Source organism: Streptopelia decaocto (assembly GCF_964273445.1).
Source record: "Streptopelia decaocto genome assembly, chromosome: 1".
NCBI lineage: Eukaryota > Metazoa > Chordata > Aves > Columbiformes > Columbidae > Streptopelia > Streptopelia decaocto.
The window spans coordinates 106,840,271-106,898,985 of NC_138663.1; the positions used below are offsets into that span (position 1 = coordinate 106,840,271).

General features: G+C 38.6%; 1 protein-coding gene across 1 annotated transcript; it reads left to right on the top strand.

Moving 5' to 3' along the window:
• Nucleotides 1-2,482: 2,482 nt before the first annotated feature.
• MBTPS2 (membrane bound transcription factor peptidase, site 2) lies at nucleotides 2,483-39,476 on the top strand (the record flags this gene model as incomplete). The annotated part of the gene is given in 12 exon segments (XM_082075974.1): nucleotides 2,483-2,494; nucleotides 2,496-2,594; nucleotides 8,064-8,212; nucleotides 9,924-10,062; nucleotides 15,025-15,128; nucleotides 17,582-17,709; nucleotides 20,840-20,958; nucleotides 21,897-22,077; nucleotides 24,562-24,656; nucleotides 26,607-26,802; nucleotides 32,231-32,306; nucleotides 33,615-39,476. Coding segments are annotated over 12 exon segments (1,521 nt in total). The 3' UTR covers nucleotides 33,838-39,476.
• Nucleotides 39,477-58,715: the final 19,239 nt, after the last annotated feature.

Genomic DNA, 58,715 nt, shown 5'->3' on the forward strand with positions numbered 1-58,715 from the left:
GGACTGGCAATTCACTCAAAATATCTATCTGCATTCTAAAAGATTCTCATTTGGGTTTGTTTTCGTGTGATAAACTTTCTGGCACTAAGATACAGACTGTGTAGTTTAGCTGCATTCCTTTTTACTTGCACTGCCAATTTCTACGCCAAGTCAATAAAATCCAGGTCTATATTTTATACAGTATCCTAAGTGAAGATAGAAGAAAAATACAATAATGTTACAAAAGCTATTTCTTGATTGGATCATTTAAACATGCCCATTTTACTATGTTTGATTTCAGTAAGACTGTGCCGCTGGTAAGATTAATCATGTTCTCAACTGTTTCAATATTCTCAACCGTTTCCATTGCTTCTAAAGACCCCCACTAGAATCAATTTTGTGTATTTATATTAAACACATGTTGGTCTACGGAATAACTTGAGTTTTCAACCAATAAGGTGTAGACTTAACCCTATTTGCATAATTCCTCAATGATTTGCAATTGAACTTGATAGATTAGGAACCACTGAAGAAAAGCCATAAACAAATCTGATTAGTCCAGGACACTGTTTATTATATTTTTACATCTTGGGGACAACTCAAAGTTGTCTATGTCAGTGCACAACTCAAACTTGTTTGCATGGAGGGCTGGATAAGTTTCCTCTAATTATTCAGCTTTTATGTTGGAATGACATCCTTTCCAAAGTTCTCATAAGGCTTCGGTTACCATAAACAGCTCCCACCAAAGGGTAGAGCTTTAAGAATGATGGAAAATCTAAATTTCAGAGAAAGCCACCCCTGATCTGAGATGAAAGACAAAGAAATTCACCAGAGAACAAGTGAAAGCAAGCATGCATCACTTCCCCCTCTGCTCCCACAGGAGCCAATGACCAGAGATTGGCCAGGCCTGTCTCGCCCTGCCTGCTGATCTAACCAGCTCCTGAGGTACAGCCCCTTGTTCCTGCTTCCTCAGCAATGACATGTTATCAGTGACAAGAAAGGGAGCCAAAAAGAACCAAGGAGTTCAGATCTGAGATGTTCTTTCTGGTGGTAGCATAAGGAAAGCTCACAGCATCTATTTTGGGACAGACAGGACGAAGCAGTGTATATGCAACAACGAGTGAGCTGCAAAATCTGAAAATGTAACTGAAAAGCAGCATTAAAAACACTTGAATTCTAGCAAAGGGAGGGTTTGATGCATTTTTCGATTTAAAGGACAGACACTGGCATATCTCTTTAAAAACACAACTTCTACAAAACTTTCTGTGTGGACAAGACAGCGTGTGGCTGGGTTTCTGAATTCTCCTGACACCAGTCCCAGCTGTTCGCAGAATGGTCCATGAACCCACAGATGAATGCATCAGAGCTGAGGGACAGAAGGAATAAGCATTTGCAAGAGTGAGATGTCCTTCTGTGTAACTTCTCACAGACCAAGGCCAAGGAAAGTTGGCCTGGAGCGGGAAGAAAAAGGTGGACTGGAAGCCACAAACTACAGAAGGTTCTCACACTGCTGTTGTCTTGATTCCTGAAAAATCTTTGGAAATGAGAAAACTGAGGGCATGATAGTGCACCTTTTTCACAGGGTAAAGGGGAGGGGCAGTCCAATTTACATAATTTGCATAGGCAAAGAAACACTTTTCCTTAACCTTTGCCAAGTCTTGTTTGGTTGCCGCGTTCGAGCTCTGAATGGAAGTCTTTACAGTAGGAAAGGCCCTGATATTAGTGACCTCATGGCACACGCCGCTTCCAGCAACAGCGAAAGACACACCCAAGAGGAGCAGGAGGGATCAAGCCAGGCATAGAATTAATGTGATAGCGGATCGCGAATGAAACACAGCTGCCTGGAAAGCACGTGGCCGAGAGTCACACCATGGCCATCAGTATATGACTTTGTTGTGTCATGAAGTCAGTGTTAAATTTCTGTAAGAATGTGAATGCTCAAAGCGAATCATGTCACTCTGTCGCCACTGAAGGGCTTCCAGCAATTCGCCTTTATCCCACCACCGCAAACAAGTTTTATTCTCCCCCGTGTTTCCTGGCCGTTTCCCCCGCAGCCGCTCCCGAGGGCCCGGGCCCCAGCCCCCGCAGCCCCGGGGGCACCGCCGGGCAGTTCCTCTGAGGGGACTTCGCCTGCCGCTGCCTCCGCCACTCAACGCGTAACATAAAAACACCACGCACACCCTTAACCCCGCACGGACGCACAAATAGCTAAAATAAATTTAGCAAAAGGCGGAGGCGGCACCGGCTCCGCCCCCCCCCACCCCCCTTTCCCGCCAACCGCGCAGGCGCAGTCCGCCCCCCGGGCGCGCGGAGACGGGAATGGCGGCCGCCCCACCGCGCACGCGCACCGCCTGGCGACGCACTCCGTTCCCCTTGCGCGCTCGGATCTGACGTCACCTCGGCGCCTGCCCGCGCTCGACGCGGTTCCCGGAAGCGTCCGACCGGGCAGCGTAACTGATGGAGAAAGGTTCCGGGGCAGGTTTGGTTCCGGGGGCTCCTCCGCATGAACCGAGGCCGCCGCCACCGCCACGGCTGCAGCAATGATCCCGATCCCGGTGGTGGTGTGCGTGCTGGGGGGCTGGTGCGCCATCTACCTGGTGGATACGCTGCTCAAGGTGAGGGCTGTGGGCGCGGAGCCGAACGGGGAGCACTCGGCCCCGCGCACGCCGGGGCAAGAGCCCCGCTTCACCCCTCACACCCTGCCGGGGCCGGGAGGAGGGCGGCGGCAGCCTCATCCTCGCCCGGCCGGGGCCCGGAGTCGCCACCGGAGAGAAGCCGCCGCCCCTCGCCCACCCTCCGACACAGCAGGGCTGGCCACGACCCTCCCCCCTCACAGGCAGAGGGAGGTGCCTCTCCCCTGCCCGAGCCGGCGCTGCGCGGCCTCGCCGCAGTTCAAACTTAACGGCCGGCGCGAAGCTCGGGCCAGTGAGGCTGCCCGAGGGTGCGGCGGTTTGTGTCCGTCCCCCTCCCCGAACCGGGTCGGCAGGTGCCCGGGTCGGCCGGGGCCGGTAGGGCTCGGAGTGGGGGCGCGGGGGCCTCCCCGCCCCGCCCAGCTCGGGGCGGGCGCCGCGCTGTTTCCAGCTCCGCGGCTCCGGGTTCGGTGCGGCCGGCAGGCGCTGTGTCTGCCCCGCGGGCCCCGCTAGCCTCCCTCGGGCTGCCGGGGCCGGCCTCCCACCGAGGGCGAGCCACCCCGCCCTGAGAACGTGGCCCTGCAGCCCTGCGGGAAGGCCTAGCGGCGGCGCCTGGCGGGGGTGGTTTGCTCCCGCCCGTCGCTACGTTCGAAAACACCTCCCAGCCGGCTCCAGATTTCGGGCCTACATTGAAGGAACAAAGCTGTGAAACGTTAGGGAAGTGAGCTTTTAGTCTGCTGTTCAAGTAGCTTTAATGTGCTTCTGGAGTTTAAAGTGTTATCATCTTTTTATATTTAAAAAAAAATCATGTTTGCTGTGTAAAATATGAGTTTTAGAATGATTTTGCAAATCATGTCCAAGCATAATTAATGCACTTTTCAAAAATTAATGTCCTTAGTTCTACTGAAAGAATTTGAGACAGAGCTCTGTACAACTGCTTTTTCAATAAATAAATTCTAATCTTCAGAGAGTATTATAGGACTAATCTCTCTTTTCCTGATAGAGAAGAAGGCTTGAAAGGAAAATAGACCAGCAAGATATCATTCATTAAGTTTAATTGTTTGTTTTGTTTGTTTGTTTGTTTGTTTTAAAGCTCGAGAAGTAAGATTTCTGAGAGATGATTGCAATTGCGAAGAATATATGCAAAACAGGACATTAGATAGTTAAATATGAGGAAAAATGAAATTAAAGGTTTGATCTGTAATTCTTTTGCTTTTTGACACTAAGGTTATAGTCCAGGAGCTGCACCTGTTTCTGCCGAGTGCACATAGGGCCTAGTGGTTTCAAAGTAAAAAAATGCTCATTTTGTCCCTCCTGTAAAATAAAGCAAGAAATATGCTAAATTTTAAGTGATGAGAAAAACTTGGAAAAAAAGTGGCTCCCCCTGCTGCTGATCGTTGGAGAGCAAATGTAACTCAGTGAATGATGAGAGCTGTTGATTGCCAAATGTTAGTCTGTACATAATGACAATAAAAAATAATTTATCTGAAGATTTTTCTAATTTCATTACATCAAATCTGTATTAGGTATTTGGAAACAAACGTGGCATTGTTTTGAAACAAATTAGAAGATTGGCCAAATACCAGAGAAATGTGCTCCTGTCTGTAGTGAGACACACCAGCCACCACCAGAAAGGTCAGCCAACAGGCTTGTTTTGTTTTGACAGTAACTTTGTGTCTGATGAAGAATCTTAGAGTGTGAAGCAAGAGCTGAATTTAGGTATCGGACCTGTTGTGCTACAATGCTGAGACTCATTTGTATTTCAGAGATTCTGAAGGTCTCTTGCAGCATTAGATCTTAAAATCATTCGGTTTTGTAAGTAAGGGCAGCCGCTCCTTGTTACACCCACTGGTAGAACTTAGCAGCAGCAAAGGATAAAAAAAAGGAAACTCCACAGTGTTTAGAGCCAACTTAATGCCTGATTTATGTTGAAATAGAAAGGGGAATGCATGGAATGCTATAGCAAGCAAGAGAGCCCAAGAGCTATATTTGAACTTCGATCTTTTAACTAAAAGTTGACAAGGGTTATTAATAGTCAAGAAATATGTAGGAGCTGCTGGGTTTTACTGAACTTATTGGTAGATCTTTTATGTACATCTCAATGGCAAGTTTCACTGTAAGCACTGCAGCCAAAATAGAATTTGAATTAAATAAACAGATTTATATAATTAGGAAACTCAGTTTTGTTTGTTTTATTGATGGTACTGACCTGGGACTGCTAGCAACCATAGCAAAAGGCAGTCCCCGCTTAGACCTCAAATCACTTACAATTTGATTACACCAAAAGGACATACAGTGCCTGAATGTAAAACAATACAGGAGTACTTTTCCATGCGTGATCTTGTTGATATTTTTGGCGAGTGAAGGATGTGTGCTGTAACTAGCAGTTGATGTTTATTCTGTAACCTTGTCCAATGTGCAGTGTCTCTTGCTCAGTTTGTTCCCTTACGGGCTTTGTTCAGATTTCAAACATTTTGTTAGGCTGACTCTTAGAAAATCTGCAATATAGAAAGCACAACTGTGTGTATAAATGCATTTTTGCACAGATAAATTCACACATTATAATATTGCTAGACTTACCTTACAAGATGCATTTGTGTCAGCAAACTAAAAATATGCAGAATCAAGCTGGGACTTGGAATTTTAAGTACCTCTTGTTGCTCTTCATTGAACCACTGGCACGAAAGTTTCCAGTGAAGCTTGGATCCTACAAAAGGGAATCACTCAGGCAGACCCCTAAATTTCTGCTCCCCGGCATCCTAAATCATCCCATTTCATTCTGCCTGAAGGATCAGGAATGAGCAAAGGGTAGAAGGTTGTCCCTCCTTCTGCTACGAGAAATAAAGGATGCATTAGACGCATTCAGTCAAGGTTAGCCTTCAGCTTTTAAGGTCAGGAAGCTGAAATGGTTCAGGGCTCTTGAACAGATTTTGTCAGCACAGAAGAATGTTAAGGAGTCCTGTTCACTGGCAGATATTTAGGGAGTTCCTGGAGTATTTAACAGACGTTCATTATTTTGAAGGCTTGCATAAACAAAAATGGTATTGCTTTTATAGTAAAATTAATAAAGATCACTTAGAACTCAAGCAGAGCCAAGGCCTGTGTGAAGGAAGTGAAATGAAACATAGGATACCAACATACCCCTTACCATGGCGTGAGGTTGCACATGGTAATGTGGTGATCATACTGAGCTCAGGAGACAAGGAGCAAAAGTTTGCATAGAGCTTTTAAATATATTTTGCAAAGGGATTCAGTCACTTTGTGACCATTAATACAATTTACACAACTTGGGAGGAAAAGGCAAAAGTAAAATGATTTTTTTTTTTTTTTTGTTCCGATTTGGCAAATGTATGGACAGCAATTCTGTATTTTGTATGGAAACCTATATATTTATGCCTTGCTAGTACAGTGGGGCTGTGATGTGGTTGGCATTAATTTGAAGGGATAAATCTGTGGTATTTCTAGGGGAAAAGTTCATATATGATAGAAGGAATACCTGTTTAAAGTACCAACTCAGTATATCCAGGCAGCATTATTAAAGTAATACGTGGTTGGGTTGTTTTCTTTTTTTTTTTTTGACTCTGAATGAATAGGATGTGTTTAATTCCCAAAAGACAGTTTCTCATGTCAGAGAGTACTTATGTCATATGTATTTTTGTTCTTAGTTATCTGATAGATTATATGAGGTCTTTTCCATTGTTTCTTTGCCTTATGTGTTATTACTTGTACAAGTGTAATCATCTTTGTGATCTGTTGAAGTTAGCAAATGCTGGGTTAGCAATTGCTGATCTGGTTGTGGACACTAAGTGGTGTCATAGGAAATGACTAGTGTTTATTAGGGAATACATTACGAAGAAAATTTCCATTGGTGCCCTCAGCTGGTTGAGCAAAAACATGACTCAAATCAGTAGGGTGAAGAAGAAGGAATTGGCACAGGAATATGTAGTCAGTAAGGATAAATGATGTAATGGGTGATAAATGAACAGTGACCTGAGTAAATGGGTCTTGTGTCCTAGGAAAATTGCTATTTGAAATAAAATTTTAGTGTTCAAATTTTAATTAATTCAGGAAAATAAGAAAAGCTATGAATATTGTTGTGCAAGATGACATCCTTACTCCCCACCACCACTGTGGCAAGACAGGAGGAATGCAAGGAACTTGGCAAATTCTTAATTTGTTTGAAGAACCAGAGACAACAGCCAGAAACTTGTGAATTTCCTCTTGCTGAGGGAGAGGGGAGCCTGTTGTGAATGACACATTCCCGATGTCTTCAGTAGGTGCTGCTGCTCATAGGGAAACTTGGGAACAGTGCTCCAGATCAGATGGCTCCAAAGACTTGTCTGGATTATGTCGGAGACACTCCTGCCATGGGAACTGCCCAAGGTCATCTTCAACTAGATCAGGTTGCTCAGAGCCCCATCCAGCCCGGCCTTGAATGTTTCCAGGGACTGAGGCATCTACCACCTCTCTGGGCAACCTGGGCCAGTGTTTTGCCACCCTCACTATACAAAATTTCTTCCTCATGTCTAGCCTGAATCTCTTCTCTTTTGGTTTAAAATCACTAGCCCTCATTCCTCTTTCACTTCCACGGAAAGCTTTCCTTCAGTTGGGTTTCTGATACTGGCTTCCATGAAGCAGGCCAAGTAAAGTCTATTGAGAAGACAAGCGCCCTATAATATGAAGTGGCAACTGCAAAACTATGTCTATTGGTCTATAATATCAGATAATACTGCAGATAAGTGTTAATCATATAGTTTATAGGTCACATTTCTCATAAAGATCTTTGGAACTACTAGGAAGGTAATGTAGCAGTATTTTGAAATGCTGGGAAGTTATACTGAAATTGCTGTTGCAGTACAGGTTGATAATTTTAAATTTCTTCTGACTTTTTGTTAGTATGATGAAATATTTCAGAGTTTCTTTAGGTATAGTCTTTGTGTTTAAAAAGTAGACCACATTTTTTACCCTTACAAAAGGGTATCCAGGTACTGATCCATATCTCACCAATATTAGAAGTATTTTTTTCAGCTGAAGCAAAAAAAATGCATTTTTCTTTATTGTAATTTAAAAAAATGTTTACTGGAATATAATTGCACATTGAAAAAAATACCATAAACAGTTTACTCTTTAATCTTCTAACCAGACAGTTAAAAACTACTGAAAGTGATTTAACAATATGGAAGGTGATATAAGATCTTGTTTGTCAGGTAACACTGGACACCTGATTGCTCTCGCAATCCTAGAACTGTTGCAATTTACATCAAAACAGTGGCATAATGTTTTCATATTACGTGTCACACCTACCTATATGTCAAAATGTAAATAATGTGCAGGACATTTCCTCAAAAATATATATCTGTTTTTATATAAACAGATCACATTTACTGCTTGGTCACATAATGCAAAAATCTCCCAAGAAGATTTTGATTAACTGATTTTCCATTGTTTTTGCAGTCATCCAACTCTCTGAAGGCATCTTATGAAGACTGGCTGCTGACGTATGGCTTGAGTGTCTCTCCTTTTCACATGCGATGGCAAACAGCTCTCTTCAACCGCCAGTTCTACAACTGGGGGAGATGGAAGCCCAGATTTCTGTATTTATGGTATAATTCAGGATTTTTTTTTCTTCTGTCAAATACAGGTCAACAACTTAACCACATCTGTGCCTTTCAGCCTTAAAATTGCAATGGATAGACATGGTTATTTTACTGGGCTAACAGTAAAACCAAACTAGTCTGGTTGCCATAATTGTACTGTGCCAGTATAAGAATTTCTCCTCTGCTAAAAAATACATAGCTGTAATATGCGTGGCATATCGACATGCTATAAAACTAGAAATCTGTAAACTATTTTTACCTATAGTTTGAACTATACATAGTTCTTCAGGGTATAGCTATTACATGTAATACTGCATACAGAAGTAGGTCTGAAAGCAGATTCTCATATCCTAGATCTGCCCATCACTGTATACTGAGCTTTCCCACTAGAGTTTACGAAGTATTCAAAGACAGTTGTGTCCCTGTTGTCAGTCATTGCCAAGACATTTAGCAACGATACCTGCTCAGAAGCACATTGCTCACCTTCTTTATCTGCCTGCATGTTTCCCTGCTAAGATTGCACGGCATGCTGGGAATGGCTAAATAAATACGGTGGTTAGTGTGGATGCTCCTGGACTGCTTTAGAAAATTATGGCTCAGTTGCCTTCCTAGCATTACTTCGTATCTGCTCTGAAAATGTAAAATGAGGAAGGTTTGAATTTCTTTTCATTTCCTGTATTGCTACTCCCAGTCAGACTGTAATAAAAGAGAGGTCTGCTTCATATTGCTTTCTCTCATATGTAATGATTTTTCTATTTCAGTTTGAAATAGCTCAATATCAATCACAATTTTTAATGTGTTTAATGTATTACAATATAATGTTTCTACCAGTCTCTTTAATTAACATTACAAGTACATGTTGCTTAAAATAAATTACTAATTCCCAGGGAGCTTCATTAAGTATGGTAAGAGAACAATCATGCTATTCGGAGAGGAAAAAGAGGTAGTGAATTGAAGTGTTTTAGCTAGAAACTAAACTTCATCACATCTTTCAACTATTGGATAGTGTAAAATAATAATTCTGAATACAAAATTATCCCTAGGTGGGTTGACATAAATTGAAGTTATTTTCAACACTGATTTTCATGAAAAATAAATTGGTGAGAAGAACAATGTTTTAAGTATTTTATTTTAATCTGGTCTTGCAGTTGTACCTTTTAGTTTTTGTTCTTTAAAAAAGGTTGAGTCTCATTTATTGTTCTTTAGCACTTTTTGTTGTTTGTGAGGAAGATGCAATTTTTTAAAAAAGTGCTTATATAGATAAATATGTATGCTACCCAGTAGTTTGCTTCAGGTCTTTAAATATGTGATGGTGTGGTGCAGCATGGTAAATTATACACTGTGAGTTATGTTTTTATATTCCTAGCTAATGGCAAGTTACATATATTGGGTAACTAAATAAAATTTAGAATGTGTAAGAATAACATAAAATATTTGAAAATTAATCAGGATGTAGTTTAGAAGTAAAATATTTACTAAGCAAGGAAAATATTATATGTCATTAGTCAATGTTATTAATATATGTTGTTATTGTTATTAGTTTTCTTTAGCTAATATTTTTATACTGGATTGTTGATACAGGAGTGGTAATAGCATCAGATAAGTTTTGCCCTATGAGTTTGGTGTGCTAAGTTGCGCTGAAGCTGTTACATATAGAGAGTATATACCCTATCTTCTTGTAACTATGCATTGCTAAACTATGTGCTTCTCTGTGTAGGTTCAGCATAGGAATGGTGTTTGGTATAGTTGCCATGTTTGGCTCTGTTATTCTTCTCGGAAAGACACTGATACAAACACTGACACAGATGCTCACTGAGGCACCAAAAGCCCAGAATGATCGTATGCTGCAAGTTGTGGTAAGTGTTCTCCCTTCAGGCCCTGATTTGAGAGTTTTGAACTGATCTTAACAGTTTCTAAAAAGGGTATGTGGTGCTTAAATCCTCCCATGCAAGAATAACCCAACTCCTGATATTAATCTACATTAAAATTTTCTGGTTTGTTATCAGCCTTAAAAATGGGGAGTAGAAGCAGTAAAAGAGGGGAAGAGAAATGAAAGCAAATGTGTAAAAGTTTACATGAAAAGTTCTCAGGAGTGAGAATTTGCTAGTAATTTTGAAAAGCCCTCAATTGTCATAGTACTAAGAATACAAAACAGAGCTAAGAATTTGCCTCCTCTGAGTTTTGCAATGTAGTGGCACTGGTGACCTTAAGCTTTGCAGAGCAAATCCATAGTCCACAAGAAGAGAGGACTTCTACTTCATTTATTACAGTACAAAACATCAGTGGGAAAGGAAAGAAATGTAAAGAGCTTTGTGTGATAGGGGAAACAAAGATTCATTAGTGAGGAGATGGCATATATTTTGATTGTTCAAGGACTTATGCCCTAATTTGTGAAACTGAAAGTTCTGTTTCTGGTAGTATCAAATTAAAAGCCTAATGGAGTTCTGATGCTGGATGATATATTGTATGATTTTAGAAAAGAGTGTATTTCACAGAATGGGAGAGATTACAAATACTGTATTTTTTATCTCCATGCCAGGCAGTAATTGAAGAACTGACTTTGCCATTACAATAATTTTAACCTGGAAGGATTCCTAACTACTCTTATTTCCCCAAGAGTGCTATCTGGCCAGAACATACAGTCATTTTCTAGAAATGTAGAAAGTCTTGCGAGGTTGCTCTGCCTTCTGCTGCATGGCTTAAAGCAGGTGTGCCCAACCATTTTACTCTATTCAAGCACTCAGCTGGTTTAGTGAACAGGAGTTGGGAATTGTGCTCTGCCATGATAGGTCTTCCCCTAAGTGCTAGACTGACTGTGTGCAGCTAGACATAAAAAATTGCATGAGTGCAGGAAGCCTGATCATTAACACGTGACATAAATGCAGTGCCTTTGGGATGGTTCGGGTCTGTTTCATGCATGCAGGGTGAATAAAGCAACTGCAGAATGTGTTGGCAAAAGCAGGCAATGAGACCTGGGAGAGAACTGGTACTGCCACTGCTATCACCCCATCCACAGCCTGTTCCTGAATTATCTTCAGAAGCAGACAGGAGGGGGCAGTTTTGGCATCCAGTAGAGCACAAGTTAAACAAGAGACAGAAAATTTTTAAGTTACATGCCAGCAGGGTCTATCCTAAGCATGCATGTCTGTTACATTCTGGAGTAAGAAAAGCCTCCCTTACATCTTCAATTTCGGAGGCCATTATATGGATTTATCCATTTTTGTGACACTAGAGTAAACTTGTCATTTGCAATACATTGCTCTTTTGAGAAAATAATACAGATGCAGCCAAAGTAAAGATGAGCCTTTGGAAATAACCTGGTATGAATCTGAACTATAAAAGCAGAAATCTGGGATAATGTTCACAATTTCAATGTGGAATTGATTCCTCAGTGGCTGCCTACTGGCAATATCACTGCTTTCACACCAAGGACAGACTAACATTGAAAAAGATGGAATGTGTAGGGATAATGTAATGTCATGTGTGGGGATAAGGTTACTTCTTCTAAGTTGACTTGTGGTTCTCTTTCTTTCCTACCTCGTTCTTTCATTTCTGAATGATCACAGTTGTATAATTCTGCCTTAAAAGAGTTTCAGTATTCTTTTTGAGGGGAATGTGCTAGCATAAGTTGACACAAGACAGTGACCCACGTATGGTTTCAGAGAGGTGAAGAACAAGTCTGGGAGACCTCTCCTCATTTAAATCAGTAATTGCTGAGCCTGGAGAAGAGAAGGCTCTGAGGAGACCTTATTGCAGCCTTTCAGTACTTAAAAAGGGCCTGTAAGAAAGATGAGGACAAACTTTTTAGCAGGCCCATTGTGAAAGAACAAGAGGTAATGGCTTTAAACTGCAAGAGGGGAGATTTAGACTAGATATAAAGCAGAATTTTTTTTACAATGAGAATGGTGAAACACTGGTCCAGGTTGCCCAGAGAGGTGGTAGATGTCTCATCCCTGGAGACATTCCAGGCCAGGCTGGACGGGGCTTTCAGCAACCTGATCTAGTTGAAGATGTTCCTGTTCATTGCAGGGCATTGGACTAGATGATCTGTAAGATCCCTTCCAACTCAAACTATTCTATGATTTGTATTTTACTGCCTGAAGGAAATTGAGTTAGTTTTTTTTAAAAAAAAACAAAAGCTTTTTTAAAATTCAATTTTAGCCTGTGGCATAAATCTGTTTGGCCTTTAGCCTTTGGCTGTGGAGAGAGGAAGATAGAGTTCTGCTTATGTTTTATTTATTAAGATTTTTATACCCTTCTGTGCTGGTTTGACTGAAAGCAAGTTAATTTTCTTCATGCAGTTAGAAACTTTTCTTTTTCCTGGTTAGCACAGTTGTTGTTTGGATTTAGTTTGAGAACAAGAAGACACCCTGGGACAGAATTAATGTTTTTCTTCGAGTAACTTTCCAGTGTCTTCGAGGTGGAACAAAGAGGATGTAAGAGCTCACTGTTATATTTGTTGTTGTCTGGGAGCCATGGTCTTTCTGAGCTCTCTGCCCATACTGGGAAGGGAGCATAGATAGGATTGACCTTGACCGACATCCAGACTGATAAATTAGAATATTCCATGCCATTAGTGTTCTGCTTCATATTTAAGGAGAGTCGGGTTTTCTAGCTAGATGGACTGAGACAGAAACCTGTTATGGTTCTGCTCTGTTTTGGGGAGTTCTGTTTGGTACTTTCCTTAGTTTAGCCTTTTGCCGTCCTGCCATTTTGCGGTGGCCTCTGTGCCTTTCTGCCTTTTCTCCTCTTCCCCTGGGATCAGCTGTTGGGACCAGGGCAATCTCTCTTTTCCTGGGTCTGGTGGCTCAGCACAGAGAGAGTTTGTGAGGAATTGCATTGAGTATCTTTTATTTTAGAATCTATTTTCCATTTTATATATATTAGTAGTAGTAGTATATTTGTATTATTTTGTATTCTGTATTCTGTATTTATCTCAGTCCACGAGTTTCTCCCATCCCTTTTGATTAGGTCTCCCATATGGGCGTGCAGGAGGTGTTAGCAAGCAGCTATCGTGGTTTAGATTGCTAGCTTAGGTTAAACTGTGACACCTTTCTCTTTTGTTCAGTTGCGTACTTTATTTAAATCACCTATCTGTAGGTAACTGGGCTGTTTTCCTTTAATTGCCGCCTCTTGACAATTGACAAAAGTGGGAAAGAGGCAGAGCAGTTACTAGCAAAGGATCTTATTTTACTAAAGGATTTCCAGAAGATCATAAAATATGACAACACTTACTCACAAAATACTGCTATTGATTTCAGAACCCTTTGTGAGATTTAGCTTCTATTTTAGGTGAATCCTAAATTAGCTTCTTTGACGTGAGGTCTGAAAGCATCCCGTGCTGTGTTCTAACAGGCTATAGTCATGGTGGTATAAAGATGGGAACTCTTGCTATTGCTGTCTGTCCTTCTGTGTGCCCAGAGCAGAGGGCCACTGGCAATGCCAGTTAACTGGTGCATTAGTGCCACCAGCTGATGCTGTAAAACAAGCAATGGATGCTGAACGAATGAAGAGCAGCTGTCCCCATACAGTGAGGTACAATAGTCGTGTCGTGATCACACTCTGGACAGAATTGGTGAAATTATTCAGCTTAACATTAATGAAAACATTCTTTTGAATAATTTCTTTTAGCTATTAGATTGTATCACCCACCTAATGTAGAATTCTGCTGCATGGGTAGGTGAATGCAAATAATTGCGGAATGTGGACTGAATGAAGGTAGGATCAAATGGATTCTATTCAGTCGGATCTGCAGCCTTTTGTGTCCCACAAGGGTAGTTTTAAGAGAGTCCTATAGACAGGCCAGGAATTTTTGCCCATAGCATCGCTTTTCTGCCACTGGATTGCAATTCAAGTTGTGACATCAGCTGTTCATGACTGTACTGGAGTGTTCCCTGCCTCAAGTGGGGAGGTGTGTGGAGCAGACCGGAGAACTGTCCCAAAGCAAGCAGCAGAAGTGGCCTTATCATCCCGCCACAGCGCGGCCGCTGAGCGGTGAGGGGAACCGAGTAGGAGGAAAGTCCATTGGCGGGAAAGATGGGATGGTTCTTTGTTCTCTGACTCATGACTGCTTTGAAGCCCATCTGGAAGGGCCTGGTGTCTCATGACTAGTGTGATGAAGGACCTGGGAAGTGGTGGGAAACCATAGCAACAGAAGGAATGTGAGAGGCCTGCATAAATTTGCCTTTTTTTTTTTAAAGGTTATATTGCCATATGTTGATTGCCAAAACTTGAACAATAGCCAAAAGCTACCCTTGTAAATTAGGGATAGTCTTGTTGTTTGGATAGGCAGAGAGAAGGGAAACTGACAGTTCTAGTTGTAGGTTCATTTTTTCAGCTTCTTGGGCTCATAGTGTTTTAAGTGCCATACTTTTTTTTTTTTTTCATTTCTCCTTAAGGGTAGATATTCTTTATAGCTACATGCCTGGCTGCAGGAAATTGTAAACTAAGGCTCACAGTTGCCAAGCCTGTCTCATTTGAGTGGAAGTCTGTGTACATTTTTGTAAACTTCTTGAGCTTAATACAGAGTAGGACACGTTTGCTCAGGGTTGTGGGGAATAAGGGCAGGGAGAAGGCTTTTGCATCTGGAGAGCTTTTCAGCTTTCAACAAAATAATATATATTTACTATATTTAAAAATACAATGACTAAAGTGGGAGAAGAGGTACAAGCTGATAGTGCTGTGTGAGAACGCGCCCTGTTCTGTTGGGGGTCTGAAGAAGTTGAGTGAGAGCAGCAGCTTTAGGGGCAGAATGATTTGTCTTTGTACCTCTTGGTTTTCTAGTGTGTTTTGTTTTGTTGTCATGCCCACATCAACAGGTGCCTGGTGTAAATTTGCCTGTCAGCCAGCTGACCTATTTCTTCTCTGCAATCCTCATCAGTGGTGTGATACATGAAGTCGGCCATGGGGTGGCAGCTATTAGGTAATACAAATTACTTTTCTCTTACTATGTGCCAACAAAGCCTAATAATCCAGAGCATTTACTTACAGGTGAATGTTGTTAGCACCTCTTCAGTTTATCTAGGGAGTCTGTTTATTCTTTATTTCATAGCTTCCTTATATTTTAAGTTTGGAAGGGTGTGCAATTAGGGATAGAGTTTTAATACAGTGTCTATTCTACAGATCATGAGATAGGAGTTCTGCTTTGCAAATATACCGCACTGCATCAGGTTTAAGAGAATACTTCTTTTAGTGCTCCTGTTTTTCACACAGCAATTGCATTTCTGTGGCTGTGGCACCTGAAGAGGACCCGTGTGCTATTGCACAATGGTACATTAAAATAGATTATAAATTGGTTTGTTTAAACATAGCTTGTGAAGTAGCATATGATCATGCTGAAGCAGTAACTCAGTCAAGTGTGATTTGCCCCTATGAATCTCAGTGATGTGTTAATTTGGTCAAAGATTATCCTTTTAATGTCACTTAACTATAATGACTACTTCACAATTAGGTGACATGATTAATCATTACTGTTAAATGACACTGTAGCATAAGAGGGTTAAGTGGTGGTTACTGGGGCTGGTATTCAGGTGTCCTCTGCATTTCTCCTGGACACCATCATAACCTGTTCCATGAGCATGAAGCCTTACATTGTTTCTCTGATTTTCTTGAGTGTAGGGAGTCATGACTGCATCTTAACCCATTACTACCTTTTTCTTATAACCCTAAAAGTTCTGAATTAAAGGGATGGTTTGGGACCCTCTGTGTTTCATATGCTCTGTTTGTCTTGCAGCTTTTTTCCCTGTGGATTTTTCTATGGAGGTTGAAGCTCTTGCTCATCCCACCACAGGAAGAACCAACAAAATTTTCTTTCTCTTACAGTGCCTTCACATGCTACTGGTTAACTGCAGAGCAGTCAGGAGTAACTATAGAGCTCTTTTTAACCAGAATGGATAATTCTTATGCCTTAGTGGTGTGATAACTCCATTGAAGCAAAGGCTCTGAATATTCAAGTTTGGGTTATGTTTTTGGCAAAAAATTGATTCCAAGCTATTTTCAAGGGGAAAATTAGGTTGTCCAATGTACGTTGCTGTTGCTGTTTTCTCTTTGACCATTTTCTTTTTTTTTTTTTTTTTTTTTCCCAGCACTGGCTAGGTCTGTAATGCTGTTAGGGTCAGTTCTCAGGGTTTAAGCTTTACTAAATAGCTGTGCTGTGGGCAAATTTTATTCTTCTGGGAAATCACTGTGACTTCCTTAAATCTAATACACTTTGTCCAACTTTAGTTCAAGATTGTATTGGCTGTGATCTACAAGTGCTTAAAATATTTGAGCCTTAGCTTAGTCAGGGCTCGTGCCAGAAAAACCTTTGTCTTCTTCCCTCTGTACTTGCCTACCCAAGTCATGAAATCGTGTATAGGCATTAAACTATTACTAATTGGTAGTATGGGTAGGTCTGAGAGTTAACCGCAGGGAATTAATGTATTACTTCATTCTGATTAATTTTGTATAATTTAATGTCTTATTGTATATGTACAATAAAGAAATAAATGTGAGTAAATAAAATGCTATGCCCAGCGTACTGTTTCAGTAAACATATGCGATTAGTTGATACATGCCTGATTTGTCTTGGAACATGATTGTCTTGCCATAATAATTGGAACGTTATTGTCTTGATACAGGATTGTCATGCCTCTATAAGTCCCTTATGAAATGTGTTGCTTCATAAAATCTTTATGTACTTATTCAAAAATGTGCCATTTAAAAGCAGTTGTAAAGCCTCTCCTCTGAAAATTTTATATATATTTATTTCCTGTATGACAGTGTCAGCTACTAATGTATTTAAATAGCATTTGTCCTTTTAACCTCTTGACTTATTTTCCTTTTTTCAAGTTTACAAAAAAGTTCCTTTTTTAAGTTTACAATTTACTCTAAATTCCATTTAGGAGAAAGAGAGAAATTATGAATTTCAGAACTCTATAAGTGTTTCTTTAAAAGGAAAGCGATTGCTTCTTCCAGATAATTTTTCACAGATTAGTTTGAATCTATACCCTACAGGCTGCCATTTTTTTACTTAAAATAAAAAATCCCCCAAATATTAAAATATATGTTAACTTGAAAGTAGTTTTTTTTTAAAAAAAAAGTATTTTATGTGTTATTGTTACCAATAGACAGAAAAGAAATTGAACTTATACTTTTTACCCTTTATTTTTTACCAGGCCCACAAATGTGTGCTGCTTAAAAGTGGCAACTATTGCAGAAAACATCCTTTAGTTTAATTATTTTTAATTATTCATATTATGAAAAATAAGTTAATTTTAGAATTATAATTTTAGTTATTCTCTTAGTCAAAAATAGGTGTGCTATGTAGAATCTGTTTTTCTTTTGTTTCTTTGCAGTAACACTCCTTAATTTTTTTTTCTTTTCTTCTTTTTTAAGAGAACAAGTTCGATTTAATGGATTCGGGATTTTTATCTTCATTGTCTATCCTGGAGCGTTTGTTGACCTCTTCACAACACACTTGCAACTGATATCTCCAGTACAGCAATTAAGGATATTTTGCGCAGGTTCGTGCTTTTTTATTAAATCTTTGCTTAGCACAGTTATTTATTCTATGGGCAGCACTTGTGAATCCTTGGTGGAGGATTAAAGGTTTAAAATGAAGACGTACAAAAGCTTCTCTTTACCTGAAGATGATCCTTCTGTTCTGCACCTAAACTGTGATTTCAGAAAATCATTTGATCATTACTGCCAATATTGTGCTGTTTTCTGGAGGAAAGACATCGGTTTCTAGGAGCTTAAATAAGTACCAATTTCCTGTAATGAAAATGTTATTACACCTAGATCTGATTCAGAATAGTTGTGCATAAGAAAATCCAGTTGTGTGGTTAGGGAAAAAATGTGGTTTCTGACCTTCCTGTCTCATTAGAAAAAGGTCCTACACCAGCTCAGGTGCAGAAGTTCCTTTGTCTTTTTTTTTTTCCTTCATATTGTATAGACTAAGTAGCAAAATTTTGGAGCACACAAGCTGGAAAATACTCAGCCACAAGACTGGTGGCATAAGAACATGACTTGCTGTCACAGGTGAACACTCTTGAGCAATACACTACCATTTTCTGCAATAGGAACAATCTATTAAATGATTTTTTGGTAGTATTGCAATTGATTTTCAGTGATGCGTGAGTTATGTTATTATATAGATCACTGTGTTTTGATATTGCCATCAGGAGGAAATAAAGGCTAAAACACAAACATCCAAAAAGAATCACAGTTTATGGCTCCAAATAACCTCCAGATGTTTTTTTTGATTTGATGTTTTTTTGAAGCCTCTAGCTACTGGGAACTAGAGCCCTGTTACTGTGCAAAGTTAGACTGAGACTGTGTGTTATGCTATCTGAACTGTTTATATGATTGATTTCTAGAGACAAAGGTGGTTCTCAAACTATTGAAATAAAGGTAGAAAAGTTAGCATCTTAGTTTAGTTCTTGATACTGATGACTTTCTATTGCAGGGGACAATAGGACACCAGCCAGCCTGTTGTACTGTTTAGGTACCAATATGGTTTCTTGAATATTGTAACTAAAATGTTATAAAAAGGGTTTTAGGCTGGGCATACAGAAGCCATTAGCCAAGCTTTTTTTCAAACTTTCCTGAATCAGGTAAATGATGATAAATGTTAGGTAGGTAACTATATCTCTATTCCAAATACCCTAATGAAACAAAATCATTCAGCGCAATAGGCTAACTTTTATGAAGCTCTGTTTCTCAAATTAATCAATTTCCATTTCCAGCTACTGTGAACAGAAGTGAAAGACATACCAATTTTCAAAATGTGTTGCTTACATACATTCCTGAGAAGTCATCTAGAAAAATAAGATCGTAGGCTATAACAGAAAATAATCGCTTGCTTGTTTTTGATAGCAAGCAAACATCTATAATAATTTTTCCGGTTTCTTGGGAAACTTGAAATAGGGGAATGCAAGGTAGGAACAAGCATGTTACGAAGCTGGTTAGCATCAATGACTTGTTATCTGTTAGGTATAACAAATAGATGCTTTTTTTTACCACTAATAACAGATATATTTCAGAACTAGGATGTTTGTTAATGATAAAATGTGATATTCAGTTTTTCTCACTCAGTTTTTCTTAATTGTCAGAGCAGTTGAGTGAACCTATGCTCAGTGATCTGAAGATCTGAGTTTACAGAGGCATCTTTTCAGATTTTTTTATGGCAGCTAAGTAAAAGAGCTAGAGTAAAGAATGCCACCAAATATTATTCATTTTGTAGTCCACCTATACTCTGGAGATTAGAGAGTATATTTGTTGTACAGCAGATGGCATCATGAGTTCAAGAACAGTGAATAAGCGTTTTTTTAAGACTTGGGATATTTTTAGCATTACTTCCATGCCTGGTAGATGAAAAGTGCTTCTATGCAGCACTTTCTTATAATATCTTTCAGTGAGATATGATTAAAAACTATAGAAAGAGAAATCACCTTAAGAAGCATCTATTAGTGGAAATGGCAACAAACCCTTAGTTAAAGCACTCCAAAAATGTGCTTCATTTCTGCAGCATTAGAAACATAAAAGACCGTGTGACATGTAGAGTTAGCCAGAGTCTGCCGTATGTTATGATTCCTGTGTTGTATACAGTGCAAGAAAGACAGGTTTAGTTCTCTTTTAAATGTATTTACCTCCATTCCTGTCCTGTGACTGCCCCGTAAATATAGAATTGAATCAAAGCCCTCTTAGCAAGATGAAACACTGTAAAGAAGAAATAAGGAGCCTCCAACATTGACAAGTTTTTCTGCATTGGTTGTTTGTCCAAGAACACGAATTAAATGAGAAAATATGTATAGTACTGGATGTTGAAAGAAGCCAAGTATATCTTATGATAGTGGTTAATTTCTTCCTGTGGAGAACAGCATACCATAAGGATTGCAGTTGCAAATATATTGCTCAAAATAATGTGTCAGGAAATGCTGATTGTCCAGCTTAGTTTCTTGATGTGGTTTTAGGTCCAGATTTTCTCATAAAAGAAGCCTTTTTTCAAATTTGTTTGGCACATATACATGTAATTATTTATAGAGTGGACATAACCATGAAAAATACTGAATTGCAGCTAAATTTCAGACATCTTGCTGGATAGGACAAATAATATTTATATACATATAAGCCCATTTATTAATATTCTTAAAGTCAATCAACAGTTTATTCTGGTATGAGGTGACAAGTAATACATTTAATTTCACTTGTTTTTTAATATTTATTATTGATGACAACTTTGTAGATAGAAACTGTAGTTTAATAATTGATTCAGAAGCCCAGTTTTTCTTCTGGATAGTCTGCCCACTATATACTATAAAAGTGGTGTTATGTGATGAAATATCACTACAGCAGAATGACACCTTAAAAATGAACTTACAGCTTCCCTGTTTTTTTTCTGAGAGTACAATACTCAGGGGCTCAGATGCCTCTCTAAAGCTCCCCTACAAAGTGACATCATAGAAACTTAAGTTTCTAAATCAATGTAGCTTTTCTTTCATGCCTGTGTTCACAAATTAACTTTTCACCCATTCTTACAGTAATTATTTCAGGAAAGTTAATTGGAAGCTAACTTGTAGGATCTTCCATTTCAAAACCACCTTTTTGGTATTAGTGTTTATTTAGAAACATGATATTTTTCCTTCTTTTTAGGAGTATGGCATAATTTTGTTCTTGGTGTTGCAAGTTTCATAGTTTTGTTTCTGCTGCCAGCCATCCTTTTCCCTTTCTACTACACGGGTGTTGGGGCACTTGTCACTGAAGTTGCAGAGGTAAGAAAATATCTTTAATGTTTTCATATTATACACTTTGTGACCTGAAATGTACCTTTGTGTCTTATTACCACCATCAAATTTGATAGTGCAGCACTGTGCAGAGTCTGATACATTGCACTTCTTGTCTGCTTAAAGTTTCCTTCTTGGTCATATGTTTATTAGTATTAGTAAATGAAGGAACAGGGCATAAAAAATTAAAGACTATTCAGCATACTATAAAACTGTTTAGACATTTGAGATGAGTTTGCAGGCTCATTTCTGTGGTGTTTTGGTTTGTTTTTTAACTTCTTTTCATTATTGGCTCCAAGTAAAGCTACTGGAAACTGCATTATCACTCTAGTTATTGCTATCTGGTTTTAATGTTAAAGAATATTTCGAGCTGATTTCCTTGTTTGGTCAGCTGGAAGCAAGTAGAGATAGACTGCTGAGTTGCTGGAAAGGGCTGATTTTTTTCTGACTTAATAAAATACAGCACAGTTGTAGAGCTGAAAGGAGCTGAAAGGATTCAGTCTTTCTTAGATCTAAACATGAACTGATATAACTCAGGACGAGAGTGACATTTATTATGCTTTATACCTTTGAAGGTATAGGTGCACCCTGATTTATTGAAAGATTCAGGGTATTAATTTAGGCTTCTTGAACTTAAAATTGTAGGAAAACCACAACATATTAACTGGTATGAAGAGTTTCCCCTGAACACTTGGAGACTTGCTCTTTTCTTTTCCTTTGCACTAAATAAATGATTATTTGTGAAGGATGTTGTTTTTGTAATGCTCTATCGCAAGCTGAAATATCAGTTCTAGTGGAGCCTGAGATTTTCTGTTTCTCTGGAAATAGTGCCTTAACCCAAAGATTTCATGGTTATTCAGCAGAACTGTAAACAAATCCTTGTAGTTTTAACTACAGTAACATGACTGACTTCACTTTTTTCTCAGGATTCTCCTGCCAATGGACCAAGAGGTCTTTTTGTGGGAGACCTTGTCACTAACCTACAAGACTGCCCAGTTCATAGTGTTGAAGACTGGAATTCCTGTCTGGGAGACATTTCAGAAAAGTCACAGGTTGGCTACTGTGTAAGTGCAGCCACCCTACAGCAGTTAAGCTTTCCAGCTAGAGGTATGAGTTTAGGTGATCTCTTCATTATTTTATGTTGTAATTTTATCATGTCTTAAAGAATCTTTTGGATTTAGGCTTTGTGGGTGGGGACAGATTTCTTGTTAAGTCATGTCTGCCATCCTTTCTTAAGCAGTGACCAATATGCCATTAATTTTTATGAAATCTGAAAGTGATTAAAGAGGTGGATAGAAGGGTTTCTCTGGTCTTCCAGTCATCCTGCACAAATATCCTGTATGAACCGAAAAATGAAACTTGCCTCTTCAGGATATTGCATTACTTGGTTATTAGCAGTAATACAATTATCTCCTCTATTTTTAGTTTAGTTATATGGATCAACTCAGTGATCTTTTGCAGATGTAAATTCCACATTTTACCTTACAGCTTTGATCAGCATTATGTTACAAATTGTATGGCTTAACCCAATGATGTGCTTTATTATCGCCACTTCTGATGTGTCTCACTATATTGGTTTTATGTTTCATTTGCTTCTTCAACCTCACAATCTCATTGCTATAAACTTAGTTTTGTCTGGATTGCACATATTGCTTCTAAATGTCCATCTATTTCCTTCTTTTTTCATTTATATATTAGAGTGGTTGCTGCCGTAAGGGCTTACCACTGAGAAACAACAAAAAAAAGTGAACTGAACTAAACTAGAACAATAAACAAAAATTAAATAGAACAAAAAAGAACAGTGAAGTTAAATTGGCTGAATGTCTTGTGACATGCCCTAAAGTTCCCTAGGTTTTTTTCATGCAAGCATCCACGGAGACTGAATTCCAAAGGTAAGGGGATGCTGCTGAGCAAAGCCTATACGATGGATTCAGAGCTTTAAGATTGTCGCTGTACTTTTTGCATTATACTGGAAGTAAAGACGAGGTCAGACAGCTCAACTAGGCAAGTTTTTTGATGCATTATAGTTCTCTTGCGAGATTGAAAAGGTAATAATTTTTTTCTAGTATGTAAGGAAAGTAATCTTACAGCTGGAAATAAGATAAATATTTAAACTGGAAATTAGTGGAGTATGGATAAGATCCTGCTTTTAGAGACCTAATAGTTTGGATTATCCCTCTGAAGAGGAGAGCAACTTTGGCATATGCTTTCAGCTGGGCTGGGATGGCAAGTAAGAACCGATTCTTAGATGCTGTAGGTATATATCCTCAGATTCTACTGCAATTTCAGAGTCATGGATAATAAAACTGCATATTCTGCAGCTGAACCAGTCTTATTTATATTGAAATACTAGAGACTTAATACTAGAGAGACAATATTGCTTCCAAGCTTGGTTGCTGTATTGTGTTAGCAGCCCGTTGTCCCACTGCTGCATTCTAATCAGACCAGTCTGTCTGCATTTTCAGAGCCATAAGCCTCCAGCAGTGAGAAATATTCCTCTGAAATGAAATGAACTCCGTTTGCTCTCTAGCAGCTGCCATTTGTCAAAATCTTGACAGTTCACAACTTGACATAAATATAGAATATCAATAAAAATGTATCTAGCAAATGGACCCTATCTACTTGACCGTAAAACAAATGGAGAGTAAACTATTTGAGTATGAAGCTAGACAGAAAACAATACCCCAAGAACCTTAATGAAATTTAAAAAAAAAAAAAAAGTGTTTTCAATGTAGTTTATAAGGAAACTAATTTCATGGTCATTCACTATTCAAAAACATATGTGGTTACTTAGCCTCAGGGTACTTGAAAAAAGGATTGTACAGTTCAGTGCTTGCACGTGTCAGCCCCAGGCATAAAGCTCCATGTTAGTGGACTGCAGGTTATGCAGTGAAAAATCAGCAACAAGTTTCACAGGCTTAATTTACCTAAGGAGGGTACTGCAGTGATGCTGTGACACAGATTGTCACAGTGACCATTCTTTTGTGGGTTTTTTGGTTTGTTTGTTCTTTAAAGCTTAAGTTTTAGAGTAAGTTAGATTTGATTTAATTTATTTAACGAACATCCATACCAAGATTATGTACCAGACTAGTTAAATCGTGGTTTAAAGCATCATTTATTCACTGCTTCAGCCTTCAAGGCTTGGAAAGATTTCAAAACCTGAATCTTGTAAAGGCTTTCCTTTTTTTTTTTTAGGATATTTTGAGTCTTGGTCATTTCTATGTGATCTTGGTCATTTCACCAGCCAATGAAATCAGTACAGCAGCAAGTAACAGATTTGTATGCCAAATATTAATGCAAACTAGGGGCAAGGGATGAAAGTATTTTGTAACTCATAATGCTCAGAAAATTGCAGTGGTAGATCCCCAGTATCTCTAGGATGTTTATTAAGATGAAAAATCAGTTAGTGACATGACTGAAATCAGGTGACATTCCTAAAGTGAAGCTTATTTTTAATTTTGTCTGAACCACATCTAGGCTGTGTGAATTATTGTAGTTCTTGAAGGCTACAGAATGATTTTGTCAGAGACTGATTTCTTTTCAGGAATTTACTATAATATTGATCATTTGCTCTATGCCTATGTTCTTTAGTCTATAGAAGACTTGACGGCACAGTTGAATGTTGTAGTAACAACAGCCTCACAGACATTTGCTTTTCATATAGCAATAAGTTGGACAGCCACCTGGTAAGTTACTTAACCTGCTCATTCTGTTTGGTAAATCTGAAATTATTTAAACTAAATCAGTACTGTTTAACAACATTTATTCAGTATACTCAAATGCTTAATAATACCTACAGCTTGTAATAAAGGTCTATGTGTGTTTTTCTCCCCATTTACAGCTGAAAAAAACCAAAATATTAGTTATGATTTTTCCCATGATCAATCAGAGAGTCTCAGGAAGAACCAGAAAAGATCTTATACCCCTCATTCCTTCAGGCTGAAAGACACCTCCCCATTTTCAGCACTGGATGAGAATATTGGTGAGAAAAATACCCAACTTTTGAAAAGAAGGTGAAATTTCTTATTCTGGTGCTTCAGTCTTTAAAGGTACTGAGCACTACAGGCAAAGCAAAGTGCTGGACTGTCTGTTCAGTTATTTTGTTTGAAGCCAGCAGTGCTGCTTGCCAATTTAAACTAAAAACATGCAAGAGAAGGTCCTAGAGATTGCCCAATTTCTCAAAATCAGGGCCTTTATTTGATTCCTTTTTTACCATGTTGATTTTCTTGTAATACATGGAAACATATAAAGTTTCTTAGTAGGATTTTGCCATGCTCTCTTCAAAATACAGAAAAGTTTGTTAAAATATGTGATCCATATTGGCAGTGATGAAATATTTCTAACAGTTCGCTTGACAAGAAAAAGCACACATACTAACTGTGTAAACTTCTACACATGCCAGTTGATTATTGTTCTGACTTTTAGTGATAAATACCTAAAGAAATGGAAATAAATCTGTTCCTACATCTGCTATATTTACAGTTTCTAAGATAGTGAACTTCACACTCCAGGATTTTCTTGTGGTATTTAGCCACTAAGAATTGAGCACAGACCAGTAGTTCATTTGAAATATGACAGTGGCTGGTAACATCCTGGAGTTCAGCGAGATTCAATAAATCACTACCTCACTGAGCTTTGACATTCTTAAGCTCATAGCTGCTATTTAGGAACAGAGATGAAATAAAAGCATCCAGAAGCCTGTGACCTTCAAGTGTCCTTAGATGGGCTGTAAGTTTTTGAACATATATTTAAAATAGTCTTTGCAGGGCTGTGCAGCATTATTTGCAAATGTGTCCTCTCCCCGCCACTAGAATGGAAAGCGCTTTTATTGAGGTAATGGAGAGTGTCTGACACTCACGCATCTATGGGGAGTGTAACTATCAAGCTAAGAAGCCAGAAAATCCCACTTCCCCCCCGCCCCCATTTTTTTTCCTAAGGCAAACAGTAGATGAAGAACTTTTGTTGCTTGCATTTAAGAACAAAAGGAAAATTATGACTGAGCCGTTACAAGAGACATGAGGGGGAAAACCAATTTCCTGTTCCTTTCCACTGTGCTTTCTTTGGCTTATGAAGAGCAAGAAGGATCTGGTCTTTCAGACTGCTGAGTGAAAGAATGAAGAGATGCAGCACTGCACTAAGTCCTATGTTCATCTTACTTGAGAATGGGTTTTTAGCTGCCACACAGCCAGTAGGTTTTTGGTTGGTTTGTTCAACATAAGGTTTTGTTCGGTCAAATGAGGTTTTAGATCAATGAGGACTAACACTTCTTAAACAGGTAAGTCACTAGTATATTGATGCAGGCTGTTTTCATTAGAAATCACTGACTTAAGTTTAGGTGCCTCGCTTTTTGTTGTGCATGTGTGTACCTTTTTAAAAAGAGTTAACTTTTATTTTGGTACATGTGTACACCTTGTCTTCCACATTCCACCAAAAATGGAATGAGAAGTTTAATATATATCAGGTAGAGGTTCTGCAGGATTTGAAAAAAAAAAACCCCGAAGATGCAGATTTCAGCTCTGCATAGGCTGGTAGTATATCAATGAGGCAGTTCCTTTGCTTTAAAAAGGAATGTAGAATATTCTGATCTGTTGGAAAATAACTTTACATTTTAAAATAATTTTAACTGCCATTTGCAGTATGCCTGTCTGCCAGCACGAAAAGTTATTGAGGCCAGCAAAGTTTGTCGAGCCAACATGGACTGCCAGAAGGACTTTGTTCCAAGCTTTTGTGTGACTCCTTCTTTAGAGAACCAAACAAGGCTTATCAGGGTAAAACATCCACCCCGTATTGACATGCTGTATGTAGGACACCCCATGCATCTTCAGTACACAGGTTGGTATTACTTTTTAAAACAGTTTAACAAAAAAAAAATTCTAATATGGTTTACTTTGCCTGGCTGCTTGAACAAGGTCTCAGAGTGCTTGTCAGTTAACTTGTTTAATGCAGAATCCATTTCTTGTTACAGCCAGAGGAGAGACATGGACTACTCAGGCCTAAAATGAAATGTGCACAGTGCAATGAGTTACAAAGGTAATAGAAACCGTATGTGATATGAGAGAGTTGTTTTTTTCAGAAAAGTATGAAAGGGCTTTTTCTATAACAGATCTCACTCAGGTTAGTCATGGGAACCAGGCACCTGCATTCTCCTAACACGTAAACTTCTCAAAATGCTATTATAAAATCTCTAGGGCATCTTCCTGTAACACTTTTCCTGGCATATTAGCATCACTGCTTAAATCACACCTAATAGTCAAGTACCTGTGGCAGATTCCCATGACTAATGAGCCACAAGTACAATCACAACATAGTTATTACCTAATTATTTTTTCATCTGAGTGCCCTAAATTAAATAACATATAACAATTTAGTTCCTTACTTGGAAATGGACTGTGGCTCTCCTTTAGGCCAGCTTGTACCCTTGAGCCAGGTATACAAGTAAAAACTAATTCTGCTCTTGGAGCAAGTATGGAAAGAATGAACAAACGCATCTACATCCCTATTTAGCAGCTTGGGCTTAGCTTTAGATGGGCTTAAAAAGTATGAAGTGTTGAACTACTGTCGCTTCCCGTGAGGAACCTGTCTGTTCCTCACAGACAGCTGTACCTCTCAGGGGGAGATTTTACTTTAGACATCTTGAAGTACCTCCTTAGCAAGGCATTGTATTTTTCTGAGTAAGCACTGGAATTACGTACAAAAGAGCTTTAGAAACAGTGATGAAATCTGGTAGTGTAAATCCATTAGCACATAATTTTAGTTAATCTGTCAGTCTTTATCTTTCTGTGCTGGTCATATTTTGACACTCTGTGGCAAATTATTTATTTCTACTTGTTTACACTATACTCTTATTTAAGCCCAAAATATGATCTCTTCACTTGTTATTTCTGGCTGCTTACCATTTAGGAGGAAAAACATTGTTCACCTGTGTGATACCAATACACAGTTCTGTATTTGTTGACATCTATTCCAAATGCAGCAACATATCTTAAGAATAGAGTTTGGTAATTATTTTAAGCTCCCTTTCTTGATCTCTAACAATACAATCTGTAGGTAGTCTAGAACAATTGTTATTGTTCTTTTTCCCAGTGTGTTGGAGCAATAGAGTTTTAGGCAGTGTTTCCTGCTGAACGGTGATTCTGCAAAACAATCAAACCTGTCAGTCTTTCAGATGTCAGAAAACAATGTTATTGCATCTAAAGAGGTAGTTCTACTTTAAGAAGTTACTGTGTGAAAATACAATTTACAGGAATATATTCTAAAGTTATTCACTATACTCTGGGAATTGCACATTGAATGTGCTAATTTGAGTGCTAAAAGCTTGACTTTGTTACAAAACTTTGCTGCAAATGCAACCTATGCTCCCCTTGGAAAAACACCAGCGTTAAAATGACAGGATCCTGGCTTGGGCAGCAGATAGTCTACTGTACCATCATAGAGTTCCATGTTCCAGTGAAACAACTTCTAAATATTTCAGACTGAACTTTGCACTGTACAGTACTGGCTTGGGCCCAAATGTGACTGACCAGAATGTGGTAACCATTTTTTTACAGTTAAAAAAGGAAAATAATTTCTTCCTCTACTGTGTGACTTTTGAAATAGGAATGTGTTTTAGGCAAATGCTTTATTCTTTACGGTGACCATTTTGCCTGCAGGAAACATTACTTTTTAGAGTAGTGACACATTTAACACACAACCTGATAAGTGTGTCCTATGACTTTGTTTTCTCTAGTACTGTCACTACAGTAATGTTTGAAAAACATTTTAAGATTATGCATGTATTATTTTCTACTTAGTCTTGTATTGTCATCATGATATTCCTGATATATGGAGAAGTAGTAATTATTTCGTATTTTCATTTGAAGCTAGCTTCCAGATGCAATATTTTTATATCCATATTAGCTATTTACAAAAAAATAGGCTATACACCTTACTTCTATAAAATGTTTCTGTTTCCTCAAAGTAAAATATACTGGCAAAAATATTTTTTGTTGATACAAATGCTATGTATAGCTCTTGTTTCCAGTATAAAAAAAAAATTAAAGAATCATAAATGAACTTATAGTGCTGGAATTTTGGCCAAAACTAAACCAGCAGGAATGATCAGGAATGTGTGTCATTTGGGTTGGACTCATTGATCCATCTTTTTAATTAGCATTCTCTCTATAGAGAGTATCTAATGTAATTTATTTTGTATGGGCTTTTTATTCCTCCATGTCATTTTTGGTATTGCAAAATGTTGGCCTCCTTCTCTGGCCCTTGTCAGTTGGGAATAATCTGGTGATTAACATTCACATTTGGAATTCACACTGCTTGAGGCAAGATCATATCCCTGAATGTTACTGTATCTGCATCACCCATCAAGGATAAAAAACTGCAAGATTTCCTTCATGAAAATAAAATGGAACTTACCTAGAAGATTATTTTCCCAAACTGGACAAGTCTCCTGCATCTGTCTTAACCAAGTCTTCTTAAAAAAACCCTCCTACTTCCTAGCTTTGGGGAGTTTTTTGGAGAACAACAGCCATAATCCTTGATGAAGGTCTATCTGTTAGGATCTGGTTTCTCAGTATTTCCATGCTTGTTTCCCATTATTGCTGACGATGATCATTCTTTGCTTTCAACCTGTATTTAAGGGGTTACATGTATAGTTCTTCTAGAGAGCACACAGAAATATCTTATGCCATACTCTTTCCCCCATAGTATGCATGCACTTTGCCCCATGAAGAGGTTACAAAAACCTCTTTGGTCAACCTAGTCTCCAAATATTTTTAATTAAAATTGTGTCTCTTGTGCATTCTTCTCAATATTTGCCAACACCATCTAGAATTAGCCAACAAAAGAAATGTTAATTCCAGGTCAAAGAATTGTTTAATTAGAGTGGAAAAACAATGAGTGTTTTGTCCTGCCCTGCCTCATTGCTGTTCACCTCTTCCCAGCAGTATCTTTTGAAGACAAGCCTGGACAACATAATTTTTGTAATTCTTTTCTTGTTCCTCAAAGGACAGATTTGCTTGCTCTCATGAGGTTTGATCCATTACAGCCACTAAATTCATTGCCTATACAGTGTCTAGAGCTCAGTCCAGCAACAGCCTGAGGAGTTTCTTTGTGTTTTGGAGATTGCTTCAGCAGCAAGGTTTGGAATTTAGATCCATGTCTGGCGGCTGTCAGGAACAGCAGGAAGTTTGTTGTAGCAAAGAGGGAGAGAGATTAGTGATCCTTTCTGAATGTAGACACAACTTCAGGTTCAGGATGGTGACTTGTTAGTGGCCATTAGGTGTTTGTCAAGAGGCAGTCACGCTTTGAAATTACACTATATTGAATAGTGTGTCTTTTGAAACCTTTGAATACAGTAGCTGCCTCAGCCATTTTGCTATTTTGACTCATGGACAAGAGGTCTGATCAGATGTTCTGATATTAGCCTTCAGCTGGATGAGTTGTTTGCTTTGGATATCATTTGACTTGGATGCCTCTGACTTTGAGTTGTGTGGTGTCCAGGATTTCTGTCTTTTATGTTCTTCACTCAGTAGTCCAACAGATTTAGTTTTTTTCTCTCAGTTCCCCTGAATCAAAGGTCTTTCTTAAGCTAAGGTAAGAGAGTACATGATTTTGAAGCCATCTTGGCACAGCTGCGGCAGTTTTGGTATTGGAAAGTTCTCTGCTTCTTGCCACACCAAACCCATTCTTTCTTTGGGAGTCCTTGCTATCCAAATCTCTCCATCCCATGGTAAGCTTGCCGGTTGTACTAATTATCCCTTCTGACTCATCAGGAGGGCCTCAATTAACAGAAGAAAGTGTGTTTATGTGACTTGAGTGGACCAGTTCTCTGTCTCATGTGCCTTTGCAACTACTTTCTGCTTGTCGTTGTTTGATGTCCTTGAATTGTTTATTGAACCTAAAGAAATCCAATCTGCCCTTAACTAAGATATACTTAGCAGCACTTTTGGTTTCCAGTGTGTCTTAGTTTCTGATTTTGAAATTTCTCAAAGGGTGAGTTAAATTTTTCCCTTCCCAAGGGATGTTTGTATTGAGTAGGAGTTGAACTCGTGCTTTCACATATCTCTCTGGAGACAGTATTTCTTAGGGCTATAACTTTTTCCCAGGTTGGTAGGGAAAATTGAGGCCATTGTGGCTGGCCTCAACTTGCGTCAGAGTTGTTCTTTGGGGACAGAGTGACTGTTGTTGATACTATGCAAGCGTGTTTTTAAGGTGATTTTCCAGTTCTGCCTTAATTTACCTAAACTTCTTCCTTCTGGTGATAAGATGCTGGTTTTCTAGGAGTGAAACCTTCTAGTAGGAAAGGCGTCTCTCTTCCAGTTGTCACAGAACTAAGGCTTTCAAACAGTCCCTGGGGCTGGCAGTCTGAGACTGCAGTTTAATTTGAAGGACTGCATTAAGACTTAGGAGACCACCCAGATGGAGCATCCCTATACTAACAGTGCACTCTCAAGCTACCTCAATGTTCTTTGAGGTGTCTCTCCTACACATTTGACATGCAGTCAGCTGAAGCTTCAGGTACAACTTCAAAGAAGTTACAAAGTGTTTCAAGGTCATGTGGTGCTTGGCCACTGCAATTTTCCAGTCACCAGGTTTTTAAGCTGCACTAAGTTACATCTTGGAGTCACTTAAGGTATCATCTGAAGACAGAAGAAGCTACTTCTGTACTGGCTAGTGCGTGTTAAGATGTGGAACGCACATCTCAGCCTTTGCTTTCTCAGAGTGACGCTAGAATTCTGCTCTCTATCCACACCACTCGTATACACCATGAGCTCAGCTTCAGGACAGGAGGATCTTCTGCAGTTACTGCAGGAGAAGAATTTTCTGGCCTTCAGAGAAAGTGCACATGTGCACCCACAGTATGAATGTATACATGTGGACTGCATATGTTGAAACAGTCTGGTAACTATAATCTCTTTTTATATGTTTTTCTTTGAAAAGGACTTAAGTTACACAGTGTGGTCTTTATGACTACAGATGTTCAGTTGCCTCTGAAAATATGTATCTTAGATCTACTCTTACTGAAATCATGCTAATTGTATTTTGTGGAGTGACTTTACTATGATAGCGACCATGTTTAAGAAAGATTTAATGGCTGTACTCTTTTGAAAACAAAGACCCAACAAAACCATGTTTAGATTGGTTATTCATGCTTGAAGAGCTATCATTTCAGATCTGATTTTTCTGCAAGAATATAACCTAAAATTCGTAATGTTACAATCCTGGAATGACTGTCCATGTTTTGTGTATCTTTGTATTTTCATTTCAGTAAGTCTCAGCAGTTTTGTACCACGACAAAACTTTCTAAGCATCGATCTGCCTGTGGTGATAGAGACATTTTGCAAGTATCCTTTGAAGTGTGTTTGTTCTTTCAAGACAAGGAGGGAACTGTTTAGAATTTGGTGACCCAGCAAAATTTCAGTTGGATATCATTGTACACAGGCTGCTCTAAAACATTTCTGTAGTGTTTTGACATCTTTATCCCATCTCTGCATTGATTATTGTCCTTGTGCCAAGCTTGAAATGAAATCTCTCACTTTCTTGTGCTTAGCAGGATATTTTTGGTCAGTGCTTTTTTTAACTCTTTCTTGATAGTGAATCTTAACAGCTCTGATGAGGAAGTCCAAGTAATCCTGAATTTACAGCAGGACAAATGAGATGTTATTGCTAGCTTTGTTATGTCAGAGTTTCAGAATTTTTGAGTCGTTATACTGAAATAAATAAAAGGGTATGGCTGTTGTTTGGGTTTTTTTTCTTCAACAGAAACCTTAGCCTATTCAAAAAGCAGGATGATAATTCAGTTAAAGCAGGCTTATTAATGAATGAGATTATATATATACGCATACATGAAGGTTAGCAGGCTTGAATATGGCTAATTTAAGAATCCTTAGCCTTAGAAACCAAAATGTTTATATGTGGCTATAGAGCAGCACAGTTCAGTGTAGTCCATAAAGCTAAAGATGCTACGTAAGCTCCCCTTTTCTGGCATCACACCAAGGTTCATGCTGACCCAGATGCTTTCTGAGTCATATATCTTCTTGTCTGGCCATTGTAGGATGGAGGTAGGTGTTAATGTTAGCAAGCTTTTACCAATAATTAAAAAGATCTACCCATGCCTCATTCTCACGTGCACATGCACGTACAGAAATCTACTCAACTTTTCTGCCTAACAGGTATGTAGGAGAGAGAGGCCAGATTTCCAGTCATATTCTAGCCATTTAGTTACTCCAGCAAGGGAGTGTTTTGGAAAATATTCCTAATAATTATTTCATACTTAGGTCATAGGTCTAGAGTACTTTCTTACTTCAGGCATGGTGTCAGAGCTATAACCTTGCTCCAAAACCACACAAAGTAAGGGGGGAAAATGGGCAATATTAAATGTGGTTTTGCTGTCTCCTGCTTTCATCCAAGTTGTGAAGAGTGCAGGTTGTTAACATATCCAAACCTAGTGCTTAAAACCAAATAAAATCCATAAAGGAAGGTCTCTGAAATTATATGTTATGGTGTAAAACTCATTGCACTCATATAAACAGCTAAAAAAATAACCCTCATATGTTTCTCTTTGCATACTAGAAATAAAAAAATATGGTTTGTATTATTTTTTTTTACATTTTCTTGGATGTCATTCATGAGCCTTAACTAATGTCAACCAGGTACCTAATTTCACTGTCAGGAGCACTGGCAGTTATCAATGCTGTACCCTGCTTTGCTTTGGATGGTCAGTGGATATTAAATTCATTCCTGGAAGCCACTCTGAGCTCCGTGATTGTAGAAAAACAAAACAGAGAGCTTGTTGGCTTTTTAATTTTGCTTGCTGGTAGTGCACTTTTGGCTGCCAATGTTGCACTGGGACTTTGGATGGTGACAGCACGATAGAACATTGGATACACTTCCATCAGTTCTCAAAGTACACAGAAATAGTAAATCCATTGCCTTTTAAACCTTGTTCGGTACTGAGATTAAAAATAATTCTCTTAAAGTGACACTGAAAGAATAATCACTGGTGGTATCTGTTTTAATTGAAATGTGTACAATGTTGTGGCTTTGGTCATGGGAAATATAATGGAAAGAAGTAGGAACCTTTTTATATACTTTTCAAGCACTGTATTAATTTTGAGAAATGTGCATTGTAAAGCTTCACAGGAGAAATCCTAAGACTTCATGAATTCAGATCTCAAAATAAGGGAATTATTTGACCTCAAACATTTGTAAAGTGGGAGGAAAAAACACTAAGGTTTTATTTTATAAATTTGAATAACTGTCAGAAAATCTGTGTGGGCTCTGATCGTTTCTTAGTCACCATAGTCTTGAGTGTTCTGCTCTGTTCTTTTAATCTGGTGTCCTACCAAACTGGACTTTAAGAGGCCCCAAAGTCTGATCTCAAATCGTGAAAAGCTAAGTAAATTATTACCCTGTGTTAATGAGGAGAGAGAGGCCACATGCATTCGTATCTTTCCTTTTCAGCTGGCCAAAATGACTGGAAGCGTGTTGTCCCCAGGATGGAGATGAGAAGTGCCCTTGTTTGTTAAGAATGAGGCAGGTGGGAGGATAATAAAGGCCACATGTGTGTGTTTTTTACGCATTCAGTTGTATATTATCATACGCAGCTGAAAGTTTTTTAAAGGCAATATTTGTCAGCAATAGCTACAAAATAAATGAAATTTAGTTTCTGAGTGCTGAAGTATGCTGTGCACAATTGTTCCTAAGTGATAAGTAATGTTTGTATTGTTTTACTCAGAAAATAATACTGTATTATACCTGTTTACAGTTAAAAGTGAAACCTATTGTTTTTATGGTGTCTATCTTCTGATGCTATGCATGTAATATGTACAGTAACTCACTGATGTTTTTCTGTCTTTCAAAGGGTTGCTTTCCTTTGCTAGGATTCATTCTGTTCAAAGATAGCTAACAAAAATGTTTAGCTGATGCCAGTCTTAGATCAGAATTGTTTAGAGGAAGAATATGATTGTGAATTGAACTATTTAAACAATTGGCTTTGCTTTCTGAAATGAATATGGACCATATCCTTGTTCATAAATGAACAGCGGAAGAACAGTCAGTATTTTGCTTACTAAAGTATGTCTGACGTACTTTGAAGTTCTTCAAGTCTGTAATGTTTTGTACCCCACAGGATTATCTCTTGTCTGTTAGGTTATCCTGTGATATATTGCCTAGTTTATATAAATCAGGTTCAGTCAGAGCCTTGACTCAGTATCATCTGGTATTAAAAAAAAAAAAGAAAAAAATGCTCTAGATTGGTAGCCTAAATATTTGAAATATGAAAATTTTTGAAAACTGTCCTGCAACTTCTGTCTGGTACAGTGCTCCGCATAGGAGCTGCTGCAGCTCAGAGTTCATTTACAGAAATGGTCTTTTCATCAGGAACTGCAGTGGAAACTAAGCTCACAGAGACTGGCCTGCAGGGACTAATGAAGCATTCATGCCTAGCTAGCATAGATTCTCTTGGCACTGGAGGTAAAAGCCTGGGTAATTTTAAAAGTGGGGTTGAGCCCAATTCCTGAAGCTACTGCATGTATTCACAACTATGTTTGCATTTGCCCACCGATGTGTTACTGTATTTTTGCTCAGTAGCCTTCACACTTGCTGAAGATTTATTCTTAAAGTGATGCAAGCAGTAATGAGAGAACATGTTTGTGTATTTGTTGTTGTGTTATTAATAGTTTACTTACCTCTTCAGTGCTGTCACAGGCTGGGTGGGCCTCCTGAAGTTCACCTCTGCGGGGTGGCAGACCTGTGCCTCTCATTTTAAATCATTTCAACCCAGGCATGTTGGAACAGATCTTAGAAAGTGTAAATACTTCAGTCAATCCCGTGTCCCCTTTGGGGCTGTTAAGAGCCACACAAAATGCTAGAAAGGAAAACCAAACTATCAGAAACTGCCAGTGGGCTTCTCCCAGTAACACCTTGAAGGTCGAACTTATCATCCTTCCTGGTAAGGTACAAAGGTGTCAGGGCAGCCATGCTGATGAACGCCTCTGCCATCCCTCTGTGGACAGGAGGGGTAGGAGCAGCCTGGTCCTTGCACAAAGCCTGACTCTGAGGCCGTGCTCCAGAAGCCTGCTTGCTCACCTAACCGGCTGCTTACTAATGTCAGCTTTGTGCCACTTAGTAAAGTGGCTCTGTGCCACTTTCCTCTGTGTCTTGTCCAATCTACAGTGCACAAAATTAATTTGCACTTAGGAGTTTTAATGCAATTTAGTAAGACTGGATATTTCCTTTTCAAAATAGCTACTATTTACGTATCAGAGTTGCAGTGCTGTCTTATTATGTAAAGCAACAACAAATGCATCTGTGGTGATTTCAAAAACATTTTGCGAAAAACATTTCAAGTTTGATACTTCACTGCTTGGGAACATTTTTTAGCATAGTATACCTCTTGGAGATGTAGGAAAGATTTTAAAAAAGCAGAGTTTCTGAATTAACATACACAAGTTACATATGCTATAATGAGGCTGGCAGGTTGTTCCTGGTTATTTAATGTGCTACCAAAACATGATGTTTTATCAAAGGAAACTAAATCGTGTTTATTTTAATTTACACAATCACTGAAAGCCACAGTTAGGCTAGGTAGAACTTCAATCTGTGTTTGATGTCATAATCAAAAAGAGGGGGGAAAAGACATTGGTCATGGTTTTAGCAAAACAGACACACCAGTACACGGTAAAGACCCTGATTATCTCATATGGGAGAGGTAGCACTAGAAGTGTTTACAAACAATTCATGGGTCCATTTCCATGTGCTGGAATTCTAGTGAATAAGAGTCAATGTCAATGTAGATATGTATGAGTGCTTTGAATCAAGTCTTTAAGCAAACTAGGTATGAATGGTGACACAGCACATCTTAGATTGCCTGCAGACAAAGGTAACAGTTAAGTTGGACCACTCTCTGAAGAAACACTTGTGCAGTGGATTCATTTCATTCTCCTGTGATCCTAACATATGGCTTATATGATAAGCAAGTGCTATATATACAGTTATTGGGAGGGGTTTTGCTGGCTTTTTGTTGTTTATTTAGCAAGAGGGGATGCAGAAGGACATAATGGTTGTGTGTTGGATTTTTACTCTGGAGTATTTGTGATGTTTCTTATATTTCTGTTTTTTTCTAAAAATTGAAAAGAAGATTTTCCTTAAAATGAAATCTTTCCACTTCTCATTCTAATTAGCCCCGCAGAATGTAACGTATTCTTTAATACAGAATCCATCAATATATTTGTAGGGCATATTGATGAGTATAAAACAGAACACTCTTAAAGATTGGATGTATACTACTATTTGTGTATATACTATGCATTTTAAAATCTGTATCAGATGGAAAAAAGTAATGTCTAACATTGAGAAGTGTTATATGTAGCTTTTACTTGCATGTTGCTGGAAGATTTCCATAATTAGTCATTGTTCTGATTTGGTTTTTTAATGAGCATTTTTTTATATCAGTAAAGACTTCCATAGCATGTTTTGATAATACCTGATATGCCATGAAAATGGGTATCTTCTCAGCATGTGAGAAGTTACACACTCTTTATTGACTTAGGGAATTAAAATAAGATGGCTTCCATATAAGTTAAATGAAAGAGACTGCACCAGAAAAAGTATAGACAAACTTGCAGATGAGCCAAATTTATGAGCCACAATGAAAAATCTCTTAATTCATCCTTTTATTCAGAATGAAACAAGCAACTGTATTGACAGTTTTCAGTGATAAGGATTCTGTGTGTATATGTGTGTGTATACAGGCATACATACATATAATAGATACACACAGAGTCAGTCTGTATTGCTGCTTTTTCCAGGATAACTTGCAGCAGTCCTCCATACTCTGCAATGCAGCCTTTTTTTTTGTTTTTTCTCTCTATGAATTCCATGGCTTTCTCTGGATTTTAAAATTGCAGCTATGTTTTCCTCACATAACTGATCGACATTCTTTATTGACAGGAGACAAATGATGGACATAATGAAACCACAGCTGCATGAGTTTTGTTCAGCTGATGTTTAAAATGTTTCATGCTCTCTGTGAGGCCTCAGCTACGAGCATGGTAAACACAGATTTTTGGGGCAACTAAAAGAGGTCAACCTTGAAATCCATCACTCTCTAAGTGCTGCTATTTGTGCTGTTCTGAACAATAAATGGGATGAGTGAGACTGTGTAGGGTATACTGGAAAAATAATGTGTCCAGGACAGACCTTCCCATGGCAGTCAGGATGTTTCAGCTGTCTTGAAATAAGGATATATTTATGTTCAGTTTAGAACATCAACAATGCAAGCTTTCTAATAATTTCCTATACATTTTACATGATGGCAAAGGGTGACCTGTAACAAATAAGTTTTAAAATAAATTCTGTATATCTTCTATCTGAAAGATCTGGATTTGTATCTGGATATCATTTATGACAGATGAGGAAGGGTTATAAAGATTTATGTAGCCTAGTCTGTATTTAATTATTTTTAAAAGGTGTGAGTTAAACTCTATAAATAGTTATTTGTAAAATATGCATTCTATATGCCTGCATTCACCCCAGTTCCCACAACCAGTCTTGCCTCAACATTTTTCTTGTGACTTTGTGAGTAAGGAAGCTTTCAGGTAAGATCCATTATTAGCGGTTATTTTATACTCTTTTTATCCTGAACTTCATGTAACACTACATAGATTAGTCATTTAAGTGGCTGGGTTATCTGAAGTGCATATCCTGTATTAAAGCAGCATTTGGGAAGCACTGTACTTGGGGCTGCCAGAAAATGGCAGCTCTGTGACTGTTTCTTGTTCCTTGGACTCATCCACTACATCATGTGAAGAGCAGATGGCAGCGACTAAGGGCAGCGAAGAACCTCAGTTTACGGCAGCTGCATGAAACCTTCCCACTGCTGAGCCCGTGTGAAAGGACAGGAACAAAGAGCAGGATATGACGCTGCAGTTCCATTCATTCCATTTACATTGGCGTGAAATGTGAAAAGAACTTGTAATTAACATTTCAGAGCATGCAGATATGTTTTCCAGCCTTTCACTGAATCATTCAGTGACTGGTCATCACATTTTTTTTTAAAACACTTTTTCATTCCATGTGATGAGTAAGTGATATGGGCAGTTGTAGCTTATTTAGTAAAATGGACTTGGATATTTCTCACCTGCAGATGTTCATCTTGGGTTGTTTTTTGCAGCATCATAGTATAATTGACCTTCACTTGATAAAAATTTGAAAATTTGGAGGCTACTTCTAAGCCATGACTAGAGAAGTCTAGTTTCTTCCTTCCCAAGCTGTTTGTTGATATTTTAAATTCCTCTTTTCCTTACATAACTTTGCTTTTAGATTTCTTATGCTCCAATGATCTTATCTGAAGCCTATCAATGGAATATGTATTGTTTTGAAACTCACTGTGGTTTTTTTTTCCTCTACATAGCCTTATTTTTCACACTGACTCACAGCTGTGGAATGTTAAATTTCTAGACCCTTTGTTCCCACTATGCATTGTTCTTGATCATGTTTTGTTTGTTTTTTTTTTTTTTTTTAAAAAAAGCTTCATTTTGAAAATGTCAACTAACAAATATATGGGACACTTTGAATAATGTATTGTGTTTTTGTTTTGCTTTTTTTCTCTATTTAATCAACCAAACAATAAGTATTGTTTTCTATGTATGATAAATGTATCCTGCAAATAAACTCATTGTTTGATTGTTAATGGGCTTAAATCTGTTTTTAAAAATAAGGTAAGTGACATAATTCCTTATTTGTGGCAATTACCATATTCTCTTATGTATTCTCATACTTTTCATATGTAATTTATATTCCCTTTTGGGGTACCGACAATGTACCACTATCCTATTCAGTATCTGACCACCTCCTAAAATTAATAGTAACTGTCATTTATGTTCCCTTATTTACCAGCTTATCACACTAGTATTTTGAGTTATAATAGTACATCCAGACAGACACCTACACATCGTTCTGGAGTAAAGCTAGCTTCATTTTAATGTGACTGAAGTACATACTGGCTGCCCTGTAGGAGCAAATGCTTTTCTCTTGGCTTAGTTCCTGTGTAATTCTTCTCCTATGGAGTTCTGGACTTCCATTAATTTGGTTTGTAGTGAAATATTTGACATGAGATGCCATAGTCAAGGCAAGGGCAACCACCTCTCTAGGTGTTAAGGCCAGTCATATGTGAAGAACTTAAAAAGTCGGATCTTTGAATGACATTAAGGTGATGTTCTATATCACAATCTTTGATTGGTATATCCAACCCAGCCCAGGGCTGGACACATGTCCTGGCTGGTTCTGAACAAGCTCCCTTCTGTACCCAGACGCTCTCTGGGGCTGTGTTAGAATGGGATAACCAGGTTGTTCAGCTTTGTTTGAGAATGAGGCTTTATTGCCCTGTTTCTTGAGCAAGCTCATCTAGATTTAGCCAGGTTATTTGTACTGAGAACTAAATTGTCCTTTGTTGCTTATTGGACAAGCTGTTACTTTATACAAGCAGAACTGTTTTGGCAAACGGGGCTTTGTTCTCCGATAAAAGATTACCATGAGAAATAAGCACAGTGCACAGATTGCACACGTTGGTAGGCTTTCCTACATAGGTTGCTATGCAATTTTGTGAATACATGCATGAGGAGATGGCTTTTTTCCCCTCTCTTTTTCTTACCTATGTTAAAGGTAGAGAGAAAAGTTTATTTTTCTGAGGCATTTCAGCTTCTAGGAGGTCCTGAGGTTTTCAAGTTGATTTTGAAGATGTTATCCCTTATTTTCATTATGTATGTTTTGTAGTCTAGAATATAATTAGTGATGTCTTAATGTCATCTTGAGGAATGTTGCCATAATCACTAATATAATTTTCAGGATAAGATTTTAAAATACATACTGTATTTATGAGTCTTATTGCTGGTAACTTTTTATAAAGAAGGCTTAATATAATTCTTCCTCTGATCATTGCAGTTTGAATCACCAAGCAGAAGCATTCCTAAACATCTTTAGTAGATCTGTATGCATTGAACTCACTTAAATATTTTTAAATATTTTTAAAGCTTTTTATGAGCTTTTGATGTGAAGTACCCAATGAAATACAATTCAAGGTTTGATTCTAATCTGTGGTGGTAAGCTGGGAGAATCCACAGCATTCATGAGGTTTAAGCAGCAGTCACCCAGACTTGTACGTTTTCCCCCTTTTTCTACCTCAGAGAGATGTGGTCTGGTGTTTACTTTGATGCTTTTAAGGCTCCAGCGTTGTTGAAAGAGATTTGGATGTTCTTACCAATTACGTGTCTCCACATTTCTGATTAATTCCACCTCTTTTTAGTTCTTTGCAAATAAAGTAGTGGCTGAATACTATGTAACCACCACTTCTGACAGTCCTCAAAAAACATATGGTTTACATCCATTTTCATTTCCCCTGAACGGAATCTTTCAAACCAAAAAGAAATACTTTTCTCTTTTTCTTTTTTTGTTGAATGTCATCTTTTTTACTTGCTATTGTATTATGAGAGTCCCTGCATCTTTTTCCCTTTCACAGCTCTGTGAAGATCTCTATTAAAATATTACCAGATTCTTTTAAAAGTTGTAAATTCCTCTAGGCCTACTGAATTTGATTCAGTTACCCACATAGGTATCTGGTGTGTTCTGGGATATCCTAAGGTGTTCTTAGGTTAATAATCTGACTTGGAACAACATATTGAAACTCATCCCCCACTTGTTTCCTTTTGTCTCCTGTTGGTTTAGGTCTCACAGTTTCAAAGACCTATGCATGGGCTTGGCAGATGGGGTTGGGGCCCGGTGGGAGATCAAAGACATTCTGGACCAGCAGCTGGGTACTGGGAGGGGTACCTCAGGGCATTTTATATCACACCAGGTGCTTATATGTGGGCAACAAATGAAGCCAGCCCGACTCCTTTTCTTTCCTTGAATTTATTTTCGACTCATGAATTAAAGTGGAATATGAAGCTTTTTGAGTGAGTTTTATTTGACATAAAATACAGGGTGTTTCAAAAAGACCCAATTGGGTCCATCTTTTTGAAATGCCCAGTACATCTAAGCTTTTCTGTTTGTGCATAATAGTGCTGTACAGGCTGTTTTATAAAAGTTAGGCTAGCAGAACAGATACATTCTCCTCCTGCTCTGGACCTTAGGTCTGGAAGCAGCAGAAACGAGTACTGCTTCCTTATCCACAGCAAGAAAAAGGAATGCTTATTTTATAAGCAAAATACCATCTGTCTCCAGCTGTGGAGTGGTGGCAGCAGCAGTGTACAGGTTGACAGGAAGCGATGAAGAGGCACCAACCAGGTGGAGATAAGGCTGAGTGAGGGGGCTGTGATCATCTAGGACAAATGACACAATTGTGCTCGTAAGTCTTCTTTTCCTTGCAGGAGAAAAGAAGTGGTGAGACTTGAAGTTAGGAATGGGATAAAACCAGGGAAGAGGCATCATAAAGAGAGGTGGTGTGTTCATTTACAGGATCTTTAGATCAGAAAGAGAGCATGTAGACTTTACAAGTGGAGATATAAGTGCTGTTTAGAAACTCCACAATAAGCATTTTTACTACCCTTTTTTTTTTTCACTTGAACATTTACAGAGCTGCCCTGCAAATAAAATTAACAAACTTCCATTTTGTTTATAGAAACATCGCATGTGGTGACATCAGAAAGGCAGTAAAAGCCTGTCCTTCCAGATAGCAGTTCAGGGCGTTTAGACCTCAGAGTTATGTTCCTCTCCCCGTTTAAGGATCGGGCCTGATCTTACTTTCAGTTAGTCTGGATGCAAAGTCAGAACTTTTCTCCTGGTTCCACATTCCCTCTTCAGTGTGAGTTGACCTCAGAGATGTAATTATTAAGAAAAATTAATCAATCAGTTTTTATAGTGTTTTGCCCCTTGGCTTCGTTTTCATTCCCGCAGCTATTTGAATAACTAGCAGAAACCAGGCCAAACCACTTGTATCTCTATCATCGCTGCAAAATCAACAAAGCCAGATTATGAACATGCATTATAAACCACAAATTCCTCGGTACTTACCACCGGTTAGTTATACCAACAAACTTTTTTTTTTCACTGCAACTGTTTACCGCTCGTAATTAGATGACTGAATTTATTCCCTGGAAATGTTCTGTGAGGCTCAACACTCAACAAGCTGCAGTGCTGAAGGAAAAAAAACCAGGCAAAACAAAACTTGTATGCTTTCTACAACTAGACAAAATTCACTGTTTCATTATTGGACTGGTGCAGATAAGTTATTAGTCATATATGAAGGCCCTGGCTATTTTTCAGCATTTATCTTCAGAGTTACTCCTAGGAAGAGCACTTCAGGAGTTAACATAACTGCCCTATGCATACCACTTTAACTGCAATTAAATATAACCAAACCAGAAGTTAAAATATTGCTGAAATAGTTGTGAAATATTTAGCATATTATCAAGTGGTATTTTTTCATAAATGTGCAGAAACCTATTGTTCACTTGAGATTTTACTTGAGAACTGCGCAATTTTTTTAACCCGTTATTTTTTATCTTATCATGAAAAGACCAAAAGCCATTCTGAAGAAAACACCTCAGCTTTCACTTACGGGGTTAGTTAGAGGGGCTTGCTTTTAGCCTGTGCAGATGATGATGTAAACATTAAATTGTATCGTTTAACCATGTGATATTAAATGTGACACTAAATGTGATAAATCATTCTGTTCTCATATATGTCATTCTCCAGTTTGTTTCCAGTGCTTTGTACTAAGTCAAATGCAGGTGCAATGACCTTATTTGCATGAGCTTTTATAGCTGTACAGTGTACCTGGAGACATTAAGGTTGCAGCCAAAGCAGGAGTCCAGGTTTGGTGAAATTAGTTCATCATAGTAACAAGGAAAAAAAATCAAGGTAGTGAATGTAGCTGATTAAAGAGGCATGAAACCAAACTTGTCATACTCTGATGATAGCAAAAAGAATCTAGAAAATGAAAACAAATGGTCATAGAGGTTTAAAAAATAATAGTTGTTATTATTAATTACACATAAATAAGTAAATAACTTGAAAAAAGTCCCTCAAATGAAGGCCATCTTCTTGATCAAAAGGGTGCTTTGAAATGCAAAATAAACCTCTTTTCTTCTGCCATGAGTTTGTGTACACACACAGATGCTAATTTGATAACCACTTGGTTAACTTCCGCTGACCTGAACTACCATCGGTTCAGATAAAAATGGTTGTTAGTAGCCTTAGAAAGCTGTGAAACATACAGGCTGGGCCTGCAGTGAAGGAAACTGAGATGGCATTGTCAGATCCATAAATAAGAACTTGCAGTGAAGAAAAGCTGTTCAGCGGCAACATACAGGCCCGGGAAGTGAGAGAACCCTGCAGGACAGGTCACCTGCACCGCTCCACCAGGGCCAGGCACAGAGAGGGACCTACAGTCCTAAGGAGGGGACTTAGGCCAATGGAGCTCGCCAAGCCCCACAATTAGGACCTTGTTTACCCTGAAGTCTTAGGGCTACAAAGTTGGTGAAGGGTTTGGAGGGGAAGCCATATGAGGAGCGGCTAAAGTCACTTGGTTTGCTCAGCTTGGAGGAGACTGAGGGGAGACCTCATGGTGGCTACAGCTTCCCCACAAGAGAAGGAGGAGGAGCAGGCACTGATCTCTTCTCTCTGGTGACCAGTGACAAAACCCAAGGGAATGGCAGGAAGATGTGCCAGGGGAGGTTTAGATTGGACATGAGGAAAAGGTTCTTCCCCCAGAGGGTGGTGGAGCACTGGAACAGGCTCCCCAGGGAGGTGTCACAGCCCCAAGCCTGACAGTGTTCAAGAAGAGACTGGACAACGCCCTCAGACACATGGTGTGAACTGTGGGGTTGTCATATGCAGGGACAGGAGTTGGACTCCATGATCATTGTGGGTCCCTTCCAACTCAGGACATTCTATGATTAGCTCAGATTTTTACTGAAAATAGCCCTGAAGTCTTCTGCACATGCCCAGTCCTGCTGCAGCAGATGAGCTCATGCCCAGTGTTCTGGCTGGGGTCTGGCAATGATACACACCATTCCGCTTGTCCAAGAGCTTCAGGTCAGTACTCAGACTCAGTGTGGAAGTTTTAAATCAAGCATCCTCCAAAATGCAGCAGAGGTTACTTCTGTCTTTGAAAATGCTGTGTGCACTGGTGGGAGCAGGACACAACAGATGGGAAACAGTTCGGATACAATCCAATGCCTGTTTACTGAATCCCTGTCCAGACTGTTTATATAATATTATAGGTGAATTTGAGATCTTGGCCAAGACCTACTTATGATCTCCAGGAGAGATCCAAGATGTTTCCAGGAATGTCTTAAATCGTGTCTTTTGGTTGTTGGCAGTTTTTAATCTTTGCTGTATTTGTTTTGGAGTGTACAGAGTTTGGTATCCAGGGCCATTAATATCATGCAGCAGTCTGTGTGGAGACATTTCCTCTACAGATATGCACAAACTGTAAGAATGAGGTGTTTTCCTGTTGGAGAAGAATGTTAAAGAGATAATGTCAATGTTAAGCTTTGGGGAAAAAAAGTATTATTTTGAAGAATAAAAGTGCTTTAATATTTGAATAGCAGTTCTGCTTTTCTACAGTATTTGCTGAAATACCTTTTCTATGTTTAAAAATCCATAAACCTAACTCTCTTCACGGCCTACGAAGCATACAGCTTTAGCCATGGAAGCTTATGAACAAAGGTACTTTGAAATAGGCTGTCTCCTCTTCAACTGCTCCAAATGTTTGACCTTGATGTATCATTGAGAAGAAACTCTGACAAGCTTGGTGCTGATAAAAGCTTGCTGTTCTCCAGCCATAGGGAAAGTTATGTGTCTTAAGAACAACTTAAATTATTAGCTAGTCAGGCATCTGAAATAAGAAATTTCTGCTGGTGCATCTCAGGCTTTGGAATGCAGTCCTATAAAATCTAACACTGCAGTGAGACAATTAGACGTGATACCAGAAAATCGTAGGTCCAGATTAAACTGAGCCCATAAAGTGATCCTTGAGTATGATGTTCACATGAAAAAAAAGAGCCAAACTATGCAGGAGTAATAAGTCTGTTATAAAAATGAAAATATAAAGGACTCCTTTCTTCCATCCCTTTTCACCACAGACATGATCTGGCTACACTGACATCCCTAGTGGTATATCAAGTGTTAAAGTAATAGTGGAATAAGATGATGTAGCCTAAAGAACAGTGATAGAGCCGGACTGCTGAAATAGGAAAACAGTTTCTTTGCCCCAGTTTCTTCACTCGATAGAAAAAAGCAAGCGGTTTCCCTTGCTATAATTCATGCATTTTGCAAAGACCATTACTTGCACAGTGTAAGACACAGGCCTATTCTTCTTTGCAGATCTTGTAAAAGTTATGTAGCAAAAGTTATCATAAAAGGATGCAGCAAACAAATGGAATCCAAGTTTTCTCTGCTTTAGACTGTAACAAGCTTTCAAGGCTGCTGGTTGACTGAACAGTGTGTTGCCAAAAGGGGAGGAATTCAGGGATTCACCCCCACCTAGCTTGAATCTCTTGCTTCAGGCATTTGGAGAATTATCTTTTCCTCTCTACAGTCAATAAAGAAAGAGATACCACCACAGATAGCCACCTGAGAAGCGATCATGCTGTGGGGCTGCTTCTCACTCAACATACCACAAATGCAGCCTGGCTACAGCCTGCTCCACAGCCATGCTGAACAAGGAATACATTAACAGATCGGGTTGCTCAGAGCACCTAGCCAAGCAGGATTTAGTGGAACAGGATAAAAGAGTACCCCATAAAAACCATGTAAGTAACTTGAAACCAGTAAGTATTACACTGCCTTATTCCTTCTTTCTTTCTTTTGTCCATAGCACATTAATAAATAAAAAGCTTTGCATGAAGAAACACTGATTTGCGGCTGATTACCTTACTCGAAAGGTCTTTATTCATGCACACCACATTCCTCTAAACAATTATAGAATCATAGAATCATTAAGTTTCGGTTGGAAGAGAGCCTCAGGATCACTGAGTCCAACCATAACCTAACTCTAGCACTAAACTATGTCCCTAAGAACCTCATCTATGCATCTTTTAAACACCTCCAGGGATGGTGACTCAACCACTTCCCTGGGCAGCCTGTTCACTTTCCGTGAAGAATTTTTTCCTAATATGCAATATAAACCTCCCCTGGCTCAACTTGAGGCCATTTCGTCTTGTCCTGTCACTTGTTACCTGGGAGAAGAGTCCAACCCCCTCCATGCTACAGCCTCCTTTCAGGTAGTTGTAGACAGCGACAAGGTCTCCCCTCAGTCTCCTTTTCTCCAGGCTGAACAGCCCCAGTTCCCTCAGCTGCTCCTCATCAGACTTGTGCTCCAGACCCCTCATCAGCCTCGTCGCCCTCCTCTGCACTCTCTCTAGTACATCAATGTCCTTCTTATGATGAGGGGCCCAAAACTGAACAGAGTATTCAAGGTGGGAACAATGTTTTAGAATAGGTTCTAAAAATTTTAAGTGTTGCTCTGAATCATTGCTAGGTATCTGGCATAATCAATCTCTTCTTATTTTAAAAGTAAAAATTACAATAAAATGAGTCAGAAAAGTAGACATAAGGCTTAAAAACATTGATGATTAAGACAGCGGTTTAGAAATCAACCTAGCTAGGACAGGCTTAGAAACAAGCCAAATATGTGCTTAAAGACAGGGATTCTCAGTTACATGTGTGGCCTCAAATGGCCCCTTTCCACCTTCCACACTGTACATCTCTGCTGTAGTTGTAAATAATTAATCTTTTACCTACAGAATAGTTCAATAAAATTCTCTCTGTGTTTCTGCCAAGACCAAGACTGAGGCTTGGAAAGCCAGTTAGAAATACATCTTCCCTGTCAGAGCTGACTACCAATACTGTATTCATTACCAGTCTGACACTGAATTCACAACCTGTATTTCTTCTACCACCTGCCTTTCACAGCACCTCCCCCGCCTCCCCATCTTGACTTAACCTTCTCATGAGCAAATCCAGAACCACTTTGCAAAGTTATTAGTATCTGCCTGCCTTTGTTTTGTCAGTAAAAACATGTTTTATAAATTTAACATGTGATAATTTCTCAGCAAGCCATTCCTATGCAGTCAGGAGAAGAAAGGAAGAGGAAGGCATCTGTGTGTTTTACTCTCAGTTTAGCTGAGGACTTGGTTAGCAAATATATTTGTCAACCTTTCTGTTCTTCACACGTCTTTAAAAGAAATGACCATGGTCATACGATTCAGAAGGACTGTTCACAGAATTATGACTGCCTAATTATGTTGCCAGTTGTGGCATCTATTTGAAAGGCTGCATGTCTGGATGGGGATTATTAGCAGCTTATATATACTAGGTTATATACTTTCATAAAACTCATTGCTTAGTGTTTTATCTCCCTTGAGGGCATTAAAGATGTCAGGTTAAAACCTGGATTTATGCTAAAGGGTAGTTTGCTTTAGGAAGAAAGAGGTCTTTTACAGTGAAAAGGCATTACATGCATGATATAAAGATGTGGCCAAGATTCTGGAAAGTAACTATTGAACCTCAGTACATTTTTAAGATTCCCATTCTAAAGGGTGTATTTTTCCAATGCAAGAGAGCAGAAAAGTCCTTCAAAAAGAGCTGACTTGCACATCGGAAACATTGCTGACTACACATTAACATTTATGTTTGTATCTGTGAATGTTCGTGATCTACTTCTCATTGAAAAAAATGTTGGAAAAAACTGAAAACAGTTGCCAGTAAGGGCACTGACCATATTGTTACATGCAATCACATCAGCTTCCTGGTCAGCTGAAATAATAGCAGCCTGTTTTAGTGCCCTTGAAATAGTTTCTACTGTTTGACAGCACTTCACAGTAAAGTCTGCAATACAACTGTCAGGAAAATCAGCAGCACCCTAATTGTGACACTGCGTAGCTATGGAAGATGCTGAGAAAATCTCCACATTTGCTCAGGCTTGGTTTGGCTTCTAGGAGAACCAGGGAGAGGGCAGTCCAAGTCACAGAATACTTCCACCATTAACAAATCGGAGTAAGTTTTACAAGGTCTGAATTAAAGTCTCAGCTGAGCCACTGTAAAACAGGACCAATGATGTTTTGCTGATCCCTTCTATTGTCAGTATTTGGATAGTAAATTCTCTGTGTAGAAACCTTCTCCTCTGAGTGCAGTGATGTGAGGTTGTAATTCAGCTTGGAGAGAGGGTGCTCCAGGTATTGATAAAAGGATGCTTTGGGGGCAGCGTGCACTGGGAAGACTGGCTTCCAGGAAAGAGATACTAGCTCTTAAATGTGATCTCTGTCACACAGTCCAAACCCAAACAGCAGTATCCATTTTGAAAACTAATCCAGTCAAAGAGTCAGCAACAGTGCAGGAAGAGCAAGAAAAAGAGGTTGGAAACAGCAGAGGAGTCAGAAACTGATGGAACAAACATCATACAAAGAACTCACAGCAGGAGAGGATGCAAATTCAAACAGAATAAAGTATGGCTTAGGAAAAGAAGAGGAAAGGAAAAAACATCTGAGAACAGACAGTGCTTAATTCAGAACAGGTTAGGTAAGTGACTGTGGGAAGACAGAGAAAGTTCCACTGACTTGTAAATAACAGATAAAGATGCTAAGTTGAATGAAAGGTAATCAGGTGAATTAGGCATCAAAGAGCTATAGACAGAAGCAGGGCTGGAGTAGCATGTGGCAAATGAAACACCAAACTGATGGAGGGGAACTAACTGGGAGAGCATTAAAGAAGGAGGCCTGAAGTCAGTGAAGAGGTTAAGTGACGATCACATGAAAGAAAGAAGAGAGAATGGAACTGAGAAGACAGGATGTTCAGAGGGGAATAGGAGAGATGACTGGGGCTTGAAACTGCAGAAGGGATGTAAGGATTAAGGAAAGGTCATATAGATACTCATTGCTTCTCCTTCATTCAGAAGTATCTCATCTTGTTTGTCTTTTTATCTCTCTGTCCTGTTAGCCAGCACTTTAGTATTTATGCCACAGTTGCATTACTTGGTTTTAACATTTGTTATTTCAAGCAGCTTGCACTATGACCTTAGGGGAGGTTTAAGGTTTTATAGCAACCTTTTACCTACTCACCAGCTCCTCTCAAGCAACTTCCAGTTCATTCCTGCTGTGACTGAAGGCTGCATGATAGTATCTTTGCAAAGCCTACAGAAACAGTGTAGGGCCAAAAGCATCTTATTGCTTCTCAGTTTGCACTTTCTGAAAGTCAGCTTAATCCCACGTATTTAGTGCTGTAAGCAAGCAATTTCAGAAAATTAAATAGGAATTTCCCCGTGTGTTTATGACATAGCAATGGTGATAGATTTTTGTTTGTAGTTAAATATTTCCCTGCAGTGTTTACTGATTAAACATTTGAAGCACACAGAGAAAGTGATTGTGGGCATGACTGAAAGCCAGCTGAAGAGAGAAAATTTCATTGATTCAGCTGGGGTTTAGAACTGATAAAACTAGTACAGAGACTGATTTGCAAATAAACGTGTGCATTTCACTAACACATTGGAAGTGTGAATTCTTGCTTTTATGGACAGGAACCTTTACAAGACATTTAACTACTAAACAGTTTATAAATAGAGCTCTGAACAGTTGTGTTCTACAGAGGATATGTTGTAAATGTGTTACTTGGGGTCACCATTCAGACAGATCGCATATAATCCAGGCAATGAAATATGTCATGCATGATATATGTCATCTGAATAGGACTAGTCTGCCAATAACACATCTACTATCCCTTAAAGTCAGGCTCCATGAATTATTATAGAGGTAGAAGTGAGGCTCATTAACAGAAGTATGCCTAAAGCTGCTGCTACTGACAACATATAATTTGACTAGAAATATTACCCAGAAGCAGAAAGCTATGGTCTCTTTCCCATCAAAAATACCATTCTTGTTTCGAACAAAAAATATGCAAAAAAACTTTTAAATGTATTTTTAGCTTGATATTATCCATGAATGAGAAAGAAAAAAAACAGGAAAAGAAAACTAATAGAAAGTAAAGCCAATTTGTTGTCAAGTGGTCAATAGTCTAAACAGTGCTGTATGCGTAGTAATAATAGACTTGCTTTCTTGTCAATAAATTTAAAGAGTCCTTTTAAGTTTACCCTGCAACATCATAATCATGTCGTCTCATAACTGGAAGGAGGGACCCAAGAGTAGGAACGCTGACAAGAACATACTTCCATAGAGGCTGGATACTTAAAGAGTAAGATGCTTACTAGAATTTCCTCCAACCATCTTGGCTTCCTCCTGCAAACCTATTGCAGCTCCTCCCAGCACGATCCCACGGAGCTTGTTTCAATACCATTAGAAAGCGCTGCAGCAAATAACATTTCTGCAGATCAGATAGCTGTGAGGCACTCCGACATCATCGTTCACATCTGGTTTATAACAGGACAAGCTTTTATCTCTTAGGGCCAGGTCTTTGAATCCAGCAGAATAGTTCGAATGCAGGAGAGTGTGCAGGGAAGCAGAGCCGTACTCTGCTTCTAGGCTCTGCCAGTGCTGGAGCCAGCGAAGGCTCCATGGTAAAGCCTGGCTGCACGGAACTGCCCACAACACGAAGGGCAATTGGGCTCATCTTCCAGGAGAGCCCTGGGCTCCTTGTGTCAGCAGCTCTCAGTGCCACAGTGTAACCCTGTCAGACTGGAATAACATCTGCGGACAAGATTTCTGAAAGAATGGAGTCAGTCAACTGCATAATTTTGTTCCAAAAAGTCCACATGATGTATTGGCTAAAATTAAGTTTTATGTCTTTGTTTGACATAGTCAAAAGTGGCTGTCAGACAGAAAATGTGTCTTGTCTTTTCCTGAGCCATTTTTATTGCAAAATCTGTTATTCATCACACATTGGTGAAAAAATGAGTTGATACACTTTCACATTAGCTCTCGCAGGGTTCCTAAGCAAACAGTAAAAGGCTGGCAGTTCAGTCTGGTTTCTTGTTATGTGGGACTGTGTTAGTCTGAGTATGTGATGAAGAGAAGTACAACAGTGTATACTTTAAAACAGGAGTCAAGAAGATGATACAATCCTGAAGTTTCACTTCAGCATTCTCAAGTATCTTTTTGAATCAATATCTTTTGGCACTGGCAAGACACCAACTTGAGCTCTTTTGGCACAACGAGACATAGTATTGTGGGCTATGATAGATGTCACCCTTGAAACAGGGCAAAACAGAAAAAAAAAAGGAAGAAGTGAGCACTCAGAACAGAGCAGCTTACTGCTTGAATTAGAGTACAAACTCAATGCCACCATATCACTGCCTAGATCAGAAGAGAAACTTAACCCTGATTTCTAATACCTCACAGGCATGACAATACGTTTTTTTCTTCTTAGAACCAAACCCCTGCGTTGTAACAATTCGAACACAACACTGAAATCAGAGAAGCCAGACCCCACTAAATTACCCACCATTTGCTTTAGGTCATAAAAGCAACCTTTCTATCAAGATTTAATTGAAAAATTCAAACGTTTCCACACCAGAAATTCTAAGGAGACTACCTATTCATGGACATTTTGAAGTTTGCATGTTATGCTAGTAAAGTTGGGATTGGGGATTTAGAGGAAATAAAATTGCTACTTGTTTTTTTTCAGGTTTCATACACTCACAAAAGTAAGACTCTGAATTAATACAATTTATAATTGCATGTTATTGCATGCAATTTGAAGTCCTTAAATTACACAAGCCTGTATGAATAGCCTTCCTTTATGTAGTGGAGCAATCTTACAGCTCTGTTTATCGAAGCAACTGTCATCTCCATTGCCTATGCTTTGACATAGCTTCACCAAAGGCGCTGTGTCTTTTAATGTTGTCTGGACAGAGGAAATTAACGATGTTTTGATTTCAGTATAAGAAATTATTTTGTTGTGTCTCTTTTGGAACTCTGCATTTCTCTCACCATTTTCAGCCTAAAAGTCAAAATAGAAATGGTAGTCAGAAGCCCTGCCTTTGAAAATCATACTCAGATGGTACCGGTAGAATGTAGCTGCAGTTTCTATTGGAAATCCTTTTAAGTATTTGGAAATCTTGCCTCCCAAGATTTTCACCTCTCACCCCTTCGAATAAAACCTTCCAGAATTCTGACGCTGGGAAGAAAAAAAAAAAAAAAAAAGTTATTTGAACTCTGCATATGGCAAGTATTCCTATCTGATTAATTTTCTGATTTTCTTGTATTCTAGGATAACATTGCTGGCAATAGTAGTCATTCTATAAGCGTTGCAGCCAAAAGCTCAAAGCAAACTACTTGTTATCTTTTGAACAACTGCTCGATCATTAACGATAGCTACACATATTGGGTTCATCAGAAGTTCTTTCCGTTCAAAATTAACTTTCAGAGTAATGAAGAAAAACTAAAAAAAAACAAAACCCAAAAAACTTAACCTAATGTTTAAATAACTGGAGAATATAATACAGACTCTCTGAGGAATTATACAGCTAATGTACGGCAAGTAATGAAGAACTGTTATGGTCAAATACCTTGTTCACAAAAGAACATTATAGTTAGCTGTTGAATTTGTATTTTTAAAAATGTCACAGCTTACAAATGAATAGATAAAGAAAGTACTGTTACCACCACTTTTCAGATAGGTTCTAACATATCCAAGGTAAAATAATCAGTAGCAGTTTAAGAATTAAAACCCTGATCTCCTGACTCTTGACCTACTGCTCTAATTAGAAGACATTTCTTTCTCTTAAAATATCAGCTGAGACATTTCAGTAAAGACTGAGCTGGCACCAGTGAGGACCAAACTCCACAATCAAATACATGATATTTGACAAACTTTCAGGTTGCAAAGACATATGTTTTCTGACGTTTAAAACAACAGCCTGTTTTAGGATGAATTTTTTTATGTCAGTTCCAAAAGTAACTTTCCTGTAATTAGTGCAAACTATTACTTTATTGCATTCCAGTGAAGTTTTTGTATCAGACTACAAAAGACATTTTACGTTCATCTTGTACATTATCATTAGGTGCAGTACTTTTTATATAAGTTTTGGAAGATTAACTAATTTTTGCCTGTTTCTCCAAATTTGGTCTATTCATCGTGGCTCTAATTGTGAAAGTATTTACATGAGTTATAAATCAATCACTTTGAGGTATATTGTTGTCTCTATTTTTTGATTTAATTACCTTGCATTTAAAAATACAGATTTATAATTAGACGTTACCTGACAACATCTTAGGGAAACTGCCTGTGAATAATCACAGTCCTTCACAAACACCTTCCAACTTCTTTCTGCAATGCCTTTAATAAACTCAAAAGTGGTCTGGCAGCCAATAAAATGAGATGGCCTCCTTAATTGACCAGTACTATCTTACTGTGTTGTTTCTTCCCTTGGAAAACTTATCTCTCTTTCCTAAATGCATGTTGTTTCTGATTTACAATAGAAAATGAATGCAGAAGTTTGTGCAAAAGTTTTTGCTAAGGAGCAAACTTTTAAAGAGTAATCATTATTTTAACTCCCTACATGGCAATTCTTACTCCATGTTGAGAGTATCTCCGAATACAAGGAAATTAATTTAATCTGTGCAAAGCACTCCATTGATGTGGGATGCCAGGGTGGAAATCACCTGAACTGTTCATAGTCAACAGGCAGAAGCAGAGCACAATTTATCTGATCTGGTTTAGACTTCTGCAGCAGGGTGAGATGAATCGCATCTTAAAAATGGCTGTCTGCTGGTTGCGAAGGCAGAAAAGACAACCAGATCAAATACAAACTTCTGGATTGTAGACATTTGAAGTTAGATGAGATGAGCTTCACACACAGAGCTCACGGGAGAGCCTGATGTGGAACAGCTGTTCTGCACTGACACTTTGGCCTTTTAGACAGGCACCTTTATTTAATCTGGAAATCCCTTTGAGGAAGAGTTCATCTTTTTACTTGGAATTTTTATTGCACTTGCAACCAAAAAGTTGAGTCATGACAGGCGAGATGGTAGTACCTCTGATCATAATAAAAAAGCTGACCTAGTGAACATAAACTAATAGCCCTTGCAGAGTTATGACAGCAAGCGCGTGACTTAAATTGTAGTTAGTATGATTTATTGGCATGTATTTAAGCATTTCGTTAATTCTCCTCGGATTTATATTTTGAATGCAGTTATGTACAATTCTGCCTGGAAAGTCAAATGACCATGTAACAGAGTATTAATCTAATCTTGTCTGCAGTGTGTCAGAGACTGAAGTTCTGGCTCTCTTGAAGTCAGCACTAAGTCTGTCTTTGACTTTGGTGGCAACAGCATTTCACATAAGAAGCCCTGAATCCAGTGCATAATATAGGTATGAGAAAAAAATTCACATCATTTACCAGCATTTCTCACAGAATGCACACTGAGGCATCTTAATTTAAAAAGGAATTAGAAAAGGTAACTAAAAGGAACAACTTCATGAGCAACAGTATTGTACAACATGCATATAAAGTAAGGTAAGTATTACTGGTCTCTACTTTGGGTAAAACATCTTTTCCACTGTATTTTTTTACACTGCTTCTATTTTGGCTATCTGTTTTACTGCTTCCTCATGCTGCCTGGATGAAGTAATAATTCTAATCTTAATCAATTTACCATTCATCCTTTTCTGTCTAGGACTTCCCTCCCTTGCTATGAACACTTTGATCAAAAAGAATAGTATTTCCTTCATATTATGTGAGGCTAGGGTTACAAATTATCAACCCATGTATATTTTCCCCTAACTTATAGATTTTTTAAGGGTATAAAAAGAAATCCTCTCTCCCTAACCAGATTTTTTGTTGTTGTTGTTTAAAAGATTTAATTGCTCTGATTTCATTTTTACATTATTTCAAATGTAACTGCTAATCTTGATCAAAAGAAAGGAGAATGCTCTCCACTGGATACAGAGTACTGTGATGCAAAACACAGGGCATTTACCTATTCACTGTGCGTCTTCTGATACCCAGAGGCAAACCTCTTTCTGAAGTCACCTGCATAACATGGGGAATGATTAATCAATAGACAAGATGGTGTGACTTGTCTGGACTGGGAAAATTCATTACTGGTTTTGTCCTTGTAATTATTAGGAAACAGAAGAGAAAACAGAAGGACAACAGAAAAAAAATTTGCTTATGGTAATAGAAAAATGAGTCTTTTCTATATCTGATGGAAACGAGGAGAGGGCTATCTTAAATTCCCAACCGTATCGCATATAACCACCCCCAGCACTGGTTTTCTGACCTCACCTGGGCTTGGCATCGTTCTGCTTAACACACATGGAAACAAGGTATTAGAATTCAGGTTTTTTTTTCTGTTATGTTCTTTTTGATTGTGATCCACGGGCCCTGTCCAGTAGCTGGGTCTGTAAATCACCACCTGAGAGTGGTTAAGATATTCTAACAAGCCAATGCAGCTATCAAACCTAACTTCCAGAGCTTAGGCCATAGAAGAAGACTGGTACTAGCAAGCCCTATAAATATCTGAAGGGGTATATCCAGACTACGTGACAGGCGGGACAAAGAAGGTGGACAAGCTGGGCAAGCCCTTTGGTTGCTATCCAAGATAATGATCATCTGATGTGGGACTGGGAATCACCTGATGTGCTGGCCATGAGATCTGATGATGACTGGGGATGAAGAGGGAGTGGGGGAGGTCATCTGATAAAACGTTATAAAAAGGCTACTCCATGCTTATTTTAAAACAAAAGTGGCTACTTCTAGGATGTAGCTGTTCTGAGATGGCAAAGATGTTAAGGAAAAGTCTGATCATGTTTTGCTGCATCATGCGAGGGGTTCGCAGCCAAGATTGTGGTTTGGGTGGAAAAGCAGTGTTCATCTAGCCCTTCCTTGTATTTGGTTTGGGAGTGAGGGAAATATTAGTTGGGATTCTGGGGAATTCCGTTGTATCTACAGAGAAAGATAAAGAAACTGTCAGGCCTGTGGCATTTTGGCAGCTAGGAAAAAAAAAACCAAACCAGCCTCCAAAATCCCCACTATGTGCTGGTTAAAGGTACAACTCTGGACTAAGCTTATGCGATGATGGTGGGGAGGCAAAAGTAAGGAATGGTCTGTCAGTGGTTTCCATGGCTACTTCTCAGTGTTATCAAAATTTATTAGTTTCTGTCAAGCTAGAAAACTGATTAGTGAATGTGCTAACACAAGTGAGGTGGCCTTGAAGGAGGTGTGCAGGGCGACCACGATCCTGGGGCCACTGGACCTGAGGTCTCACCTCCGTGGTAGATAACTTCTGCTCAAAAGAGACAGACTGGAGTCTATTTGGATCAAAGGAAATCCCATTGTAAGGGTTCAAATGCAGTACTCTGGCTGAATTCCAGCAGAGGGCTCTCAAAAAGCAGAGAGTATAATAGCTGCTATGATTTATGGTAGCACTTATTTAAGCAATTAATTCTTATCTGAGTTTGTTAAAACTTCCTGAAATTGTTCTCTTGTTCTGTGTGAAGCCTTACATCCTATGATATAATTTGACTCTCTGGGGTCCTTGTTTCCAGAACTTGGGAAAAAAAAAAAAATAATCCTTACTCATCGTGTAATCTACTTGATGTGTTTCCTTGTTCAACTTAATTACTTGTTTTTAATGTATTTTTTTTTATGGTTTCCAGCATGAAGTAGGCTCCGCATTGCCTAAATTTAATTTGAAAGAGACATTTTGCTATCTTTTCTTTTAAGCCTCCAGAGCAATGCCCCAGCAAGTCTACATATTTGATTGCAAGCATCCAAGAAGAGGGAGATAAATTTTATTTGTTTTAGTAAACAGTAACATGCTCAGACACAAAAGCAGAAATAAGAATTAAAGAAGTAAATTCATTAGAATGCTTAGTTTTAGTTTTCTTAGCTGTATTAAACAGATGTTCACCTCTAGAAAACATTAATTTGTCTTATATAATAAGGTACACTATTTTGCAAAGAGGTAAACGTCATATTTGGTCATAATTGTGGCACCACATTTTTACCTTAAATCATTTTGTAAGAACACCACTAACTTACAAGACCTGTTTGCCCCCCTAATACTTTTCTAAAATGAAGTATTATCTTCATTCTCCTACCTTTCCAAATTTTCCATAACTTCTATCAATTACAAGCAAATACTAAATGACAAGAGCTCTGTTTAATAAAAAAGCAAACAACAAACAAACAAATAAAAACCCCAAAACTTAGCCCAATATGATGCCTAAACAGGTAAGGTGATGAAACTACTTCCAAGTGACTGTATCAAATTCTAATCGTCTTTTGTTTGCAGCCTCTGCTTTTCCCACTTTGGTACTATCTTGTAGCGGTTGGTTCAGCATAGGGCCACATCTCTGGACATTATGCTGATTATCTAATTGTACTGTATAAATACCTCTGCTTAGCATAAACTGATCATGTTTAACAATACTTTGAATATACAGAATCAGGCACGGGGAGAGAACCTGCATGTGTGCATATATTTTAAATAAGTATGTTTGACTTGAAGGTTTTAATTAGCATTGTGACATGACCACATTATGCAGGATTGACAAAGCCATAAGACATACAGGTATTCATAAGCAAGTGCTAACACAACCTTTGTGAACTCCTGTCTCAAATGTATCATCACTTTAGAAACTTATTTAGCCATTTAGGAAAAAAAAGGTTACTAACATCAAGTGATCCTAGTGCACCCTAAGAAAGACCTGAAGTTTGCTGAAAAGGTCATAAACAAAAGAAAAAATCTTCTTGTTAAAAGATAGTTCTTAGCTGTCTGTGAGAAAAAGTTGTTTTTAACTTTAATTCCTGAGGTGAACTTTGGATTGTGGCACTTGTACCTGAAATATTTTCA